The following is a 58,645-nucleotide window of genomic DNA, read 5'->3' as shown; positions in this document are numbered from 1 at the left end:
CTTTATATTAGGATGAACCTTCAATTTGGCTGGAAATAACGTGAAATATTTTTTATGGCACAAAACTAAACAGACGGCGCCGCAAAACGTTGCTCCAAAATGGCGGTTGTCCAAAAATGCTCTGCCGGTACAACAGTTAGCGTCTTAAAAGCTCCATCTAAACTTTATAAAAAAAGCAATAATTGCTCTACTCTTCAACAGATGGCACGTTTTACAAAAATCATTAGATTGTGAGTAAAATCAAGTAGTCACTTTAGCCACATAGTTGCTTTCACCCCGAGTGACCTTATTATTTTATCTTATCTTTAAAGATAAGTAATAATCTATTTTAGCCGTACCCATTTAGTACTAATTTATCTCAGGTGTCATGCTATTTATGGCGCACAATGCAATTATTATTTAACAGTGTGCATATAGACTAAAAATTGTTTTAAATTTACGTCCCTAGTCATTGCCACAGCTTTTGACAGGTGTGTCAGTCATTCATAAAATTATGAGCAGTGTTGGCGATGATGCTTACTCTCTCGCACTCTAGGGTCTTATATGAAGACGTGGTAGTTGACTGTATTATATAACTGCCTGAAAGCGATAAACTGGAATGAATTTTTATCTAGTACCAATAGACACTGAATAAGAATTTGCCAAGATAGGTTATTTTGTACGGAATGGTTTGTGTTTGATATTCAGTTCGCTGCCAAATACTTTAATAACAGCAACATATTCACAATTCCTTTTTTTTACTTTGAACATATATCTCAGCCATCTCGTTAATTAGCCAGTCAATCAGATGGTTAGCAAGTTCATTTAATGCCGTCATTTACCCGGCCTTGAACTATTTCGTTAAAGTTTGATATATTTGTAAAGTTTTTAAGGGTTGGTCAAATTGGTTAGGTTTTTGGTCAATATAAAAAAACATGAAACATTAATTGAATGCAGAAATCTAGGTAAACAGAACCGAAAATCTATGAACATCCAATTGACTAACGGCCGTAATAAAGTCAACCTTATTTTGTTTAGCGATAAGACCTCTTAACCAAACGGCTTGTTAACTTAGTTGGCTGCAATATTAACTATTGGCAATTGAAAAATTTATTGAAGTAGTGTTTGTTGTATCCTAAGTGTTAATTCCGCCAATATTTGTCTAAAACAATTCATGAATTGTTTTATTGACAAATTCATAAAATAAGTTATTTGTTTTTTTTATATGATCTGTTTTCGAATATGCTCATGCTAAATTAAATTTAGACGTTTTTCATTATTGCATTGGGCTAATATAATTAGTTTTTTCTATGACTATCGGGATTGTTACACATTCAAATAAAATACTTTTTTAATATGATTAAAAGGCGTTCTTAAAAGTATTTTATTTAATATATGTATTATTTAAATGAAACTTGAAATCTTTGATCATTTACATGTCTAGATAGACTGTGACAGCTATGATAACGTCGAAAAAAAGACGGGTTGAGGTTGACAGTTAACATCTATTTGACCGTGAAATACAAATCGTGGAAGTGAGAACGTGAGAAACACGCACATTAAAATAATAAACCTGGCCTGTTTTCATCGGTTGTCTAGCAGCATATGTAAGCTGTAATAAAGATAAAAATAATTAGTTTAATCCAATTCTGTGATATTATTTTTTAACCATTTTTACTGTGTGATCGAAACTTCTTTGAAACTTAAGTTGTACCTGATTTTTTTGGAATCTTTTAAATCCGTTGTTATTCTTACAAAACGTGATTGTGTATTTTTCTGTGATATTTTTTGTCGTCTATTTAATTGTACACTTTATAATTTATATTAGAAACTGTGTTATTTCTAAACTGTACAGGAACGGCAAGTACCTTTCAAATGTCTCGCCCTTGTTATATTAGATATTTATAATATTGAAATAAGTTTAATTTATGTGCCAATATTTGTTATAATTGCCAAATATTGCCTGTATTGGTGAAGCCAAAGTGTAGATATAAAGAGCTAAGTCTATGCTATAGATAAATCGACATATATCCATGTCATACATCTATAATATGTCGGAGAAGCATTGTTCTCGTTGACACCGTCATTAGTGGTTGCGGACTTAGTGGGCGTCATCAGGGTAAAATGCAAGCACAAAACACGATGATCACTTTATTGGATAAATATGGCGCCTTGACCCCCCTCGAGGCTCGTACTGAGCTCTGATTGGTCGTTACGAAAATTACAATATTCCTAACTTTCCTGTTTCCATGGAAACAACAATCAACCCGACTCATAGCTTCCTCCGACATATAGTCATGGGGCTTGATAAGTGTCGTCAAACTTTTTGGGAAAACTTTAATTCTATAATATTATATTCGATAGTTATTGTTATAATAACGATAGTTTCTATTTCGAATCGGTAATTTTTTTTATAGTTCTAAAATTTTATACGCTTTTTAACGCTTCGTATTGGTGCTGTTTTAAAAAGAATAGCGGTTTTTTTTGTTTTTTTTTTTTTATTATTCCTTTGCCACCATTCTTTGATAAACATATTATTATAAGTCATTACTTTTACTACTACATCTTTCAGATTTTCGGAAATTTTCGTGGTATTAAAAATGTGAATTAATGCAAATAATCATAATTTATAAATAATGGGACTGTGTTTCAAGATGCAACCGGTATTTTACCATAATTTCGTAACAGTCAGGCCACAGCATGTAGGAGAAAGGTCTTCCTTGTCTTTCCGGGTGGATTAATTAATAAATTCCATCGGGCAACAAGCCAACATTCCGGTCGTAGTTTAGGCCCCAGTACTACAGATGAATACCATAGCAGCGCCTTTTCTGCCTCCAAGCACTAGTGTGCAAGCACAATTTTGTTTTATAATAAAACTAGCCGTTCCCGCCCGCTTCGCTGGGCGAATTTTAAAAGGAAATAAATTAAATTTTATTTTATAAAAACATAAGTAGTATGAGCCATAAACCATCTAGGATAAATTTCGCATCGAATGGTGGTAGTTTCATGTCGATACGATCAGTGGTTTAGGCGTGATTGAGCCTCAAAGACCATTTTCATTATATATACATTTAGATAAAGATTACTGGTCTTCAAATTCTTAACATCTTGTGCCCCAGGTTAAGTAATATGATTAATGATGTAATGAGCTTACCATTAAGTTAGCCCGTTTGTTGATGACTTACTTAAAACAAATTTATATCAAATAAAAAATTTCAAACCTTAAAACATATCCAGACTTGAATGAATAAATAGAACACATATTTTTTACGGATGATAATGTATGATATTGGGTATGTTCCGATATGCACTGCGAGCACTGCACAGTGCTATCACTGTAGAAAAATTCGTTCCGTTATGGACTGCCGCAGTATCCTAGGGAAATATATGACGTCATAAATCGCCGCCATATTCTACTGTGAGCACTGGCGTTTTCGAGGTAAGGTACTCGCAGTACTTTGATCAGTCAAAACCACTCGAGTGCCTAACGTTTTATAAACAATACCTACAGTTTAATCCCAAATATTTTTAAATTGACAGTATTCCAACAACAGTTTTTTTTTTAATGAACTAGAAAACTTTAATACACTCATTTGAATGCTGCGTCAAAAAATGCGGCTGACAGTATACGGGATTGTGTTCCGTTTTAAATAGTAACCAGTATAACTAACTATAAAGGTACGGCTTCACAGTATATGTCGGCGTTAAACCAGGGTTTCCTTGAATTGTGCATCATGAAGAAATACAACACTAAGAATTTCTCAGTTTTTGAAGCACAACTGCTAGTACAGATATGACCCGTCTTTACATAAAACAACCGCTTTTATAGCTTCCATATAATAGATGAAACAGAGTAGATACAACTTCTTTTAAAACACAAATAAAATTAGATATTGTACAATAATTCCTAAATACAGCTCAATAAATGTTTTAGTGAATTTATATAACTTCAAATGATTTATATAATAGTTTGTTCATTTAATTTGAACAAACATTACGAAGTAAGAAGATGGCGCTGCAAGCAAGTTTCGAAATACAATTAAGAAAGACTTATTGCATAAAATAATAAAGTTTGATACAGAATGACGATATTAATTCTAATACAAATTAATTTGAACATTTACACATTCAATTAAGTATTTTAACAATAAATGAAACATCAAACATCTTCAAAAAATTCAAACAGTGTCTATTAAATTAGTTAGACCTTAATAAATAACAGTTTTATGTTTAGAAATAGCTATTTAAATATTATATATTTCATATATATCTACAATAATATATTCATTTTAACGATAAACTAAAACATAAATATAAATAGTTGCAAACAATTGACGGTAGGTGGCGATTTGCGCCCATATATACTTAATTGACGTCACATTGTACAGTGGTCGTAGTGCATATCGTAACATACCCTTAGTCAAAAAGTCTTATTATACTTATAACCATTAGTTATAAAGATGGGATAGGAGATTATACCGTTTACCATTCGGTATGTGCTGACAGTACTTTCCTGTGCCATATAATTTATTCAAACTTTGTATTAAAATTATTTTCTACGTAACGCTGCGACAGTTGTGTGATTTGAACCCGAGACCTTAAGAACAAATATTAATTACTAATTATATCAGTCTGTAAATAACGTCCGTTTCTTGCGCCCTTTCTTCTCAGGTCTGAGGCATACCATTTCGAATGGGTTGTCGAAGTGTGCAAGACCTATGTGATTTTAAATAAAAAATATTTATAAATGCCTGTCCCATAGGGTAGGCCTTTGGTTTAAATGCCACTAGTTTTTTTTTATAAAAAAAAGGTAGGAGTAGGTCTATGTAAAACTCAGTTTTTTTTCTGGAAAATTACATAATTATTCAATATTATACATTAAAAATTACTTATTAATTATGTAAGCGGCTATCAAAATTGTGAATTAAAAAAAATAATAAATTATTGAAATTTTCCAATGATTTGTTATTGTCATGGGATTTTTTTATCATACATGTGTTCAGTATAATACCTAACAGACAAAACCACTTTTTTGGTAATCTTAAGATAGCTATAATCGAAAATCGTTTATTCAAACTGACTATTATCGTCTTCTACTTACTAAAAAAATTTAATCTAGGAGCCAAGAAAAACGTTTAACACAAGTATTTGTAAACAAAGTAGGCATCTGTTAAAAATAAGGGGATAAAATGGTAAATAAACACATCCTGATTTTTTTTCTGTCTGTACTTCAAATTTGAGTCAAACTGCTTTATTCTAAAACCAGTGGGAGGCTTCTCTGCACAGGATGCCGGCTAGATTATGGATACCACAACAGCGCCTATTTCTGCCGTGAAGCAGTAATGTGTACACGGTGTCGGTCTGTAGCTAGTGAAATTACTGGGCAAATGAGACCTAACAACTTATGTCTCAAGGTGACGAGCGCAATTGTAGTGCCGCCTTATTATCATAACGATTACCTACATAGTCCCATTGTTTAATAAACCACATTTGTCTCTGAATGCCAATCTTTATAAGTCAACGGTTAGTGAATAGTCGCCATTTTGTTATCTCTGTCATACGCGCCACGTATGAGAGATAGCATACTATATATAATGTACGATGTAATTATTACTATAATATGTAATGTATGATAATTAATAATAATAAACTTTTGACTGCGAATTCGAAAGTAGTTATATCAAATTAAATATTGTAATATAAATCGGATTTAAATAAAAAATATGTGAAACGGCTGTTTTGTTTTATTTGCTTTGTAAATGTTGGTTTTGGTCACAATGTTACGCGCCAGAGTAAAATATTACAGAGTTAAGGGTGAGTACAGATTGTATCAAAAAGTTAACTACATCATTTCATCATCATTCGTAAAGGTGCTTTGATATGGATAGAAGAACTGATAAATAACTTCCAACGAATAATAGTTAATATAATATTATACAATTTAGGTGGCCTGCGCAGAACCAGACAAGAACCATACGTCATTATCCTCTAAACAATCTGCTGTACTATAAGTCTCTTAGTAAACCTTCTTTATCAAAAAAGCTTTATTTTTTTTTTTTATGTAAGTATTCATAACAATGCAGTGCCGCTCAGGATTATTGTAAAACCCAAAAATTCTGAGCGGCACTACAATTGCGCTCGTCACCTTGAGGCATAAGTTGTTAAGAATCCTTTGCCTAGTAATTTCACTAGGTAGCTAGTGAAATTACTAGGCAAAGGATTCTGCCGTAGGGCACCCTTCAGAAACAGTAATACTTACACTGCTTCACGGCAGAAATAGGCGCCGTTTTGGTACCCATAATCTAGCCGGCATCCGAAAAAATTTAACTTCTAAACAACTGATGATAACAGGCCAGGCTTATTACTTTAGTGTGCATGTCAAGCTACGTCTTACACTTGCGATTTATATGTCACTGTGTGTGTGTGCGTGCATTGCTCAAAATAGAGGTTAACTTTTTCACAGTCTATCTATATCAGTGTTTTTCAATCTTCTTTATTTCACAACCCCATTACAGCTTCAAATATTCTCACGACCCCCTTATCAGTCAGATAAATAATTAAATAGACTGCGATTAGAAAATGATTTTTTAACATTTCAAAAAAAAGCACCATGATTTGACAATTTTTTGAAAATTAAACATGACCATACTTTTCATTAAAATAGTGTTTTTATGGTAGTCTACCTTCCTTTTTCTTGTGCCGGTTACCCCCCAAGTAGGGCTTTACGACCCCCCTAGGGGTTGCGACCCACATATTGAAAAACTATGATCTAGACGCATAAATAATCTAAGCTTCTAAGTCAAGTTAACCTAAAAAAAGATACGGTCGTTTATACCACAAAAAATTATTTTAAACGTTTATTTCGTCACTCTTAAGGGAATCAAAATATAATTAATTGTCCAGTAATATGGTCTTATACTACAAGTATAGGGAAAGATCTGAAACCTATATGTCCGGCTTTTTTTATTATATCAGTTACGCCCTGCCCATCACAGTGCAGTGCCGCTCAATTTCTGGGTTTTTAAAGAATCCTGAGCGGTACTGGACTGTAATGGGCAGAGATTTAATGATTTATTGAGTTTGTAAATTTATGATTTGAATAAACAATTCTCGCTCCGGTTAAGTGTGAGCAACTGTAATAGTCCGGTCAAATCAGACTAAAAAATAGGGGTGAGGTTACACAAATTCCTATTAGGCTGAAAATTGGTAGGATTGTTTATTACACTGTTATAAAGGAAATGTGAAAGTTCTCATCAAGTCCTCAAGATCAGGCACGTGCAAAAAAAATTACTCGGGGTCAAAGGTAACAAAAACGGGGTTTTTGCGATTTTCAGCAAAACGGTGAGTCTTATCATAAAATTAGCTCAGACAAAAATTGAAGATTAGATAATTATCTATAAAAAATGTCTCAATACTTTTTTTACCGTGGCCCTCAGCCACCGTTTTTTAGATATAACTATTCAAAAAGTTGAAAGAGTTGTAATCGTCATAATATGCACACGTTTCCACGCCACTAGTAAGTCTACAATTAAATTAGAAAAAACAGACCAAAAGAGCGTTGAACTAACATAATAAAAAAAACCGGACCATTGCGAGTCGGGCTCGCCCACCGAGCGTTCTCTCCAAAAAATTTTTATATAAATGTATTAAGTTGTATATTGTATATTTTTCAGATCTTTCCCTATACTTGTAGTATAAGACAGTATTGTTAAATTTTATTTTGATTCCCTTGAGAGTGTCGAAATAAACGTATTTTGTGGCATAAACGACCAAATCTTTTTTGTAGGTAGGTAAGTAGGCCTATCGCAGACGAGAGACTCTCCGTGACGCACTTTTAGTCTGTGATAATAAAACATATAGAATTATATGCAGTAACGCAGACGACGCGCAAACAGTCTGACACTCAAAATATCCTCGTGGATCTGACAGACCGCGCCGTACAATAAGTGCGCCAAAAAATATAACCTTCGCGATTCGCGAATACACGTTCACAAATCACACACCTACAATAACACTACACACAAATAGTCACACACTTACATACACTCACATATAGTTACACACATATATCACCGCACTCGCCGGCGAGTGCGAAGTCTCTTAGTGATCGTTAGTGATCTTCTCTCCATCCAGCCTAGTGAGCAGGCGGTCCGAGGTTCGAGTCGCTTTCCGAGACGCCCCGCGCCTGTGAGCTACATTTTAGGCCTCCAAGGCCCCCGCCCGGCTTCGCTATAAAAGCCTTCAGGGCTATCAGCACAGAGGAGGTTTTTAGTCGGTAGGCGGTGTTTACACCCGAGCCCGACATATGGGCCCCGTTTCGGGGTCTTCAATACGTTAATGTATTTTACTCCTCTCGAAAAAAAAAATCGAATACACGCGCTAACTCAGACGACACACACTTTAGTATGCAGCAAAGAGTATATATAGGTAATAATATATAGGGAAAAGAGAGCCCTCTCTACGCATTATGAGCTGTCTATTTGAAAACTAGCACCGTCTGGAGTTTGCATTTTATGACCAGTGGGCAGTGACACAATTAAAGAAAAGTTGAAAGGTATCAAAGCGGGAGACAGCTGACAGCATGTTTAATATGAAACAGTCCCTTTAATAACCATTCTGAAAGAATAGGATGAACCGAAAATTCTCTATTTCTTTTTCTTTTTTTATATATCAAGTACAAAATACACCGGAAACTCTGTATTTCCATTGCGTGTACATCCCTACAGTTCTGCCTACAAAATGACCGACAGTGTCCGTCGTGTGCGTTAAGTCTGTGTAATATCTGCCAAAGTCATTTTCTGCGCAATGCAGACTTTTTGTGTGCCGCAGACTCGATAGCACAAAAAGTGTGTCATCTGCGATAAGCCTAACTTGACTTACATCATTTATGCGTCTAGACTATATAACTTGACTTACATACTTACATAACTTACCTAACTTGACTTACATAGAAGCTTACATCATTTGTGCGTTTAGATCATTGTTTTTCAATCTGTGGGTGGCGACCCCTAGGGGGTCGTGAACCTTTACTTGGGGGTCAGAAGGAAAAAGAACATTATTTTAATTAAAAGTAGGGCCCTGATGCCCTGAGCGGATGTGTTTTCTTTCTTATTTACATCAATGATCTTCCGAAAGTTATTGATGTACATTGGGTTATGTTTGCAGACGATTTTTCCGTTGTGTTCCCTTGTATAAATAGTAACAAACTTAATGAAAAAATGGAAACAATTATAAATAAGGTAAAGGAGTGGCTAAGCGATCATAATTTAGAGATCAATTTCAGTAAAACAAAATTAATGCAATTTAGACCGAGGCAAAAAAATGAACTAGACATAAATTATACATATAATAAAACAAAATTAGAATGTATTCAAAATTTATCTCTGCTGGGTATAAATATAGATTCTAATGTGAATTTTATATCACATATACAAAACACTACGCACAAGCGTGGCTAAACTACGGCGTCATACTGTGGGGCAAGTGTAGATGCATACGAACTCTTTATTTTACAGAAAAAATGTATTCGTGTGCAAATATTAAACAAAGAGAAAGCTGCAAACCTCATTTTCAAAAACTAAATATTCTTACATTACCGTGCACATATATATTCGAAATATGTAAGTTTGTAAGAAAACACCCAAATCTATACACTAAAATCATAGACGTGCCCCGGCACAACACACCTCGCTATAAAAACAATCTTATGCAAACTAACTCAAAATTAACATACACAGTTCCGGTCCCTACCCAATGTCAGTTAAAATTTATAATAAGTTACCAGAACACTTAAAAGCCGAAACCAATATTAAAAAATTCATAACCTCTTTGAAAAAGTTACATTTAGAAAAATGTTACTATTCCATTAATGAATACCTAGAGGAAAAATATATTTGAATGTCTGCCCCTCTGTCGTTCATTGCTATGCCTTATTACGAGGTGCATGTGATAATTATTTAGTACTACAATTTTGTTTAGTAACTAAGTCGCATGTAACGCAATTTAATTAAATAAATAAATTAATTAATTTTCAAAAAATTGTCAAATCAAAGTGTTTTTTTTTTAATGTTAAAAATCAATAAATCACTTTCTAATCGAAGTCTATATCAATTATTTATCTGACTGATAAGGTGGTCGCCATAAAGAAGATTAAAAAACACTGCTATAGATAGACTGTGACAGCCGTAAAAACATCAAAAAAGTTAACCTCTATTCTGAGCAATGCACGCACACTAACACAAAGTGACATACAAATCGCGAGTGTAAGGCGTAGCTTGTCACGCACACTAAATTAATAATCCTGGCCTGTTGTCAAGCAGCAACGGCGCTATCTAGACTAGATTAATTATCTAGGCTTAGAAGTTTGAATATATTATTACATATATTTATTTCAATGCGATTAAGAGATAAAGTCTTGTCAGACAGACAGACAGACGGACGGTTAAGAAAGGGTATCTTCTCATCTATCTCATAAGTGTTCCTTTTTGAGGTGCGGAATCCTAAAAAATGCAAAGTTCAATAAAAATGCAAAAGTAATCGTAGTGAAAGCGTTAATTATGAAGTTACTTCTGAACGGTACTACAATAATTGCGCTTGACACCTTGAGACATATTCAAATTCAAATATTTTTATTCAAAATAGGATGTGACATCACTTATTGAAAGTCAAAAACTACCACCCATTCCAAAATGAATGCCTCAGACCTGAGAAGAATGGGCGCAACAAACTCAGCGGGCTTTTTTTTTCATCGAAAAAATATGTTAACAAAGTAATAGCCTGAGGGCGGTCACTCCATTCCCAATCTGTGGTATCATTAAGAAAGTCATGTATGTTATAATCAACCTTTACCACACAAACGTTTTTTAGCAATTCTTTTGAATAAGGTAATACATTTTTTTGGAACATTTACTGGGATCTTGTTGTAAAAGCATATACATCGCCCCACAAAAGACTAACTCGACTCAGCCGAGTAGTAGGCATTATAAGTTTATGTCTGTTCCTGGTGTTAATATTATGGTTATGACAGTTTCTGGCAAATTCACTTATGTGCCTATGAATATACATTACATGTTCAAGAATGTATTGAGAAGCAACAGTGAAGATGTTAATTTCTTTGAATTTTGCTCTCAATGATTTTTTAGGACCTAGGTTATAAAAAGCGAGAATAGCCCTCTTCTGCAGCACAAATATTGTATGTATAAATATCTGCAGCGTTGCCGATGGATACTATGGAAGTAATTAAAGTATAAGTCGCGCCGTATCTATGTCAGTTTATTGTCCGCTGTCTTTTTAACCGCGTATGCTGCAGAACTAGGTCTGTTCACCAATCCTTCAATATGGGGGCCCCATTGTAATTTAAGATGTGAAGTCTCATTTGCTCAGAAATTCTACCAGCTACGACGGCCTTCAAACCGAAACACAATAATTTTTTTACACATTACTGTTTCACGGCAGAAAAAAGCGCCGTTGTGGTACCCATTATCTAGCCGGCATCCTGTGCAAAGGAGCCTCCCACTAGTAATTGTTGTAACATTATGTGGCAGGATCTTCAATAATTTTTAAATTGGCGGACATACCGAAATCGTAAGGACTTTTTGCTGACTATGAAACACGACAAAACTAAAAAAATCTCGATACTGCGTCTTTATTTTATCTTTGTTTGCTATTTTGTATATCGAAATGATGGAAAAATTAACGACCCTAAGATATAACTTTTCAAATATCCGTTAAAAATAAAAAAAATATTTAATAAGTATCAAAATACAAACGTTATATTATACTATATTATCAAAAAATCTTTAATATCGGCCTTTACATTTATGAAACACTTAATTATGAGTCTGTATGTAGTGGCGGATGCATGCTATGTACTTATAAATAAGTATGTACGGTACTTATACATAAGTATGTATAAATGTTTTTTTTTATGGTCACCTCGTGTCAAGTGATCACCGCCGCCCACATTCTCTTGCTACACTAGAGGAATCACAGAAGCGTTGCCGGCCTTTAAGGAAGGTGTAAGAGCTTTTTTGAAGGTGCCAATGACTCATCGTCCCGAATACATCGCATAAAGAAGCTAATTCCAAAGCTTTTTAGTACGTGGAAGAAAGTTAGATATTTGACCTTGAAAACATTCCTTGAAATTTAAATATGGACAGAGATATTGCATCACACAATAGAGTACTCTCAAATAGTTCATTCAAGACATTTAAGACAATTCACAAAATTTCAAAAGAAAGTAATCAAAATGGAAGCAAACTCAACATTAAATCAACGAGAGTAATAAATTAAAAGCGCTTTTTAACTATTCACTGTGAATTTTGGATTTAATAAATGCTTTAAAGGGTGAACAGACTTATTTTCCTTTGAGACTGGCCAAAGAGAATAGTATAAGAAAAATGGGGCCACCCCCCAACCCACCCCTTAGAGGGTGCGCTTTGAATAAAGAAAAGTTAAAATTTTCTTAGAACACCCCTTTGGGTGGGGGTCCTATCTATCTTCGTTTAAGTATTGGCAAAAATGACCCCCCGTCTTCTGTCTCCCTCGCACTAAGCTATGTCATTGGCTGGTTTTTGTAATGGCGGTTTTTTATGCGTTCGAATTATTTAATTACATTTATAAGATAGTGTGTGTGAGTTTTTTCTTATGAAAATAAGGGATGAGACGAGCAGGACGTTCAGCTGATGATACGCCCTGCCCATTACACTGCAATGCCGCTCAGGATTCTTGACAATCCCCAAAAATTCTGAGCGGCACTACAGCTGCGCTTGTCATCTTGAGACATAAGATGTTAAGTCTCATTTGCCCAGTAATTTCACTAGCTACAGCGTCCTTCAGACCTATACACAGCAATACTTTCACATTACTACTTCACGACAGAAACAGGCGCCGTTGTGGTACCCATAATCTAGCCAGTATCCCGTGCAAAGGAGCCTCCCACTGGTATTGAATTGCTAACAGTTGCTATTAAATTAAAGAGAACATTGTACTTGCTTATGGTTCACATGATGTGAAAACGAATAAAAATCAATGCCCAGCAAAAGACGTCCATAGCTTTGAAAAAGATCATGATTTGAGCCAATTTAAACCTGATCATATGATCTGAAAAGAATTATCAGCCAAGTGGGTCATTAACAATTTTGTTCATGATAACTTTTACATCAGTATCTACTAGATTAGTTTTTTAGTGAAAACATCGTTAGCGGCTTCGAGCACTTTTCTTGGTATGGGTATAAAATGTTAGACTCGCGTCAGGACAGGAGACCTGATCGAAAATTCGTAAGACAGTCGTTGAAATTTTGAATGAATTCTGATTTTTCTTAGAGAAACTTTTTAATGTAAGTATAATAATTTTAGTAGTCCTGAAGTGTAATTTTTTATATTATATAAATTGTCATTTTTGTTTACGATAGCGCAATAAATGAATATTGTATAACATCTATGTTTAACATACTTATATGCTAGAAATTTTATACTGATAAATAAAGCAAATTCGTGAGAAATTATTACCTAACCATTCCAAAATATTCAAAAATGCACATCGTTAGTGTTCAAGTTTTCACTTCTGCCGGCCCTGCCGGTGTGCAACCCGTTCTTTTTAATTTACTTGTATCTACACAAAAAAAAAACTTTTACTTTTAATTGAAATAAATACAATTTTGTAATCATTAAAATATGATGTAGTTTAGCAAAAATTAAAACCAAATCGCTAACTATATAAATAGTTTGACCAAGTGTCAAGTTGTCGCTATGTATATTGATGTGGGGTCACAAGAGAAGGGTTAACAGGTGGTTAAACCTATACATGTACGGTCGGCAGACAAATACTTTTGAATAATATTTTATTAAAATTTTGTCTGTAAAAATTTGAAGACTAATTTCAAAAAGAATTTAAACATTTAGTTATAGATTTAAAGAGCACCTATTACATATTTGGTTTGTGTCTACGAGGGCGGCACTGAAAATTTCGGGAATCAAGGAAGTGACACAACATTACTATTTAATAATGTATTTATTGCTTTTCGAAGTATTCTCCGCGAAATTTGACACATTTTTCCAAACGATGGAACCAATCATTGAATCAACCATTCCATTCGGAAGTTGGGGTCTCCAAAATGGCCGTTTTTTAGGGCACAGCTTCTTCAGGTGATGAAAATCTCTGACTACGCAATTTATTCTTTATTTTAGGGAAAGTATAGAAATCATTAGGGCTTAGTTCGGGGCTGTACGGCGGATGGTCTAATAATTCTATGTTTTCTTGTTCTAGAAACTCTTTTGTTCTGTGCGCGGTGTGAGAACTCGCATTGTTGTGATGGTGGATGATGCGGCGGTTGTTGTTCGGCCATAAATGGCCGATAACATTGATACATTAAAACTATTTACACCCATTGTTACATGTTTTCTAGCAAAATAAAGGATTTATTTATTCATTTATTTATTTATTTTACACACTGTGTTTGTGTTAAACCACTTCGAAAGTCATAATAAATCATCGCTTTAGAATTCTCACGAGTCAATTCTATTTTCTCAACGACTAAACAAGTTTGACAAGACCTTGTGACAAGACCGAGAATCTTTTTTTAAATAAATAAATGGTATTCGATTTTTAAAACCACGGAGTTTTCAATCAAAAAGATTTTAATATGACAGGAACAGTGGAAATATTCCATTCCCGATACTTTTAGTGCAGCCTATGTATAAATATTCAACTCATCTAATGCTTTTGCTGTTGTGATAACATTAAATTGAAGAATTTAAATTCTATGATTTTTTGTATTTAAAAGATAATCTACTATTGGATCCAGCGCTCTACCTATAGGTAGATGTACCATGTACACATGATGCTATAATCTAAATATATTAGCTACACTAGATAAACATTCAATAAAAACTTATACACCTAATAGATACATTAACGAGACTCAACAACTAAATCTCGTGCCAGAGTTTGGCGAGTCAATATGTCCTGAGGATGCCACGTGTAGAGGCGAAACACGTGTCGAATTGTCTAAAGTCAAATATAGGCGGAATTAACTCTAAAGAAAACTCAAAACATTTGGAAAATTATGGATTTCCGCAAAGTAACACCCACTCCAATAAATATAGATACAATAATAATATTATCAAAAACAAATTCATATATTTTTATTGCAAATGGCATTTTAAATCACTTATTGAACGCCAAAAACAACTACAACTCCTAATACCTGACTTGAGCATATCACAAAAATCGTCACCTTTTTGCTCTTAATAGTGATTTTCATTATTATAATACTAGAAATAAGGGATTGCTTGTAACGAATTCTAGTAGGCTTCATAAGATACCTACATAATAGCTTTAAGGGTAAATTTATACACTTCTATAATAAAGTCCCAGCCACTGTTTAGGCATTATCTATAAATAAATTTAAATGTTTTATAAAAAAGTGGCTCTGTCGTAAATCCTATTACTCCACTGCTGAATATCTAAATGATCGGACAGCCTGGGACTAGATTCTGACTATTTTATAGCGATAGAAATGACTGTACAATATTGTATATTTTTATTGAAAAGAGCGCAAAAAAACAATGCTGGGAGTGTTTCTTGCGCCGCTTCTTCTCTCTCAGAGCGCCATTTGTTTCCGAAGCGGTAGTAGTATCTAGTAGTTATTAGAAATGACATCAAAAAGAATTAATAATGCCTTTAAGCCTTTTTAATACTATTGTTAGTATGGCAGTGCTAACTATACTGCATATACGCCTTTAACTCATCGCTAATCTATGAGTATCACCAATCGCGCCGAGAAGTTTGCGAACGTTTTACGAAGGTTCAAACTTCTGGAATGAGCTTATTTAAAACACCAAAATAATTACTAAGTAGTCTGTGAGTATAAGCCAAAAATTTCTTACAGAAAAAAACTAACATATTATATTTTTAACTATTATAGAACTAGCGGGACTTTTTCTGCTGTCGGTACGATGGCATCCCTGAACTAAAGTTAGCACGATTAAAGTTGTTGGAAAAGTAAAGTTACGCGATTTTCACTTAAGTACACCCACATTGCTTCACTTTCACACTTCCAAGTTACAACTTTCAACTTCAGACAAACACTTTGATGAGGTGGGAATATTTTAATAGTTCAGCTGTTAATAGCATGGCTTATGTAGTTCGGTTCAGTTCTCGTTTAAATTTAAAATTATGAACGACAGATTATCTAGTTCAACATCTAATATATGGATAGTGGAGTCTTTAGAACTCCACTGTTAAATAGCTAATATAATTCAATATATTTTATTTACTTTATTTTATATATATCTGACTCAAGTAGGATACGTTTATACAAAAACTCAAACGTATGATACGTTTGAGTTTTTGTTACATCACTTTGCATAGGTTGTTTATTGCTGGCGCTGTAAATATGGATTCAAATGAATGGCTCAGACTTTTATGCCACTTCTTTTCATTAAAGCTCAGTGTGATAAAAGTGTATTTTTTTTATTTGATATTACGTTTTATTTTGCATTTAAACACTTCCACAAGATTTATCGCCAGTATGTGTTTCATGTGATGACTTACGGTACGCAGACGTGGTCGCTAACCGACATAGTCCAAATGAATGCAATCCTGAAGTGGTAGTGGGCAGGGTTCATAGTTCAACGCAAAGATGGCCGATGGAGCAGAAAATTCCTGGAAAAGCGAGCACGTAACGGAAGACGCGTTGGTAGGCCCGCTACAAGATGGATCGACGATCTGGTCAAGAGCGCCGGCCTACGTTGGATAAGGGCAGCGCAGGATCATCGTGGAGATCTTTGGGGGAGGCCTTTGTCCAGGAGTGCACATCTTCTGGCTGATGATAAGACACTTCCAGAGGAACGCGCCAGGGTTCTACTGATGCGTGCTTTTGGTTTTGGTCGTAGACTGCTTGGGGCCAAAGGCAGGCCCGCGGTGTCTTTTGTACTGAACTTTTAGAAGCGGAAAATCACGGCTAACTCGCACCGAACTGTACCACAATACATTAACGGCCGTTCCCAATATACTATCTACAGATAGAGATAAATTACTACCTACTTCTCTCAGTAATCAGCTGTCAATAAGAAGAATAGGAATAAAATTTTAAATCAATAATCTGAAGGTGTCCCAATATACCCGATAAGTCATCCTTATCGCCTTGTATTGGGACGCGTGAATTGAATATGTGAATCGAATTGACAGACAGCGTGTACGGATAAGGTGAGTTTTATTTCAAGTAGGTCACATCCGGAGATATACTGAATATTGGGAACGGCCGTAACAGAACAGTATAGAGCTCCCGATTCGACGCATGCACACATACACACGACCTACACGGTACATATTTATATCGAAATAGATTAAAGAAAGCACTTTTCATATACCAAGATTATTTTATACTACCTGAAGGTACCAGTATCTCAAATAATACTAAACATCCCGTCACGGCACAATGTAATGTTAAAATTGTAATGAAAAATCGATACTATAACAAATTCTGTTATTCTAATTAAAAATATAATCCAACAATAAAAGGATATCAAAGAACCTCCAGCCAGCGAATATAATTTTATTTTAACAAAATTGAAACAAGCTCGGATATTTCTTGTACAAATTTTAATATCTTGGAGGTGGATTGCTATTTATATTTTTCCTCCGCCCGTCGTTTCTTTTGGTGATTATTATTCTGTATTCCGATGAGGTGGGGGAGCGCCCCTCGGACTCTTTCCTTTTTGCTTCTTAAGTCCATCTTGAAACAGAACAGGGCCTGGAATGGAGGGGAAATTAGAGATTTTTTTACGATACAAAATATTAATTTGATGTTAATTAGATGTTAGCAATACATTTTTAATACATAATTCATTACTCAACATATTATTTATTTATTAATGTAAGATTGGATAGTAAATAATAATTATTTAATATAATAATAATAATAGTTTATTTTTTTTAATTTTTCATTCATTTAAATGTTACATGGTTAGAGGTCTACCAGCTACCCTATAAGATTATTTGTTTAAGATGAATGTTTTAGGAATAATCCTGTAAGGCTAGACGTAAGCCAATAATCTATATCCTATAAAACCCGAGCTGAGACCGAAATGAGATTAATTATTAATATAATATTAACAATAACAGAAACTTCTATTCATATGATGACCTAAATTACTGGCACATAAGACCTTTAAGTCTCAAGAAGACGGGTGCAGTAGATTGTTGTCGAGTCCTAGTACATCAGGCCTTGGGTCGTTTTGTGAAGCATTACAATTTATTTATTTAAAAAATTCCGCCAACCAGGTATACACTTAAAACAGTAATATAATACATCAACACTAACCTAAATATTATGTAATTATGGTATAAGTGTTAGTGATGTCTCAGTTATAGGCGTGTTATTTAACTAAGCCACAAAATGAAATATATATTTAGTCGATCTATGATTATAATCGAAATATAAATTAACAGAAAAACAAATCGAGGTCATCCCACGCTTGAAAGAATCGTTTTTATATATTTTTTTTAAATTGTCTAAATTGCTATCAAATATGTAACTTCATCATGATATTTTTTTTATTCCTCGGTAATTCTTAATAAGCGATCATAATATTGTAAACTTTTATTATCTAAATTTATTTAATTTAAATTTAAATTATTATAGACGTTTTTCTTATATTATCTCTACTGAGCTGAGACTGGCTAGTCAGTCTATTGAAATATAAAAATTACAAAATGACATGCCATTTCTGGAATGTCTTAGATAATAAAACAACTAAGACGCAAAGATTGAAGTAATAAAAGTATTCCTATTAACTCCGATATTTACAATCAATAAGAATATGCTGCATTTTGAATAACTTATGAAATCAGATTTTTTTTTTCAATATAGTCCGTAAAAATTGTATATAAAATTTCGTTCGAAAATAATTGGTCAAGGCAGCTCTATTACAACTCAATTCCCTGCTTCTGTCACTTACCCCTTTACTGGAAAAACCGTGGCACCTACCCGGAAGGGGCCGATATTTAAATATAAGAAGAACCCCCTTTTTTCAGGGAGCCAAACCCCCCTCGGATTTATGGATCTGGCCTCGCTGTGCGTAATTACTTATCTTGAAGAATACAAATCAATCGGCCCTTAAGAGCCCGAAAAGTTATATTAAGTGATTATAAAATATTTGCTCGGATAATGTGTTTACGACTTAAGTATTCTCTCTTCGGCTTTCTTGTATGTTGATAGGTCGCTTACAAATATTTTATGAGTTTTACCTTTAAGTAACACATACACTGATAGGTACAAAATATTATGCAATGTTCAACAGGGATAGAACATTTAACCCATTTTTAGGGTTCCGTAGCCAAATGGCAAAAAACGGAACCCTTATGGATTCGTCATCTCTGTCTGTCCGTCCGTATGTCACAGCCACTTTTTTCCGAAACTATAAGAACTATACTATTATAACTTGGTAAGTAGATGTATTCTGTAAACAGCATTAAGATTTTTACACAAAAATAGAAAAAAAACAATAAATTTTGGGGATACTTAGAACTGTAAATCAAAATTTTTTATCAAACCCACGTGTCATTTGTTGGTCTTAAAATTAATATTGAGGTTTCTAATATCACTTGTTTCTTAACTGAATAGTTTGCGCGAGAGACACTTCCATAGTGGTCAAATGTCCCCCCCCCCCCCTCTGTAACTTCTAAAATAAGTAAATAATGTATGATGTACATTACCATGCAAACTTCCACCGAAAATTGGTTTGAACGAGATCTAGTAAGTAGGTGTTGTTTAATATTGTCTAAATTGTTTTGTTTATATAAATGTTGTTCCACGGCTATGCCACATGGGGGCCAAGAATCTTAAATGTTGTAGATGTAACATTTTGAACTGCATTCATAGATTTATAAATCATTTCCCGATTGATCCGGGAATCGAACTTAATAATGTCATTTGTTTAACCTTACGGTAATGACAGCTTTTCGTTTTTGTGAACTAAGTGTAATTATTATATGAGTGAGTATGATAGGGAGTGGAGTACTTAGTATGTGAGAGTGTTGAGTTGTGAGTAGTGTTCAGTATAGAGTGCCGAGCAGGTCATAGTAACAGAGGCCTAACTTAACATCCTTTAAAGAACTGACATGAATAATATTACCAGGTTTAGCCTGGTAGTTCATGTCAGTTCGTAGCTGCGTAGTTCGTAGCTGCGGTGGATTCATAACACATTGGTTTTCACAGTTTACATACGCTACAGCCACTTGTACTTAGTTATTGGGCAAATACTCTGGGCTGAGGCGCGCGAATACTACTTAGCTATTACTTGGTGCTGTAAGGTTAGGCCGGTGCTACATTGGAAGCGGAATTACTCCCGACTAGACGGTCTGGGCGGGTCTGCTCAGGACTGAACAAAATGAAAATAAGGGACGAGACGAGTAGGACGTTCAGCTGATGGTAATTGATACACCATGCCCATTACAATGCAGTACCACTCAGGATTTTTGAAAAACCCAAAAATTCTGAGTTGCTCTACAGTTGCGCTCATTACCTTGAGACATAAGATGTTAAGTCTCATTTTCCAAGTAATTTCACTAGCTACGACGCCCTTCAGACCGAAACACCAGGGTATAATGTTTACACATTATTGCTTACGGCAGAAATACGCGCCATTGTGGTAGCGATAATCTAGCCGGCATCCTGTGCAAAGGAGCCTCCCACTAGTAAACCAGCTTTCCCACCTTTCCTCGTCGAGAGTTCACATAGTACTGACTCTGGATTCTGACTGGTTCGTCCGCTCCTGTCTACCTTCAGTGTAGGAGCGCCGAGTCTGGACTGGTCTGGTCTAGCCGGGTCGGGCCTGCTGGCAAGACCGACTCCAATTCCAATGTACCGGACCGGCCTTAAGCACCTATCTAACAAAGCCAAAAAAACCTCACAACAAGATAACATTAGCTATTCAGAATTAACTATTCCATTGCCTAAGTATGGTGTTATGTTTACGTTTGTTTTGTTAATCCGTTTTCTATGCATCTCCATGTTTAAGAGGAGTTTTACTGCGATCAAATATCTGAGAAATGTAAACATGTACCTTTGACTGGATTAAAAAGGGCATGGCAAGACAGCCGACCATTTATCTACCTCGAGATTTCCGGCGCAGAGTGACACACGCCTGGTACTGGGACGATACGTCTCTCTATGATTTTCATAGACTGAGAATATACGACGTATAGTGTCAATATTTTAAGCGACGTATAGATGATCTGACATATACCCGATAATGCGTGACCAAAATGTTACACTGACCTGTATAAATACCACTGGACAGGCTGTTCTTTATGTTAAACAGCAAATTTTTTGTACCTATTTGAAGCGCCACTCGCGAGCATCCAGAGAACTAATTTTGACGTATAATACAAATGGCTGCGAAGAAACGTACTCAATAATCTAAAGTATTTTTACATTTTGAATTAATTTCGTTCGTTTTCGTGTTATTTATACTTCAAGAATCAACGTAATAAAGTACACATTTTTTTTGTAAATAGTTTATCTACCATCTATGTTGTCCACCAGGTTGTCATCACTAGTTTAATAGTACCGCATACTCTCACTACATGGCGAACAGCGCCAAAGTGGCGAATATCAAACAGGCACAAAAGCATTTTGACAGCCGCCGGTCCAGTGGTATATAGTGGAGGTCAGTGATGACATGTCATTAAAAATCGGTTAAAGTAAAATAAATTCACTTACGGCCGTTTTCAATAACGTATCTCTAGTTACTGTCACCGTTTAATGACAAGATCTTATCTATCGATAGTTATGTCCAATATAGTTATAGTCCAATGCTTCATGTCGATAGGTTATTGAAATGTAAGTAAGCGTAAAAGGATAGGTTTGTCTACCTCTAGTAAGTTAAACTAAGGATAGATAGGTTATTGAAAAATAAGTAAGCGTAAAAGGATAGGTTTGTCTACCTCTAGTAAGTTAAAGTAAGGATAGATAGGTTATTGAAAACGGCCGTTAGATAGCTTTTCTGCCTACGTTCATATATCTTGCAGACATTTTTTGTGTATACATACAGATAATGACGTGTAGGTACCTACTTGTTGTAACAATTTAAATAATAATATTCATGGTTATCAAATAAGATATTTCGACAGAACAATGGAAGAGCATTTTAATAAACTTCAGTGATGTACAAAAATACAATGGCGAGTGAAATAAAACGGCATCTTATAAAATAGCGCCGCGGGCCGAGGGGGGCTTGGGTGGAGTTTTCTTTCTCTCGCTGAAGCCGCTTCTATTATGAATAATATGGATAAGACTTTGTTATCAATAATTTTCATCATTTGTTAATAATTATACGTTTGAACCGACTTCCTAAAGCTATATTTGATAATAGATGTAGACAATTCGTCTACGTTTGAAACTATTTTTACATTATTGGAATATATTTAAGTAGGCTGTTATCTCTTTAATTTTATTTGCATGTTTATTAGTGGCACTTTCCAAATGAGTGGAAAAGATATAAAATGTATCTGACAGTAAAAAATGGTTTTTAAAACAAGATTATTTGACTTGACTTGGAATATGTTGGCACATTTCGGCTTTGTTCATATAGGATTCTTCAAAAATGCATAATATATTATATACAGTAAATATTTATTTATGCAATGCACAAGTTAGTTTCAAACTTTTTTATTAAGTAACAGTTACAATGTGTTATATTCTACGTCAATACAATGTAGGTACTTAATATTGTGCGGTTGAGTTTTTGTGGTTGATTGAAGATGAATCTTGGCGGAATTTACACTCAAGAAGGCTCACAACAATTGGATGATTATAGATTTTAAAATACCGCCTAATTAAAAACATCCTTTTAAGATAGGTAAGAATAGAATAAAAAGGAACCCGTGTTTCTTGATTTTTATTTTGAAATCTTCTTAGATCATTATTAAGCAGTCATAGTAAAATAAACATTAACTATATCAAAGTCAATGTTTTTATTAGCATAAACATGTCACATTGTCCATATTTATGACGTGAAAATTATACAAAATACACATAATAAAGCCTCACTATCTTCATATAATTAAATATAAATTTAAATAAGTTTTTTAATCTTTTGTACTATATTGTGTCTTAACTAACTTCCATAAAATCAATCCTCTAAAATTTAACTAAGCTAGTTGAGTACTTATTTATTATTCTTAGAGCAAAAGAGAATCTATTGACGGTATTAAATTCATTAAATTCAGAATGTCTTATCCATATTAATACAGCCCGGTTCGGAGCGGGCGGTGTTTTTTCTCGTTTTACATTAAAATCGGGCAAGCGAAGGAAATTGTCAGTCGGATAGGAAATTACGAACGCCTTAGTGCAACTCTGCAGCCAAACGATTTACATTATTTTTCAGAACGTAATCTTGGACTCAATCTACTAATAAATTATTGTTATTTAAACACTGCATTGTTTATGTCCAGTTTTAAACAATTTGCACGTTATTATATACACGCTATATTATACACGCTCAGGCTTTACAGATCTATGGATGATTGAATGAAACTTTAATGGTATAATCGCTTGTAAAATCATCTATTTACAGTTAACATTTTCTGGGATCCGGTTGCAGAAACATAATATATGTAGCTACTTCGCTCAACAAAAGAGTGTACTAACTACTAACTCGACTAACGGAGTATTTTGTACGCATCTGTAAAAGGCGACCCTTGATTGAAAATTTAATCCATTTTTCGTTTTATTCAACTATGGGATGACGTAAGTTTACGTATTTGTTTTAGTTTTTTTTTATGGAAGAGAGGACAAACGAGCGTACGGGTTTTCTGATGTTAAGTGATCTATAATATAATATAAGTGAAGAAGAGCTAGTAATCTATTTGAAGAGTAAATATGTAAAACAAACTATTTGAAGTAAACACTTCTTAGAATGAGCCGTCATGTATATATGTAACACTAATTTTTATTGGTACCAGGCGATCATAAGTGAAGAAGTAATCTATTAAAGAGTAATTAATGTCGCGTGTCTAAGGCGTATTTAGACTTTACTTACTTAAAACATAGCTAAGTATAAGCTTAGCAATTATTACAATTAATCTATTATTTATTTTTTATAGTCATTTGACAACTGAAATTATACTGAGCTAAAAAATTATCTATAATATTCCACATTTCGTTTCGCTATGTTCACAGCTTGGCTGTTTACAGGATGTCTATCTAACAAGGTGGCGATCATGAGCGTCGACACATTTTCTGGGTTTTTCTTAAAGATCTTTGAGAAAGCTACTACATTCCACCTTCGCACGACACGCCACAAGTTAGGATATCATCCCCACCATCTGGATGTGTGGCGGTCCTCCACAGTGCGGTTTACAAGGAGCTTTCTCCCTGGTACTACAAAGCTGTGGAATGAGCTTCCTTGTGCGGTGTTTCCGGGACGATACGACATGGGTACCTTCAAAAAAAGCGCGTACACCTTCCTTAAAGGCCGGCAACGCTCTTGTGATTCCTCTGGTGTTGCAAGAGAATGTGGGCAGCGGTGATCACTTAACACCAGGTGACCCGTACGCTCGTTTGTCCTCCTATTCCTAAAATATCATAAATCTTTTAAGACTAAAAACTCTATATACAAAAATACAGCAGATGTACCAACCTCAGTCAAAATTTGTTTGCGATATCCTTTTTTGGCAATCGAAACAAAAAACAAAAGGTCATCTAATAAGAACAATAAACATTACATAAACGACACTTCATACCTTAATTTAACAAGGGGAAGATACAAGTCGATATTTCTTAGCGATTCTTCTGTTCAAGACATTTTACGGCGTCCACTTGTCTAAGAGCTCTGTAGCTCGGTATAGGTACCCCGCAAACGTCAGTTTCCTTTGCTCAGAGGGCGGTGAAGTAGGTCTTGATGAGTGGTCGCGTATTTATTTTATTTGGTGCGTCATTTTTGCCTCAACTCCCCTTTTCTTGGATCGCTGTTGTAGGGCGGCCGATGTTGCTTTGTAGTGGCCTGAAAATATTCATTCTATTTATAGTTTTCAATTTGTACAGTGAATTTATGCAAAATAAAATTTTTGACTGTCAGATTTACTTAAAATAATTGTTATTCTAAAATTTATGTATTGTAGTTGTATATAGATATTATTAATGTCTCTGGAAGTACCTAGTTTAAAATAGCCTTCTTTAAATACTGATGACAATCAAACAATATAAAATTAGTTTAATTAAGTATTTACAAGTATTGATAACGTAAAAGTTAAATTTACCTACATTTTAATTACATAATATGTAAAACTATGCATAACATGTTTTGATTTTCACGAATTTAATTCTGTGTGATAGTGTTATGATAACAATTATATTATTATTAACAATATATATAATATTAATATAACATTATGTTAAATGCACGCCTTAAAATTAAGTACAAGAAAACAAATACTGTTTTAAGATATTTTAAAATGAATAAATAATAAACATAGAAGAATATTCTGATTGTAGATATTCAAAACTTTGATTACGTAAACTGCGTCGATAAAAGTTTTTCAACTATATTTTCGTTTTTGAAGATACTTTTTAGTACGTACGCAGGTAATAGGTAATAGGTTTTTTTATCATAATAATAAATTAAGTAATAAAATAAAGAAAGGCGACGCTCCCAAACGTCGGCGGAGGTCCAGCTATCTTTTTGCGAGACTTTCTTCAAATAATTGTATAGATAACGCGGGACAAAGAAACGAACCCCCTCTATCTGGGGTGAGGGGGGCTAAGGGGGAGGGAATTTTTGCGTCTTACCCTCCTCGAGTTGACGGGCTGTTTAATTGGATGAAAAAAATATCTGAATTATCTACGCGTAACGAATCTGATAGTATTATAAAGATTGAATTTCATTTAAGTGTATAGGAATTTTACGTAAATGTATTTCCGACGACCTGTATAGCCGAGTGGTTAGCGATCCTACCTACTAAGCTAGAGTTCCCGGGTCCGAATCCCGCTAGGTGCAAGCATTTATATGATAATTTAAAATTTAAAAAAAAATATGATGTTTGTTTCCGAGTCATGGATGTTTAAATGTATTTATGTATGTTTATATAAATTTGTGTATGTTTAAGTAATTATATTGTATTAACTATATCATTGTCTTATAACCCATAACACAGGCTATATATGCTTAACTTGGGGCAAGATAATTTGTGTAAAAAGTGTGTCAATATTATTATTATTATTATTATATTATACTGTTAATCACAACTCAACTATTTTTATAGGGGTAAGTGACAGAACAAACAGAAGATATGCCTTACGTGATGGTGTGGTAATGGGGCTCCACATACCTCAATTGGAGGTAGTTCCTGAAAAACGTTCCAAGCCACAAACATCACATTTTAAGGAGAGACAGATACCATCATGTTATGTTGATTTACCTGAGTTGTACATTTTTGAAATTTTATTAAATATAAATTAAGAATAAGATAATAGGCATCGTTAGAACTTAAAGGAAATACCAAATAAAAATATTAACTGATGATCATAGGATGCAAGGCTGAGGCCGCCTGAACTTCTGAAGGCATAACAATTTACAAGGGTCAAGGAGTAATAATGTGTTGTTTTATCATATACATCTTTTTAAGTTCTTATGCATAACTTAAAACTTAGAAAGTTGGAAAGATTTCTGTAAGGCTAACCGCACTACACTAAGTATTTCAAATTTGCACTTGATGGTATGATAACCTTTAGGGTTATTTGGTGTGTTTATTTGTTTGTTCTAAGGAATTCGTGTTTAAAGTTTAATAAATATTAGTGTATTCCATTAATGTGGGTTGGGCTACTAAGTCATGATGTTATTTAAAGGCTGCTATTTTTTGTCAGTCCATATGGATCATGTGACCAGTTTTGTGTCTTAATTCAATTTCAAAATGATTGTGGTTTGCGTCCAATTAAACTCCTGAATTGGGTCTAAGTTACATGCAGCTCCTTCAAGAAGTTCAGAACCTTTCTGTGATATTCACAGACTTCTAGAAGTGATTTTTATCCGTTGGTTGCAGTACATTGCATGATTACAGATTCCAATTTTGTCTTAGACCAGACAGATTCGGCGCTCGGGACTATCTATTACGCCGATTGTGAAATGGCGCTTATTTCGTGATATGTGCCCTTTTAGGGTAGTATAATTATTAAGAGGTCATGTTTGGTTAAGCTGATGAGTTGAGGAATCATTCTGTGCGATAGTGGAGTACCAGTGCCAGATCCAGAATCTTCGAAGGAATGAGATCGAGCTAAGCGAGAGAAAAATACAAAAAAAAAGAAAATACTGTTGGTCTGCAATAAAAATTGACATGACAATAATCATTTTGTTTCATTACATAAGTCGTACTTGCTAGAAAAAATTTAGAATGTCGGTTATGACATTTTTTGTTTCAAGGCTATATCATCGATAATATTAATTATTGGTAAACTTACCTGGTAGGTTTCTGACTTTCTGTCGGTGTAAGACGTAGCTGTCATGCACACTAAAGTAATAAACCTGGCGTGTAGTCATGCTTTGCCTAACATCAAGAGGCTCTATCTAGACGTATAAATTATCTAAGGATTGACTGATATAGGGAACGCTTTTTTTTTAAATAAGGGACGAGACGAGGAGGACGTTCAGTTGATGGTTATTGATACGCCCTGCCCATTACAATATAGTGCCGATTCTTGAAAAATACAAAATTTGGAGCGGCACTACAATTGCGCTCGTCACTATGAGAAATAAGATGTTAAGTCTCATTTGCCCAGTAATTTCACTAGCTACGGCGCTCTTCAGACCGAAAACTAACTAAGTAATCGTTAATCAATTTCAACATTAAATATTTAACTAAGATTAGTTTAAGTTATCACTTCTGTCGGGCGTCCCGAGACGCACATGTTTTTTTACTAGGAGATTCTTAATTTATTGCCGTTATTTTGCACTACATTGCTGCACAGGTGTACGTACTTACGGGTAGGTACGCAGCAATGTAATGCATAGTCTTTCTCTATTACCATGATGCAGATTTGTGTACAACATGTACATTTGACTTTGAATTTAGAATAGAGAGTAAAGCATCAAACCCCTTTAAATAAAACAGTTCAACCTAGAAGAATAGAAATTGGCAATCTCAGCTCGTTCAAACAAAATGAGATCTCCGCGAAAAATTAAGATTCAAATGGTAAGAAAATTAAAATGCGTCGGACGTTGTGTTCTCTTTCGTTCTAACAAACTAATTATGGTATTGTTATCTCTTTCACGCCGTTAAAAAATAGGGTGATCAAAGTGGGGTGGTTTCTTATTGGAATGGTAATGACATTCTCCTCACGACTTCTAGTGAAGGTAATAATGTTTTTAGGTAAAGGATCTTTAGTTAATTTTCTACGGATATTTTATAATTTGTTCGCGAATACTTTTGTCATCATCATATGATTATAGGCCTCAATTAATGGTGTTTGAGAAATCTTTATAATTACATCATAACTTTTTTTTTATGGAAAAGGAGGACACAGGAGCGTACAGGTCACCTGGTGTTAAGTGATCACCGCCGCCCACATTCTCTTGCAGCACCAGAGGAATCACTAGGAAGGTGTACGCGCTTTTTTTGTAGGTACCCATGTCGTATCGTATCGGAAACACCGCACAAGGAAGTTCATTCCACATAACTCTATATAAATAAATTTGTTGAGGTTTTCATTTGTGCGTGAATCTCGGAAAAACTACTGGATTGATTTCAATTAAGTCTAATCTAAAATTATTGCGATATCTTGATCTTCATACATACAATTCTTCTGTACGTGTGTTGACAGTGAACTCCTCCTAAAGGGCTGGAGGGATTTGAACGAATTTTTCTGATAGTTTTCAAGTGGATTCGAGGATTGTTTAGATTCACAATTGAACTACGTCCTAAATGGCTGGATTGATTTTGATGATTTTTTTAGATTCTCAATACAGTTCATATATAATTCTCCTGCGTTTGTTAGGGATCTCCTAACATCTGGACCGTTTTTTCAAATTTAACACGTGTGTACAGGACAACGTCTCTCAGGTCCGCTAGATTAGTATAAACTTATTTCTTATTAGTTAAAAAAACAATGATTTTTATAATTACTACGTGCTTAGTCATGTGTATACGCGGATGAAGTCACGAGTACCACTAGTCATAAATAATCTCATTTTAAACTAACTTGTTTCGAATGAGATTATTTAATTTAGATTTAAAATGCATAAAAGGCATTTATTTTCTTAAAATTGAATATAAATTCCTTTAGAATTCTTTTTGGTGTCATTTCTAATATACTAGATACTACTACCGCTTCGGAAACAAATGGGAAGAAAACTCTCCCAACATTCTTTTTTTGCGCTCTTTTTATTATAACCGATAAAGACAGGCCAGGTTTATAACTATAGTATGCGTGACAATCTACGTCTTACACTCGCGATTTGTATGTCACTTGGTGTTAGTGTGCATAAATTGCTCAAAATAGAGATTAATTCTTAATTCGATTTTTTTCAACGTATTCACAACAGTATAGTCTATCTAGACGCATAAATGATCTAAGATAAATATTATTAATATTCTATAATTACTTTGAGATGTGGTTATATCAAGTTTTAATTTTCATCAATCTTTTAGATATAAATATATATATTAAACTGAAGTCAGATTGATGTAGATGAAAAGGAGGGACTTGGAAATTGTCTTAATTTTTCATCTCGACGGGCCGGCCGCTGCCGTCCCTCATAATTGTTTTTAATTTAAACATGGAACGAGCAAATTTGTAGTTTGCGCGGCAAAAGTGACGTTTCTGTTTTGTTTTTATTTTATCGCCTGTAGCCAGCCAACATTAACAAATATTTCTGTAATACTTAAGAACTTTTTTTAATATTTATTACAATAATTGACCCGCAAAGCTCAAGATTTAGTATAGTTATAGCTAGGGCGAATATTAAAATTTCTACAAACGATGTATTAGGCCTAATTTGTTTATGTCGTTACAGACATTGAATGAGGTTTTTCTATGACCTTTCCCAACACATTGTGGAGGTGGTTTTGATTAAAATAATAGTCTTAATAAGCAAATGTTTCTTAGAAAAGCATATTATACAGTGTATGATATCACTAGTGATAAAACTATATGTCAGGCGAATATTTATATATGAGTTTAAAATAGCTTCTTTTTAAAATAAATCAATTTTTTTTTTACTTGTATGTTATTGTAATATAATAATTAGTACTCAATATATTTTGATAACAGTACACTACTGTAATCATTTTAAAATGCCACATGTTGATACTCTTGCAAAAAACTTAACTGCCGGTTTACGAATCGATGGTAGTGTTAAAAAAAATGATGATTGAAAAGTGTCTAAGTCTACTTGAATAGCATACCAGATAATATGATAAAAAAGATGTCATAATGTAATATTTTTATGAGAGAATATGACGATCAAGACGCCAACTGCAAACTACAAAATAAATATTATTAATATTCTAGAATTGGTTAGTATGTTTAGTTCGGCGACAAAAAATCCCCTATTCAAAGAAGCTTCCCACTCTTATAAGCAACGGTTAAGAAAATATGTCATGGATAGTTTGTCACATTCAACAGTCTATCTGCGAAACATTTAAAAAGTATTTATGTAATTCCATCCCTACTAACATTATAAACGTGAATATAAGTTTGTTTGTTACGCTTTTACGCCGGAGCAACTGAACCGATTTTGATGAATTTTGGTACAGCGATAGACTAGAGCTTGGGAACGGACTCAATCATCATGAGGAATCAATAAGCTATAACTATGCCAATAGTAGGTTTAGTTTGCCAAAGCAATCTTCCTCAAATTAAGATTCATAATATATGTAACTAGCTGACCCAGCAAACGTTGTATTGCCGATATTTAAATCGCGATACAAAAGTAACTGGTGTATGAGCGTAGATGGGTGAAAATTTGAAGTTGTATGTATTTTTTAATGCAGACTCATAATCAAACAAATTTAAAAAAAAATATAAAAAAAAATCGTGTGGACCACCCTTAACATTTAGAAGGATGAAAAATAGATGTTGGCCGATTCTCAGACCTACTCAATATGCTCACAAAATTTCATGAAAATCGGTCAAGGCGTTTCGGAGGAGTACGGGAACGAACATTGTGACACGAGAATTTTATATATAAGATATATTGGGAACGGGAGCGTAAACGAACGGAACCGGAACTGGAATAGGACACGAGATAATCTTCAATTCCAAACTTGCTTATTATTTTTAAAATCCCTTTATCTACGCGGACGTAGTCGCCGGCATCAGCTAGTAAATAATATACATTCTGTATTATTTTTTGTCAAAGTAAAAGCAAGCATTCTATTGGCTTGTTTCCAAAACAGTGTGTCAGTCTGTCTCCATCCGTTTCCGCTTAAACCCTGAAAATATGTTTCAATTCTCTTTAATGTTTTTGTGTAGCCATTATTGTTTCTTGCATTCTTCTTTATTTATTACATTAACTCTTACACTAACTAAGTATTGTAAGCTATCTTATTTTGTTGAGAATTTACGTTAAGTGTCGTTCAATTCAATGTGTTTTTTTCTATGCATGGTATATGCAATAATTTATAAGTGCTGAGACTGCATGTTTGCTAATTTCTGCATAGATTTATTCCATGCAATATAATTGAAGGTTTCTATATATCTTAGAGAAAGCTGCAAATAATACTATCTCCAACATGCTTATGTCGAGTTCCTCCACAGTACGGTTTTCAAGGAACTTTCTTCCTCGTACTACGAAGCTGTGGAATGAGCTTCCTTGCGTGATTACTTAACATCGGGTGATCCGTACGCTCTTTTGTCCTCTATTCCATAAAAAAAACTGCTTAGTCTTATACTTTCACGCTTGTAAAAAACATTAAGAAGATTATTACATTAATGCTGTCTAACCGAAGATGAAATGGTCACTCATGGAATCCTGGAATGTGCTGGCCAACCAACGGGCACAAACCTTAGTAAATACAAGGACACTCCAGAAAGTCTGCGAACACCCCAGGAGTGTTCTGAACTTCTGGAAGGAGCTGGGCTGGTTGGAATGACTGGCCAACACTGCACGCAAAATGGACCCAATTAAGCGGTCTAATTGCGGAAACAGGAGCCCTTTACCAATACCAATTATTACATTAAGGTACTAGGTACCTTATAGGTAGGTACTAGGCAATACTTCCGATTGGCCCAGAATCTTTTTTTTTAAAGAACAGAATCCCGAGTGCTCAAATCAGCGCTTATTTACTCCTTAAAACATATTAACTTAATATATACCTAAGTTAAAGGTGTAAGATTTAAATTCAGCATATATAAAAAACTATTGTTAATTTTACCAAGCTGTTTACCTTCTCATAAGAAGTTATCACTTCAAAAATCATAAAATTGTAATGAATTTTGTTATGTATATCAAAAAAAGTATGTACATTTTATAAAAACAGATGTAACCGTACCTAAGGGTTGGTTATTGTAAAGTTAAAAATTATAGAAACTTTTTACGAAGGGTGGATGCACCCCCGTTTAATCGAGGTCCACTCTTGGTATGGCATAAGAAAGTTATACAACATATTAATAATTGCGTATTTTTTATGTTGACAAATAAATTAAACATTGCATTGATATATTTTGAATGTCTAATTTGGAAGAACAAGAAATATTAAAATATATGTTACTATTTGTTCAATGGACACACTTTTTTGTTTGTTCTTACAAAATTCATTATACTTTTATTTGTTATTAGTTATTTGATGCTTTGCTGAAAAAAAATACGAAACTATTTTTTCCATCTGTTTTTTTTTATGGAAATGGAGGACAAACGAGCTTTCGGGTCATCTGGTGTTAAGTGATTTACATTGATTATAATTTTCGCTCGCTAAAACTTAATTGATGAGTGAAATTCAAAATTTTGAGAAAATTAGTTCTACCCTCCTTGTGAATTAAGTCTGAGAAAAATACTTAGAATGAATGCATAAAGCCATAAAAATATAATATAATGCTTAGATAATTTATACGTCTAAATAAAGTCTCTTGCTGTTAGACAACCAATTTAAACACTCATTTTGTGTTAGTATCTATGCGTGATGCTCAAAATAGGGGTTAGTTCTAAAGTCTATTTTTTCCGACGTTTTCACAGCTGTCAAAGTCTTCCTAGACGTATATATGATCTAAGTTGTTACGCAAAAGAGGACAAATGAGAAAAATAATTTATAATTAGGAATTACTCCGATTGTGATATTAATAATTTTCCTGATGATGAAATAATATTGTTGTTACATAATATTGATTCGGAAGTATTTATAATACTGCTGCAATTGTTTCATTTATGTACTTCTGAGAAATTTTACGGACTTTAACTTCATAAAATATATACATATACAATAGGTAATCTCTCCTGCCCATTAATAGTCTAATTGGATTATAAAACTATAATTATTATTAACTAATTCTTTATGCTAAATATTTTTAAGTATTAATTATAAGAATTTAATTTTTATATATATCAAATATTAAATCGTTCATAATCAACGGTAAGAGCGTTTATGAATAATTTTAATGTTTGCGTTAACTTTCGTGTTGCCATACATTAACACCGGTACCACCCTATTTAGGTGGGAAGAAAGTTTGTCGAGGGAGAAAAATAAATCTAAATTGGACCAATCCTTTGAAATCCCCCAGTTTTTTGGCGCCATTTTCAAGAATGATTGCTACAGACTTAAGAAGTTTTATAAATATCCGCCAATGTATTCTCATCCTTTTCATTAAGGATTTAAAGATCATTTTAGCCTAAAGGTACATTGTGAATTGAAGTTTAAATTTTCTAAGAATAATTGAGAAAATTGTTTGATTAGAAATTTACATACACCTTAATTTTGATCATAGAAAATTAATTCTTTCTTGAGAAAGTTTTATAAAATCATTCAATATTTTACTGTATGAAACTAATATGTGGTGTACATAAGGTTGAATTTTGCATTGGTTGTTCCAAAGATAAATACATTTTATTGTGCTATTTTATCTACTAACTATTGTTTTGTGACAAATATGTCAAAAAAAGATATTATTGTTTTGTTTTTTCAAGTTGATTTTACATGTCACTAATCTTAGTACCGATTGATACCATTTTTCATAGTGCCTTAAAAATGCAACTTTATAATAAAAAATATACCTGATATGTTTGACTATAGTATATACTACTGATATATTTACTTTTATTTTATTTCTAATAGTAAAAACCGAACTTTTTTAAATACCCTTCGTTTCGAGGGGTGGTTAGTCTATCAGGGGTATAAAATAAGGTTAGCCTTCTAGGGTTAATCCTTCTGTAAGTCATACGTCTACTGAACCACAATGGACGAGAATTAAATAAATTTTATTATGTATAAGTTATTAACTAAATAAAAAAAACATTTCTTTCTAATTAGAATAAATATATTAAACGAAATAAACATGTATATTTTTATACAGTTGTATAAAAATAATTTAATGATATTTAAAAAACGTAATTCAACAAAATTGTGCATTTTAAAATATTTTCATTCGTTGTATTTAATACAATATTGTATTTATTATATTATATTCCTTTTTGATTACAATATTGTTATTTCCACCAACATAAAATAACACAAGGAATAAAAACTTGGATTTTTGATTTGTTACGCTAAAGTATAACTTCTTGCATGCCTACATAACGTACACACACTTTTTTATTTTATTTTCTCTTTCTTGTATACCCTCGCGTTGATAAATTGAAACTTTACATTTCCTAGTTCGAAATACTCATCATAACATGAGCTATGAGGGAGTGATAGTCTCGTGGCGATCGGTTCAGCCGTTTCGGAGTTTATAACAGACAAAAAATTGGATTGGCAGTATTGTGATATATGATTCGAGATTATCATGATATTCATAATAATTTTAATGTAATTAATGAAAATATCATCATACACTGAACACTGGCGGGAGAAAATGTGTTGCCTCTCATCAGGGAAGCACCGGTTATATACCCAGCATCACTTACCAATACATTTTGAACGAATTCACATGTAGGTACGTTGTTCAACTTACTTATGATGAAGGGAAACACCGTGAGGAAAACCTACACCTGCGAAAAACTTACATGTGAATTTATTACACTTGCACTGGACTTATGAACGATTTACGAAAAATAGCCAATGAATAACCTACCTGCTCGTAATATAAATATTCCAATTTTAAAAATATAAAATAGAGAGTAGACAGGATGTGTCGTAATAACTGAGTTCCGGTTTAACAGGAAGTTATAGACAGGATGTCATAGTTTTCAATAGTGCCTTAATTGGGTTAACTTATTTATTGCCTTCTAGGCCACTAGTTAACTTAAGCATGACGACAACGAGTTTTATTTAATTTATATATACAGGGTGTCCCAAAGTTATGGGACATGAAGGGGAAGTACCTTAAATATCGTAGATAGGGTATTTTAATAAAAGAAGACTTTATGTTATTTTTAAAAGATAGTAATTCTGCATTCAAAGATTTTCTAAAAATTACTTACCTCGTCTGGGAATCGAACCGACTTAAATGTACAAAAAAAACATCCCTACTTTTATGATGCCAATCGAAAGAATGGCCAAAAAATAATAACTCTTTTTAAGAAGCAACGTAAAATGTTTGAGTCAAATTTCAAGACAGTTAACGACGACGATGTTCGAAAAGTAGAGATATTATCATTCCATAGATAGCATTGATTATTCGTAAATAAGTACCCACTTCATACTAAAATACTTTATAGCAGTTTTTTTTTAGTTTAAAAGCGATACGAGAATGTGGGCAAGTTACAAATACATTTGTGCCATATCATATGGAGTATTCACCATAAAATGATAAGAAAATCAAAAGGCAGCGGACTCATTGCTTCGATTTGCGTAAGACAGAAGGGACCACATTTTGAGCATTTAATTAATTAATTTACAAATAAATACCCACTCAATTGACTACTTTCTCATATCTACGTATCATAAAAGTAGGGATGTTTTTTACATTTAAGTCGGTTCGATTCCCAGACGTGGTAAGTAATTTTTAGAAAATCTTTGAATGCAGAATTACTAACTTTTAAAAATAAGATAAAGTCTTCTTTCAGTAAAATATCCCATCTTCGATATTTAAGGTACATTCCCTTCATGTCCCATAACTTTTGACACCCTGTATAACAGTACATCGGTGACATATCACCGATGTACTGTTATATGTTCATGTTGTGTCATCATCATCATCTGTTGTCATCAAACAACTATGGTTCTGCTTGATGTTGTTAAGGGTTGATGGATTTGCTGCAACATAAAAAAGTGTCAAGCCAAAGCAGTGGTAGAAGAAGATGACCCCAAGTGGGACAAAATTTGCAATGGGTAAAGGATTGTGTGGTTTTATGAAACTACCATAAAAGTGAAACTTTTTTTTACATTATAGACATTTAACTAAAAAAATTTGGAATAATATTTACATTAAACACTGACATAAACAAACAAATTAGCGTGGAGCACTGGCAGAAATGAGTAATAGTCTATACACTACACGGTCAGCTGCTGTGAACTATAGGCGCCGCCCGACCGTAACGCGACATACAGACGGAAAAGTTTGAGACGATGTTATAAAAGTTTCACTTTAATAACTGCAATTATTAATTAATTAATTACCCATATAGCGTCACAACTATCGAATTGCAAAGCAAAAATTCAGGTGAAGAATTTATTGTGAAAGTTTTACCCTAGCACAATATTCATAATAAATAGACATAAGAAATATTGGTAGAAAGTTTTTTTGTCACACACTAACGGCCGTTCCCAATATACTATCTACAGAAAGAGATAAATTACTACCTTCTACTGTTAGTGATTAGCAGTCAATAATCTGAAGCTGTCCCAATATACCCGATAAGTCATTCTTATCGCCTTATATTGGGACGCGTGAATTGCAATGTCCATACAAACTTCTATCGCTGGTAAGCTAAACGTAGTCCGATTGACAGACAGCGTGTACGGATATGGTGAATTACCGTCGATAAGTTTATTGGGACAGAAAAGTCAACGATAGTTACGATTTTTATCTCAAGTAAGAGATATATAGACTGAATATTGGAAGCGGCCGTAAGACATTATTGGTTTGTAGACAAATATTAATAAGATGCCAAACATGAGAATTACTGCCGAATTTATCTATTCCGACTTGACTTAACCGCGAAGTAGACATAGTTTATGTATTTTTCGTGTGTTATCATTATTATTATAACAGTTTCTAGCAAGATTGCCATAGCTGGAAAAGCCATCTTCTACAGCACAAAGATTTTATTAATATCGCCTGTATGCCCCATAATAATACTATTATATAAGTCGTGTAAAAATATCAGCAGTAAAATAAAAACTCAAACAATGAAGTATTATTTACGACGTCATGGTCTGAAGTATTTTCGTGAAATTGAGCGAATGCGTTAAAAAGTATAAAAGTCTCCTAAAACAACGTTGTTATAAAACAGTGACCCAAAAGCACACCCTTGCGACACGCTTGCGAATTGATACCAAATTACTTCTAACAAGATTCCCATTAATCCTCGGATAAATTCAACTGGATTTATATTTATCTACCGTCTATTTTAATCTGTGCACAACAAACGGTCTTGAATAATAAGAAATACAGTTTCATTAAAAGAGAATTTTTTATATACTGTATTTTAGTTTTGGAATTTAAATAAATAACTTTTAAAAATTCTGTAATAATGAAAATAAAGATTTTAGAATTAAGATGGAAGTGATAGTAGGTATATGTATAATCGTCGTGGAAAATTCTTTGGGGGAGGCTTGTGTCTAGCAGTGGACGTCTTCCGGCTGATGGTGATGATGATGACATGTATAATAATAAAATAATATAGAGTATAGACAATACACAGACTTAATTCTATATGTAAGCGATGAATGAGCAACAGAAAAAATGCGTAAAAAAATTTTTTTTGGAATAATAAGTATCAATAAAACTTTCACATTATGAGCATTAATATGGAGTAGACAGGACTTAACAGACGTAAATATTGATAAGAAACGATGCAAAAAAGACCACAGAAGGAATGGCAGGATGAAATCAAATATTTGAAACAGTACGATATAAGTAAGAATAGAGAAACAGGGGAAACCTAAGTCCTGCGTTATACAGTCAGGCAAGAAAATTATTTTATGCAATACTTTGTTAAATGACAATTTTTAATCTTATATATTTAAGAAGAAGCAGATAGCTTTTTTCAACTATTCCCTTTTGTCTCATTATAGTCTTTTAAATTTGTAATATGTCTTAGTTCTTTTTAGTCTTCCGGTTAACAATCTTCTAAAGAAAAATCATTTGTTCTTTGAGATTATTTGTTCAGTGGAACAAAAAAGACATTAATTACAGTGGTAGTTAATGTTTTTTTATGTCAGTGCTTACGGGTTACCTGATGTTAAGTGATCACCGCCGCCCACATTCTCTAGCAACACGAGAGGAAGCACAGAAGCGTTGCCGGCCTTTTAGGATTCTTATAAAATTACTATTATAGGATCTAAGCATAAAAAAAACATCTTATAAGAATCAAGTAGAACTTTCATATTATTCTTTTTTGGATGTTATTTATTCATTTAGATAATCTGCTCTTTAATTTATATATTAACCAGCCGTTCCCGCCCGCTTCGCTGGACGAATTTTAAAAGGAAATAAATTAAATGTTATTCATCTCATTACATATACAATAGCATAAATTTCGCATCGAATGGTAGTAGTTTCATGTCGATACGATCAGTGGTTTAGGCGTTATTGAGCCTCAAACAAAGACCATTTTCAATATATATACGTCATAATATTATAAATGAGTTAAGTATATATGTAGAGAACGTAATTGTTATTACGTCTTATAAAATAAACAAATCAATATTACAAAATTTTGTGTTTAGGGTTCATGAAATGAAAATAGTCGTAAAATCGTTTTCACACTGCACATGCACACAGTTATATTGTTATGATGCAAATAAACCACGAAAGGGAATATAAACCCTAAATTAATAGTTTATAAATGTTGCTAAAAATGCAAAACAAAATTATGTATAAGAATTCAAAAAATTCGCTAAAAGTTTCATTGCGATTCGAATTTTGCAATAAAAAGATTAAAAAGGATGCAGTTCATATTCTAAATGTTAAAGCAGTTATAACAAAGTACTATTTATATAATATAATCCAACTTAATACAAAAATAAACTCCCCACTATGTAGTAAGCCTTAAATCCAGCAAAGAATCTTCCAATATCACCAAAGATCCGCTGTCCTATCAGTGAATGCGGCAAGATCAAATTTAAATTGCAAAATATCTCCCCCGAAAAAAGGGTTAGCGGGCGTCAAAAAAGTAAAGGGGTCTTTTACCCCCTTTCTTAAAACTTACCTAGCATTTTTGTAATCTTGACTTCAAATTTATAGCTGGTCTCAATTGTTTATAGAAGAGGGATTTTTTATAACTCAGTTCGTAGAGAATAATTAAGAGGAAATTTTGAAGAAATAAGTCTATAAAACTGTTGCCTCTCAATACATGTATGTAGTTACAAGTTATTTTTATTATGAAAATAAGGGACGAGACAAGCAGGACGTTCAGCTGATGGTAATTGATATGCCCTGCCCATTTCAATGCACAGCGGCAAGAGAAAATTGAAAAATCCAAAAATTCTAAACGGCACTACAACTGCGTTCGTCACCTTGAGACATTAGTTATCAAGTCTCATTTGCCCAGTAATTTCACTGCAAAAAAGGCTCGCTTCTTGCAATGCAGATAACTATCCTAATTTTAAACTGAATCGTCTGCTCGTAATGGTGACAATACGATCTGAGTCATAACGCGTCATGAAACGGTCTAAAGCCATGAGTCATAACACGTCATAAAACGGTCTAAAGCCAAGCGTACTGGATTTAGACCATTTTCACATCACACTGTAACGCCGGTATCATATTGCAGCATAAATCAAAGCAGAGCAGCGCTGCACGGACTAAAACTGTTCACAAACACACACAAAAAGCGGTCGGAAAACAAATCCCGTGACATTAGCACGACGAAAGAGCAGTAGCTAGAAGTAGTAGTCCACGAAGTAATTCCTAGCGGCGGTTCCGTGGGGAAAGACGAGATTAACGCCAGAGGAGGTTTTTTAGTCGGTATGGGTGTAGTCGTAAAATCGAGTCCGACATACCCAGGCTAGGCCCTGATGATACGATAGAGTTGGAAAGAGTATTTCTTGTCCATACATAAAAGAAAACAAAACACACACACACACAGTACATACAAGTTCTTCTACTGCTACCAAAGAGTTCGTTAAATATCGTAATTATAGAAAATACTAAATAATAAAATTCATACATCTTTGCGCCGTTTGGTGTTCAGACACTTGGCCCGTGGGGCCCCAATAGGGCTACTGGAAACCAAAGCGCTGGCAGCTACTTCGGTCAACGGATCGCTGAAATGCTGCCAGTATTCTTGGTACGCTTCCACGTAATGATAGTTTTAATTAAATATAATCATATAATCGTAAGTATAGTTACACAAATAAAACTGAAAACAAAATTTTATGAACGATGCGAATGCGAATGCTCGAACCCGCTACCTCTCACGTTCCGTGCGAGCGTTCTTTCCAACAGAGCCAACCGTTCGAGTGACGTATCGTTATTAAATCTTATATGCTTTGTTCAACTCTCAGGTGGTGGCTTCATTTAAAGGATCTACTTTACAGTTGATAACCAGCTCAACCCAATATTAGGAAATTGACTTGAGATGTCGCTCTTGTATATCTAAACAATTTGTTATGTTTTAAAGTGACAACCCTCACTTCTGGGATAAATTACACAAATAAAACTGAAAATAAAATTTAATGAACGATGCGAGACTCGAACCCGCGACATCGCGCGTTCCGTGCGGGCGCTTTTTCCAACGGAACCAACCGTTCGAGTGACGTATCCTTATAAAATCTTGTATGCTTTGTTCAACTGCCATATAGTTATAATACATTTGTACCTAAATTAGTAAATCTTTCACAAAATAATAATAAATTTTAATAAAATATTTTCTTACAGTAAAAAAACGTTACAAATTCAAATCTCGAATAAAACAAACCCCCTTCGACGTCCAGCCCAACTTCGTAATCATTACACAAATATAATTACGACTAAATTCTTAGGTGAAGGGTCTTAAAGAAAAACTGATCCACTCCCCCCTTCCCCCAGGGGGGTGGAATTGATTTTATTTGCGAGTCGACACGATTTTTTAATTAACAGGGGTGAGTTGAAATTTGTATCTCAGAAAATACTTATAAAGATAGCGAATGGCGGTGTCATTTTATATTAACTTATAAATAAGAGATTCTGTTTTGTTGCATCAAGCGAAAATATATATATTTACTAATGAAAATAAGGGACGAGACGAGTTAGACGTTCAGTTGATGGTAATTGATACGCCCTGAGCATCACAATGCAGTGCCGCTCAGGATTCTTGAAAAACTCTTAAATTCTGAGCGGCAATACAATTGCGTTCGTCACCTTGAGACATAAGATGTCAAGTCTCAATTGCCCAGTAATTTCACTAGCTACGCCACCCTTCAGACCGGAACACAGTACTAATGCTTACACATTACTGCTTCACACCAGAAATAGGCGTCGTGTGGTACCTATAATCTAGCCGGCATCCTGTGCAAAGGAGCCTATCACTCCATATAGATTTAATATAGTTTTTTTATGGAAGACGATATCAAAGAGGAACAACTGATGCTCTCAATATGCATTATGCCAAATTAATATTAAATAATTTATTTTTTATGGAAAAGACAAACGAGCATACGAGTCATCTGATGTTAAGTAATCACCGCCGCCCACATTCTCTTTCCACCAGAGGAACCACAGGAGCGTTGCCGGCTCTTTAAAAAAGTGTAGGTTCGCGCTTTTTTTTAAGGGGTCCGTGTCGTATCGTCCTGGAAACACCGCACAAGGAAGCTTATTTCACAGCTTGGTCTTACGTGGAAGAAAGTTCCTTGAAATCCGCACTGTGAAGGACCGCCACTCATCCAGATGGTGTGATGATAACCTAATTTGTGGTGTGTCGTGCGAAGATGGAATTCGGCGGCAGGAATCAGGTGAAAAAGCACTTCGGAACACTCCGTCTGATAAATTTTATAAATCCCTTTAAATAAACTATATTTATGGCACAACATTTAAAGCAAAAATATTCAGATTGAAATTATTGCTACTCTCTTATACAGGTAAGTTCGTATTTAACTTATTAGATTTTTTTATATTTACATCTCTGAGCAAAAGCCGAAGCAAATTGCTAAATATTTTTCATTATTCTTCGAACTAAAAGTATTTTTCACTGTGACACGTCAATCGGAGCCCGGCCGAAGTTAGCCGAACTTTACCGAACCAATTAACTGTTTAACAGCACTCATTTATTTTAAAAACTTCGCTGGAATTTAGGCCAAGTCATTCGTTAGGTACGGTTTTTTGACAGAACTTAAAGGGAGTTTAAGGTTTTATTTAAAAGCGAGTTTTCCCGCATGAATTTAATTTACGTAGATATTACCATAGAATCCTAATTTATTTATAATACCGTGGAAATTTTGAAAACTTCTTAAGCGGCGTTGAGCACTTTTTTTCGCGGGATGGGTATAAAATGTTAATATCGCGTCAGGACACGTGACCTGATCGAATATTCGTAAGACAGTCGTTGAAATTATAGATGAAAGTTGATTTTTCTAAAAGATAAACTTTTTAATGTAAAATATTTGTAATAGTTCTGAAGTAATGTTATTAATTAGATTAGTTTAATTTTATGTATTATAAATTGTCATTTTTATGTACGATAGCGCAGTAAATGTAATATATTGTATTTAACTACATAAATGCTACTACTTTAATACTGATAAATAAAGCAATTCGTGCGAAACAATTCCAAAATATTCAAAAATGCACAACGTTAATGTTCAAGGCTCTGCCGGCACTTTCGGAGTGAATCCCGTTTTTTTCCAGGGAATCGTAAATACTTGATCTGAATAAAAGGTAGGCTTAGTTGCACCACTTTGCGTGAGCTGGAAATGAAAACAGACCTAAAACTAAAAACGTACAGGAAGAAATGTTGCCAACGCTCTCAGTAAGTAAATTAATAGTAGTATAGTATGGGTATTAGATATATTAAATGATAGGTTAGGTACTTATGAGGCATGAACTATTTATATATATGTATCAAAAGATAGTAGAACCCCTTGTTTGTTGTAAATACAGCTTGTCATAAGCCTTAGATCATTATCGTCTAGGAAGAAAAAAATTAGGTTGAATGTTACCTTCTATTTTGTACAAAGCAAGCACACTTACACAAATTGATATACAGATCCCGAGTGTAAGACGTAGCTTGTCACGCACACTAAAGTAATAAACCTGACCTGGTTTCATCGGTTGTCTAGCAGCAAGAATCTCTATTCTCTACTCTCTAAGTCATAAAACGATATAGCTATATATTACAAGGTGATTTCTTTTATTTCAATATAAAATAATATTTATTATTATTTATTACTGTTATTTTTAATTTAATTTTAACATGTCCAAACTATAAAAAAAATTTAAAAGAATTTAGTTAATTGCATATTTTATGCCATAGAAGTTTATAATATTAGAACTTCTCACGCATGTACCTACACACATTTTTTACATAGATGCTGTAATAAAAAAGGATGGCAATTTTCAATAATTGAATTTAATATTATCTGTAAAAGTTTCTAATTAAATCTCTTTCGTCAATCTTATTTATTATTCATCATACACACTATTAAATCATTTTTATTCGTCACATTAACAATTTTTATATACCTGATTGAAATATTTTTTTGCAATTGCGTCTAAATAATGAATAACTAAAAGATTAATTAAAAATGATAAGTTCAAGAGAAATACATAGATAAAAAGAATCGCCATTTTGGGCTAACCACCCCACACCCCAAGACGCCCCCTTAGAAAAAGCTTTAGAATTTCGCGAACAAAAATATCCGCCCACCGATGAATGAGGGTTAAAAATATAATCGATACGGGGGTGGTGGCGTTTTTGACAATTCTTTATTTGATGATATCGTTCAACTACTTTGATGAGAATAGTTTTGTTACTACCGATTATTTCACGAACGTTGTTTTGCGTTTTGCTCGTATTCAAATCCTTAATAGTAATTCCACGTGATTTCTTGATTATTTCGTTATTTCATTTCGTTCTTGTACAATTTAATAAATTAATATTTAGTTTGTTGTTTACAATTGTTTTATTTTTTGAAAAACTCTTCATATATCTGTCTATTTATTTTTCATAATAAAAAGTTTTAACATATATACATTCTAATATGATGTCGCCCAACAAAACAATGTAAGGTTCATCCATGGGGACGAGATCAATCTTAAATCTGATATATAAGATTCTCGTGTCATGGTGTTAAACATTGAACTCCTCCGAAACGGCTTGACCGATTCTCATGAAATTTTGAGTGCATATTGGGTAGGTCTGAGAATCAGACATCATCTATTTTTCATCCCCCTAAATGTTAAGGGTGGTCCACACGATTTTTTTTTTAATTTTTTTGATTTTTTTTTTAAATTTGGATGATTATGAGTATTTAAAAATACATACAACTTCAAATTTTCACCCATCTACGATCAACAGTTACTTTTGTATCGCGATTTTAATATCGGCAATACAACGTTTGCTGGGTCAGCTGGTATAAATATATAAGTATCGTGACATGAGAATTTTATATATTAGATTAATTTATTACTCTAATTAGATTACCACATACACAAATTTACTTCAAAAATTGTTTTTTCAATAAACTCTTTGCATTTTCTGGGTTTTTGTCAATACTTTTTAAACATAATATGTCTGTGATAAATACTCCCATTTCTGCAAACCATATTTATTTACCATTTTTATTCCAAATAGGATGTGACATCACTTATTGAAAGTCAAAAACTACCAGCCATTCCAAAAAGAATGCTTCAGACCTGAGAAGAATGGGTGCAACAAACTCAGCGGGCTTTTTTTTCATCAAATTATTTTTACAAAGTAAGAAAATATGTTTACGAAGTAAGTAATTATTAACATAGTATGCAGTATATACAATATATATGATAAATATAAAGAGTTTCTTGCTACTTCTTCTCATTAGCTCAACCCTTTACGAAGTAGCGGTAGATTCAATTAGAAAAAATTTTTTTTTGACATTCATTAGTGTCCTTTCCGTGACCTACGTGAATAAACAGATTTTGATTTGATTTGATTTATATAGCACACGTAAGGGATTTAAATAAAGAATGGACGTAGTATTTTCTTGTATTGCCGTGAGTGTTACACATTCATTTAAATAAAATTATTGTTAAAGGATATGCACACAGCTTCAATAAGAGTCCAGTAAAAAGTATTTTATCTAAATAAAGGAAGAAACTGTTTTTTGGAAGTCGGTCGTTTCCAAAGTGAAAATCTCGAAAATTTTACTTATCTGCGCGCAGGTTGGAGGGTTAGAAATACATTTAGGTACATTGTTATTTATAAACAATCGTTTTTTTTTTATTTACGCCTAAGAGGTTAAACGCTTATATGAAGAGTCTGTCAATTTTGCAGGAATAAGCCACGATGAATAACTGTTGTGGAGAGTGAGAGTTTAGACTTGAATGTGATCAATTATTGACTCATGCAGTTGGAAGCCTGCCTCTCTTATTGACTCATTTTGATAAATATTTGGGATATTCTGATTTATTGACGATAAGAGTTTATAATAAAGAATAAGAATTATATTACATGGGTCTTTAATTGATAATATGTACGTAACAGGACTATTTTTCACATAAGCAAAATTAAGTAAGTACCATTATAATTAGGTATATAATAATATGTATTTTGTCAATGTTATACATGTATATAAAAAGACTATAAATATTTGTATTTTGCACTAATAAATTGATAAAGTTTTCACCTCTGTCTTCATCAAACAACTTTATCTTCTTTTTTGCAACATAGATTCAAAAGATGGCAATTAAAAAGTAGATTGTAATACGTGACTTAGGATATGGTCACATGATACGGCTTATGTGAAAAATAATACTAGAATGTGGTACTTGATATTAAGTCTCCCAATTATTAATGCCAGAAAATTTGGTTAGATTATATAAATATATATTACTGGCCATCACCAGACTGCTTCGCGTGGCATAAACTAAATACATTATCTGTGTTATTTATAAACGCTAAGTACATTTACTCCAAGACAGGAAGATGTAATTTTAAACTTGGAGTAACTTTACACTGCGTTTCACCCGTGCGTAGCACCCGTTCACGAGTTGACGCTTGGACCAGCCGTCGTTCCCTTCGCACATATTTGAGGGATGGAGACGACCCGGCACACGACGCCGCCGCAAGAAATGCCATTCAGTGAGCATGACGAACTGTGTTCCAACCAACCATTAATAAGACTGTATAATTATGATTTTTTTAAATTAACGCCCATGCGGGTACTTTGCGGGTAAAATTTTGTAAAATCCATTCTTAGCTGACCTCAACTTTACGAAAAAATATTCCTACCAAATCAATTATGTGGATTTTACTATTAGGTGGAAATCTCTTATATATATTTAATACAATAGATAAAATAAAATCTATCTTATTGAGCTATTCACTTTTGTTACAAATAATATTTGTTTACAAGAAGATTTAAAAAACAATATAAAAATTTCAACACTTACCATGAAAACTCAGTACTCCAATGAAAAGCGCCAAAACAAATTCACATTATAATTTAATATTAAGAGAAGTGTATAATTATTAAAATCAAAATATCGACCATGTCATGGACATGGTCAGATTATAACTGAGTTAACCCTTCACTGGTGTGTCGGGTCAAAACTTGTCTTACCGGTTATCTTAGTAAGGGTTCGTCACAAAAGGTGGCAAGGGTGCAAACTGGACATAATAGCACCTTTACATCTGGTAATGTTAATAATAATGCATTTCATTATAATATTTGGACCTATTTAAGTATCCAGTCGGCTATTGTGATTTGTTGAATTGACTTGACCGGTTTTGGCGGGCTTAGTGATGTGTCGTATTTAGTTTATCGATAAAAGTTTTCATTTCGTTTTCACCACAGTTTTGTTACAGTACGATCAATATTTTCTAAAAGTGACATAGTAAAATATATAATTTTATTATTTATTTAAACACTTCCAAATAGTATATATCACTTGTGAGTTGTGGTAGGTATGTTAACACTGCATTATTTAAAACAAGTAATATTTAACTATTCATTTTTTATGAAATTGAAATATTTATTTAAATTCGTACATTCTACCTACAACTAACATATAGATATGCTACCAAATACTCAATATTATATGTAATTAATAAAATGATTCATTATTTTAAAATGATTAAGTCTTTTAGGTTATTTATTCTATTACATTAATAAATTAATAGTTGTAATAATAAGCACAAGTTGTTTTTTTAAACATACAATTATATCAGAAATAAATATTTTAATTAATGAAATTACTGATAAGATATTTATAAATGCTATTTAGAATAAAAATAACTTGTCATAACCGAATATCAATTATATTTAATTGTTAAACTATGTCCTTATTAATAATCTCATCGTTCTTAAATATCGAGAAAAAGTATCGATAATCCGCTGAAATTAAAATATCGATAAGCCGTGTCATCACATCGCACCGTTAGAATAACAATTAAAAGTGAAGAATTGTCCGTGTCCACAATAGGACATTTGCATAACCGGTTCTCACGGTATCCGCACGCAAAGGGTTGCAGCCGCCTGATGGACATTTTGTCTTTGCTACTACCGTTTTAAAAAAACTAACGGCTATTCGAATTATGAATTTAGTTCCGGAATTTTATAAAACTATTTTAATACTGGCACCGTTTTCCATGCAGTGGTATGTCAGCACTTTTAATTATGTGTTAGTTTGAAAGGCGCCGTTGCTCATGAAAATGCTAGTTATCAATAGATTTAATATAATTTTAATTTATTGAGGGATTACGGTATTTGCCGCTAGAAATTTTGGGGTTTTAAGAAGTTCGAGCGACAGGGTATAAATTATAAAACTAAGGATGTAAATATTTGATATTATTATTTTGATTTGTGTTAAATTTCATTTTGTTTAGTTTATACGATGAGAAGAATGTAAAGTGGAGCATAACCTTTATAAACTGGTTTCATAGAAACTCAACTTGAAGTAAATTTAGACAACCCAATAGTGAGAAGAAGAAATAAAGAAGACAACGGGACTCTACTGGTGACGAGAAACAGTGGACAGGATTCATTGGAAATAGTTAGGAGGAAACTGTAATATATGATGTACAGTTAGTAAGTTAATAGTATTATTGATATTTAGAACGGAACTCAAGAGGCGCGGAGTCGAGTACCGCATCGTCCATAGATTTTTGGACGAAATTTGTTAATAGTTTTATGTTCTGTTAAATTATATATTTGCTACTAGTCTTCAGTAATATTAATAATTTGGTTTATTTACTTTTTCATTTTTTCAATTTTTTTTTTATGGAATCGGAGGACAAATGAGCGTACGGGTCACCTGGTGTTAAGTGATCACCAGAGGAATCACAAGAGCGTTGCCGGCCTTTAAGGAAGGTGTACGCGCTTTTTTTGAAGGTACCCACGTCGTATCGTCCCGGAAACACCGCACAAGGAAGCTCATTCCCCAGCTTTGTAGAACGTGAAAAGCTCATTGAAAACCGCGATGTGGAGGACCGCCACATATCCAGATGGTGGGGATGATAACCTAACTTGTCGCGTGTCGTGCGAAGGTGGAATTCGGCGGCAGGAATCAGGTTAAACAGCTCTTCGGAACTCTCCCCGTGATAAATGCGGTAGAAGACACACAATGAAGCGGCGTTCTGTGTTTAAGTTTAAAAAAAATATTATCTTGTTATGTTTTGATACTTTCGATCGCTGTGGCGAAGAAAATTTTGTGGGTAGATAGGAAATGTAGAATAAATGACAGTACATTGACGGAATTATAATACTACCAGGTTATATTATCACTTGTCCTGACGTCAATGACGTCACATCATCGCTTTGGTACGGTTTGCAAAACAAGTATCACTGCGATATTATTATTAATAAATAAAAAACGATTTTTTTTTTAAATTATAGATTGATGTGAAGGTGTTGTGTTGTGATGCTGATTATTATTATTATAATGTTAAAAAATGAATGAAAGAATCTGGGCTAAATAAAAAAAAGTAATTATTTTTCTAGCAGTACTTAGCGAAATAGAACGACGGAAACAGCAGAACTGTTAACAACAAAAGTCAGAACGTAATAATAAAAACTTCAGAAACAAAGCGTTAGAAATCAAAAAACTTACATATATTGCATACAAAGGAGATTGAAACGCTTCCATACATTCCTGGACCCAGGTGATAACAAGATGAAAGTAGCACCATTTAAAAGATAACATTTAAATAATCCATAATTGAAAATTTTGCAAGATTTGTCAATCTAGAAGCTGAGTAATCGAAGATATAAAAATGAGGTTATGTCTTAAACTATATGTTGACAGCTCATCTATAGTAGGTTTATTAAATGCCTAGCTGCTAAGGATTTATCACATTCTTATATTAGATAGGTACCAACCTTGTTTTTTTAGATACCTATGTATACCTACTACTGTAACGATATTTTTTTGCATTATAATATAAGTCTTTATTACAATGGGAAGACTACAATAATTACTGTCTACTTCAAATGTCACGAGGGGCTACTGAAAACCAGTGGTGTGTTGGTGTCTCAAACTCAACACAACTTAGTACTGAATCAGCTCCTTTTAGCAATGAATCACGCGCTGCACAGTTTCATATGAGTATTGTTATTTCAAATATTATATTGCTATTTTTTATCTCTCTTTAGGTTTAGGTTTAAAGAGTTTATTTCTCAAAAAGAACAAAAGTTCATTTACATGAGAACAATGATTCTATATAAATATAAAAGAAAACATAAATTAATATAGTTTTATAGTTACGGTGACTTTAAAGTTAAACAATAATAAATTAAAATCACGCTATGTTCTAAGGTAACAATCTATTTTGATTGACAGTCCTTTTTTAATTTAGCCTTAAATTTAAATCTTTAATTAATTAAATATTTTTTTTTCTTCTCTATTGTAAACTAGTATTGAAAGATATAATTTAAAGATAAGATTAGTGTGTGGCGTTAAATTATTGCTGATAATTTTTTTTCTATTTCTATTTTGAAAGAAAGAAAGAAAGAAAGAAAAAACATTTATTTTAACACTCACACAAATCACAAAAAGAAGAAACTTAAAAATATATACAAATATAAAAAGGTGTGGTGTTCAAAAAGGAGCCACTCAGCTTGTGTTTCAACACAAGTGTGCTGCAACGCTGATTTTCTGTGACCCCACGTGACACATGAACTTCAAGGGCGACACCTCGCCTGAATTAAAGTATAACTAATAATAATAATAATTAACTTTTTACTTATAACAATTAACTACTTAACTAAACTTAAAAACAATTAACTACTAAACTAAACTTAAAAACAAGAACAAGCATAAAAAGTAATTATAATAAAAAATTCCTAACAATGACAAATAATAAGATCAAACATAACAAAAAGCTCCTAGTCTCTTTGAACGCAACTAATGCTGGAATACTGATTTTGATATTCATGTAATAGAAATTATTTCATTTTTAATTTGAGGGAATAAACAGATAATGAGGCTTTGAAAGGTGGCGGTATATTGTTCCAGCACTTAGTTGCGTTATAACTAAAACTACCTTTGAAGGCAGCAGTGTGATGCCGACTAAATGACAGAAGACCGTGTAGCGCCGCTCTGGTGTGGTACAAGGTATTCGTGTTGCTCAACCAGTTCAATTTGTTATATAAATATGCGGGAGCCTTAGATGCGACCACATTAAAAAGTAGAGCTGCGAAATGCAGGCGTCTTCTATTCTCCATATTTAAAACTTTATATTTTATCAAATATGGAGTAATGTGACTTCGCGGAGGAATGTCCCAAATGTACCTCGCGCAAGCATTTTGGACCCGCTGTACAGCATCCCTCGAACGGGCCAGAAGTCTTGGTCCGTAAACATTGTCTCCATAGTTTAATTTGGAGAGTATTAGAGTCTCACAAAGTTTAAGACGCAATGTTTCATTAATATATGGTCTAATCCGGTATAAAACCTTAATTCTATAAAAACAATTGGACATTATGGCATTGATATGTTTTTCGAACCTGAGATTCTCATCAAAGTGAATACCCAGGTTTCGAGCTACAGGAACCCGTTCAATCACCACATTATTTATTATGATGTCCAAATTGTAATTAAGGACTTTATTTATAAGATTTTCTGTCTATCATTTACTTTGAGTACTGGGATCAGGATACACTGGTTTGGCCTAGTCTACACTAGTTCTACGTCGTGAAAAATCCTATTTTTACACGCTTTTTATTAGCTTCACCTGTATGTATGTTTGTTTGTAACCGACTCATTTGGGTGCGATTTTGACCCACTGTAAACGGCCAGATTTCATTCAAACTTTGTAGATTTATCGAGGACCAATGACAATTGATAAAATTATTCTATTTTTCAATTTGCAAAATAAGATTTTTGTTAATATATACCATTTTCATCTATCGTCGATAAAGCAGGAATTGATGTTCATTTTAAATTTCAATCTTTTCAACCAAAGCGTGTTTTTTTTTATGGAATAGGAGGACAAACGAGCGTACGGGTCACCTGTTGTTAAGTGATCACCGCCGCCCACAATCTCTTGCAACACGTTATTTATCATTAAAAACATAATATTATCACTTACATGAGAAAATGTAATAATTTATCCGCTGTTCTTTACATGTTCAGTACATACATATACATTATAGTACCTATTCTTCTTCACAAAATTTATGATTACACACTTTTACAGCTCACTGTCACATAACATACAATTTCAGACATGTGTTTTACAAAAACTTTGAAACAATATAGTCTGATAACTCACGTTTAAATGTTTTTAACGACTTAATCTTTTTGAGAGATGAAGGTAGACTATTAAAAGAATTCTGAATTATATACAGTGTTCCGTTACTAGTGAAATTACTGAACAAATGAGACTTCACATCTTATGTCTCAAAGTGACGAGCGCAATTGTAGTGCCGCTCAGAATTTTTGGGTTTTTCAAGAATCCTGAGCGGCAATGCATCGTAATGGGCAGGGCGTATCAATTATCATCAACTGAACGTCCTGCTCGTCTCGTCCCTTACTTTAATTAAAAAAATAACGACTTTCCATTTATTTTTACAGATATTTTTTGTTTTATATATATATTATACTAGCTGACCCAGCAAACGTTGTATTGCCGATATTAAAATCGCGATACAAAAGTAACTGTTGATCGTAGATGGGTGAAAATTGAAGTTATATGTATTTTTTAAGGCTGACTCATAATCAAACAAATTTGAAAAAAAATGTCAAAAAAATAAAAAAATAAAAATTCGTGTGGACCACCCTTAACATTTAGGGGGATGAAAAATAGATGTTGGCCGATTCTCAGACCTACTCAATATGCTCACAAAATTTCATGAGAATCGGTCAAGCTGTTGCGGAGGAGTACGGGAACGAACATTGTGACACGAGAATTTTATGAATAAGATAATACAGTTATTGTGACCCAAATTAAGCAGAGCCTGTACTATGGGTGCAAAACAACGATATATTTGATACATTTTACATACCTTATTATAAAAATCCATGACTCGTAAACAAAAAGCCAGACTTTACATTTTTTTTAAATATATTTATTTGGATCATCAACATTACATATATTACACATTTTATAAACTTATGCTAGGTAAAATTCTGATTTAAGTAACAATTAAAAATGAACATATCATTTGACGGAAACAGTATATAGTCAAAAATTTTCCTAAGTATTAATCTTAATATATATAAATTACGTGACACGTTGTTTGTCCGCGATGGACTCCTAAACTAATGAATGGATTTTAATGGGGATTACTTACTTCATGCAGTTTGGTCCAACTTGAGAGATAGGATAGTTTTTATTTCGATTGGGACCCATAATTATTTTTATTTTCAATATTTGTTTTGTATGGACACTTTTTCTATGAGAGAATTTAGTGACGCATGGTTTGACAGTTCCGCTGTGAAATAATTTCATTATGACAACAGGAAGCATGTTTTTACGAAATATTTATTATATTTATTATATTATTATATAAAACAGTATTTTTTTTATTATCTACAGAACAACGTCTGTCAAGTCAGCTAGTTTTATATAAATTAAGCAACTGAGAAGAAGAAAACAGTTCTTATTTTAATAGTAATCGTACAATGTTTTTATATTTTGGTATAAATTTATTTTAAAATAAGTAATTTATTTTGCACTTAAGTACTACGGGGAAAAAATAAAAAAACAAAAACTCTCTTGTGATTTTTGTATGTTTTATAACGAAGAGGATTCGAGGTACATAGATACTACTTGGAGAAAATACATCACAGTTCAAGCTTAATGTGTTAGATTTTTTTTTATTTTCATTGAAAATATCGATTTCAGAAAATTTTGAACTAATGTCGTTGTATAATCTACAAAGCCTGACGATGGGGGCGTTGAGTCCAATGTTTGTTCTGTAATATGGAATATGCAAGGTCTTGGATATCGTCTGTCTTCAATATTTAAAAGGTACTGAGAGCGATATGCGTTCCTGAAGGTCAGAATGTGTTGCATCTACCGAAATTGGAACTCGGGCATTTGGAAAACAAGCGGTTATCTTAGGCTGAAATTAATAGACCGTACTCAGACATTGCTCAGACCTTACTGACGTAAATCTTAGCTTGTACCGCAACCGCAAGATAGAACCGCAAATAGTATAGTGTTATCTTGTTTTTATTTTATTTTGAGATAGATAAGATAAGATAGCCCAATGCAAAAGTCAAATTCGCGTTTTATCAAACTCTACCAGTGGGAGGATAGGATGCCGACTAGATTATGGATACCACAACGGCGCATCACCACTGCCGTGAAGCAATTATTGTAGTGCCGCTCACAATTTTAGGTTTTTCAAGAACCCTGAGAGGCACAGCATTGTAATGGGCATCGCGTATCAATTACCATCAGCTGAATGTCCTGCTCGTCTCGTTGCTCATTAAAAAAACTCAGCTATGTTTTACGTAAGTAAAGTTTGAACAAAGTCTAAGAACGTTTTATGGATCTCAGCCTTAGTCGGAAAAAAACCCACAGATCAAAATTTCTTAACCATTGGACTATTCAATTGCAACTCATTATTCATTGACCTTAAGAAAGGTAAAATAAAAACATGAATAGGGTAACCGTCCTAACACTGGTCCATGTCTCAAAGATAAATGTTATTTTAACATCCCTTAAGGAGCAATTAATTTGAATAACAATGTCTTGCCAAGCAAGGGTTGTTATTTCTTTGTTTCGGTGGCAATTACGGTTACTTTTGTGTTGTTAGATTTTTTTGTATTGATAAAATGGATTATTCAATGGTATGCCGGAAATTAAGTGTATACAATGGTTTGAGATTAATATGTGAATCTCGCCAATACAACTATATTGACCATCTTGACGATATGTAAAAAAAAACATTTATTTCATGTTTTCGATAATTATCCAGGTGAAAGCCTTTTGTTAATTCTAGTGCATTTTTAGCACATGTGTCCGCAATTTTAATGCCGGTAGGTAATTTTAATCCCTAAGTCTAGCCATCAAGCTAAAGGTACTTCAATAAAATCACAGTTTCACAGCATGGAAAAGTGTGTGCGTGCATTAGTAGCTATAGCCTATCGTTGATTGGTCGAGCCTCAAATCTCAATTGATCAAAACTGGAAGAAAATATACCCTTATTCTGGATATACATTTCTACAAATTTATCAACAATTTTATAATTATACACAGCAATAAAAACCTTAATTAAACGGCACTATTCCTTACTTTGAGAACCTAGTGTTCGAAAGCTGAACTAAAATTATAGTTCCACTATTCAACACTGGGCGTCAATTGGGTAAACGGCTAACGCTCCCTGTTGAGCAGTAGGGAGGTATCTAAAATTATTGCCCTCTATTATGGAGTAGAACTCGATGGCTTGGAAATCGCCATCTAGTTTTGAATAGGCGAACCTTATCTTTACTTATTTAATAATAATTATAGTTAACATTAAAGTGTATATATACATAAAGACACCATTGGTTTAATATTTTTCGTTCGGTAGATAGCTATTTCAATATAACGAATTGATTATTATTCGTTAATATCAGTTATGCTATCTGATACTAGATGGCAGTAGCAGCTAAAAATATCAAGCAGTAGGAGAGGATGGTCAAAAATATAATATCGGTGATAATAAGATATAGAGTTATGGCTTTTGGTATAGTTTTATTAATAACTGTCTGTATCCCGTGTAGCCCTTCGTCGCGGTTGAAGTAAAACTTACTTAAGTAAGTATGCATAATTATTACAGTTACACATGAGATCTTGTATCGGGTATGTATGATACACCTTAGATCCATTGGAGATGCGTTACGATTTGGATCATATTGCCACTGTTGAGCAAAATGATATCAATGCTGCTATATTACTCATACACTACAATAAAATACCTATTATTTCTAAAGATTAAAAACCGTACTAGCATCCGGACATAATATGAAAAGATTTATAAAAATTAATATAATATCTTGGAATATTTAACTAATAAAGCCGACTAATACAAATAAATGAATAAAAAAATTGTTTAAATTATTCTCATTAGAATATCATTCTCACTGTTTTACTTCCGTTGCAAGAATTTACGTTGTTATATTCATGGCTTATTTTCTATAACGCCTTAAGTATATTTACTTCAAAACCTTCGAGTGAAACGGAGTTATATAAAATTGAAGGTTGAGTTTAGCCATGTCATTACCAGCTTATTTAAAAACGGTACTAATATGTATCACATATACTTACAAGTACAACATTCTCTAGTTCGTTTCTATTTTTAAATAGATTAAACACCGAGAACAGAGTATAGAGCCTTATTTACGTTCGAAAAATATATGTTATATTACTAAAAAATTATACTATATAGTAATAGTTTGTTACCGAGTCATTAATGTTTATTTATATTTAAGTAACTATGTTGTTGTCTTGTAATCTATAATACTATGCACATACTATGCCTAGTTTTCGGGTAAGATAATTTATGTAATAGTGTACACATAAATTATCTTACCAGAATATATTTAAAAAAAAAACAGTCTAATTCAAAGAGGAATTCTCTCAAAAAGATGGACACCTCACCTCGCGCATTATATCCTCCTCTCTTTTCTCTTCTTCTCGTTCTCTTTTCTAGTTAGGAAGGAGCTTGCTTAGTTCTTAGGTCTTGTAGCCTAAGCTGATTTTTATTTTAATATCTTAAGCCTCAACTATTTATGAACGGATTAGGTCAGGTCCATCATCGAATGGCTTCTGGTAGCGGATCATATTCGATAATAAGTCCCATTGTCCATCGAACAAATTTATTATTATTACCGTTCGGACGAATCTAACCTTGTGTTCTCGAGACAAGGGAAACATGGTACTATATTATGAGGCCATGAGAACTATTAGTGACCCAAAATTAATAAGATATATTAAGCTTATAAAAATAATTTATTTAATCAATCAGACCATGGTTCCACCAAATTTTTTTTGTTAGAAATAAGAAATTTAATTTTGAATAAAATGTAGTTAAGTCACTTTGGTTCTTATGTCACTGTGGTTTTTAAAGAAATCAGCAATATGGGAATTTTGGGTTTTTGAAGAGTACTGAAATGCATAAAATTGCAATGGGCAGGGCTTATCACTCACCATCAGAAAATCTTACTATACTATCAGCTATAGAAGACATTTCCAATTTTTATTAAAATACAAATATATTAAGCCGATGTAACATATATTAATAACTAGCTGACCAGACAGACGTTGTTCTGTATATAATAAATAAAATAATGTTTTTATATGAATTTGTCAATAATATATCATAACATCAAAAATTATTTCGTAAAATATGCACCCTGCTGTCGTAATGAAATTGTTTCACAGCAGAACTGTCAAACCGTGCGTCAATAAATTCTCTCATAGAAATTATGTATGGACACATCAAAGGAAAAACAAATTTGTTGTTTTTATTTAAATTAGCAGCATTTTCCTATTTATTCACCTTTTAAACCTTCTCTGGACTTCCACAAATAATTCAAGACCTAAATTTGCCAAATCGGTCCAGCCGTTCTCGAGTTTTAGCGAGACGAACGAACAGCAATTCATTTTTATATATATAGATTAAAAAACAGCTAAAAAATGTAGCTTAATAACAAGTAAAAACATTCCATAAATCACAATTAGCCAACCACTTGTGGAGCTTCCTGTTATATTTTTTCCCATTCACTAACGGGACGCCGGGAAAACAAATGGCCCTTTAAGTGGCCGACACATTTTTACCGCCCGTTTTTTCCTTATTTCAGTTATTATGGAGATTAATTCAGTGCCGCGGCGGGATGGTAACGTGCATTTTATCCTTTTTTAACAATTTTTTATCCTGTTTTAAGCGTTCAACTCTCGCTAGTTGACTGGATAATTCGTCGTTGCTTGGGGTCAGTTTATTAAGCGTTTGATATTCAATGTTTATAAATTTATGGATTCAGATAAGTTAAACGGGTGGAAGCACATCGACTGCAAGGCATACAAATAAGAAGGTTATAAACTGCTAATTGCCACGTACAGTTGGAGTGTACATTTTTTGACAGTAAGGGACGAGACGAGCAGGACGTTCAGGTGATGGTAATTGATACTCCCTGCCATTATAATGCAGTGCCGCTCAGGGCTCTTAATAAATCAAAAAAATTCTGAACGGCCCTACAATTGCGCTCGTCACCTTGAGACATAAGATGTTAAGCCTAATTGGCCCAGTAATTTCACTAGCTATTGCACATTACAGCTTCATGGCAGAAATAGGCGCCGTAGTGGTACCTTTATTAATTAAATTAATCTAGCCTTACGCTAAAAAGCCATATATTTTTTATTTAATTTACTAAGAAAGTGTCCATTAGTACTGTTCTTATTGTCACTATTAAGGGGAAGACACAATGTTCTTGTGTTCTTTACACTTAGCACATGTTAGTTTCACTATTAACTGAACAATATTACACTAGCTTTTCACTACACTACTCAAACGGTTGGAGTGTGCAATGACTACCTACAGTACGAAGAAATCAAAAATCTTATAATGGAAGAAAAAAAACGTAGTTTATTTAAAAACACTTACCGATTAAATGTTATATTTTGATTAGTGTAGTTGTAGATTGTGACTTTTTGTAGATAGATTTACTTTGAAATATACTATAATGCTACTAGTAGGCGACTAGTGAGGCAACTTTTTTCTATATAAGAGGGGGCAAACCGGCAAGAGGCTTACGTGTAGGGTTGTGGTCAGGGAGCTGCCTAAGGACGTCTTCGACATCAGGGGTCAAG

The 58,645-nt window shown here is 33.3% G+C and overlaps 1 long non-coding RNA gene across 1 annotated transcript; it reads right to left on the bottom strand.

The window, feature by feature from the left end:
* Nucleotides 1–17,521: 17,521 nt before the first annotated feature.
* LOC126970218 (uncharacterized) lies at nt 17,522–46,912 on the bottom strand. Its single transcript, XR_007730568.1, has 3 exons — nt 46,800–46,912; nt 24,731–24,990; nt 17,522–17,735 (listed from the first exon to the last, which is right to left on the bottom strand). It is a non-coding gene; the product is annotated as an uncharacterized LOC126970218 (long non-coding RNA).
* Between the last annotated feature and the right edge of the window lie 11,733 nt (nt 46,913–58,645).

This window comes from Leptidea sinapis, chromosome 20 (assembly GCF_905404315.1).
Source record: "Leptidea sinapis chromosome 20, ilLepSina1.1, whole genome shotgun sequence".
In the NCBI taxonomy this organism is placed as follows: domain Eukaryota; kingdom Metazoa; phylum Arthropoda; class Insecta; order Lepidoptera; family Pieridae; genus Leptidea; species Leptidea sinapis.
This window is presented reverse-complemented; position numbering and strand designations above follow the sequence as displayed.